The sequence below is a fragment of the Syzygium oleosum genome, unplaced genomic scaffold (genome assembly GCF_021117445.2).
Source record: "Syzygium oleosum isolate NSW1041296 unplaced genomic scaffold, Sole_v2.1 Sole_v2.24, whole genome shotgun sequence".
NCBI classification, from domain to species: Eukaryota; Viridiplantae; Streptophyta; class Magnoliopsida; order Myrtales; family Myrtaceae; genus Syzygium; species Syzygium oleosum.
Genome location: NW_026607508.1, coordinates 2,079,891 through 2,151,979, shown reverse-complemented (window position 1 = coordinate 2,151,979; position 72,089 = coordinate 2,079,891). Strand labels below are relative to the sequence as shown.

Below are 72,089 nucleotides of genomic sequence, written 5' to 3'. Positions count from 1 at the left end.
TTTAAGTATCTTGACCGAAAAATGAAATTCATTAGTTTGAGATCACATTCGATGACAATTGCTAGCTATAAATAAATATTCTGGGATCTTCAATAGAGAGGAATCCAGAAATTAGTCAAAGGCTACATCTTTACTCGATAATCATCAAAACAAGGGTATTTATACCCAAACAATATGTATAGTAAAAAAAATAGAATTAGCTATATTAATCTAACAAGAAAACCAGCCATTGAGGAAATAATGAAATAAGTAATATCCTTAAATTCTAATATTATCTCTACTTGCTTGCTTTCTGAGAGCAATACAGATTATCTGGAATTGTAACTAATCATTCAGAAACTACATGATTGCAAAAATGAGGGAAAGGGCTTAAAATAATTGAAATCGTCAACCAATAAGAATACGGGAAATTTGCAGGGCACTTTTCGTTCATCCCCACGCCGTACATTCGATAATTATTTCGAAAATACGCGTTCTTTTCAAAGTTACGGCTCTTACGTTTATTTCGTTGCTTCGTGTCCGAGGAAAAAATATGGTGTGCTTCCAATAATAAATGTTTTAGTACATAAATCAAACAGTATTAGGGCAATTAGTCTTCCACACTTTCATATATTTAGTTCGTTGAAAATGGTTAATCGATGAAAATAATATTTTCAATCAAAGAAAATACCCACGCTAAAAATTAGGAAAATAAATTCTCGGTCCTGAACAGAAATGATCATTTTCCCTAAGCATAACAAGCATCTTCCCACGAACACTCAGAAGCTTCTTCAACTTTTATCTTATGATAGGGTTTTACGTGCTTTTTAGCATATCAATAAATAAATGAAAACTAACAAATTTCCTTATGAAAGATTTCCATAGAAAGCATTTTCCTTTATCACGAAAATTACCGCGAAACAAATGCATCCTAATTTAGCTAATCAAACCAAATGTTGACCAATTCACTTTTCATCTTTGCATTATTCAAATGAGGAAAAAATTACAGAAAAAAAATTCCAATTTTCAGACTAATATATGAAAACTCGTTGGCAAGTTCGTGGCTTCTTGTACGGACATCCATTCGTATCCAATTTTTACTGGGGGTGAGTTGAATAAACTTACCCATCGAATAACAAGTTTCTAACATATACATAAATTCTTTACTAGCCACATAAAATTTGTTATATCTGATTTTGGAATTATAGAGAAATAAATATTTACTTCAATGGTTTTCTTCCGGGCAAGGGTCAAACTTTATTGTAAGAAAAGTTAATCTCAACATAGAAAATTTTTTATTGAAAGGTTGAAGATTAAATTTTCTAGTTAGAAGTTACTTATCACATAAGAGTGTACTAGCAATCAGTAGGCACGTTTCTTTCACTGAAAAAAATGCTAGGTAGATGGGAATTCGAACAAGTGAATTGAAAATGTGAAGCAAACGAACGATGCTATGCAAAAAAGAATTGGAACGTATATGTACCTAACAATTCAAATATCGTCATCATCGACATATTAGGCGCACATCGTCGAGATTGAAGGGGACTGTTGACACCTGAATTTTTTATCGACAAATCGAATATATATTTTTCGTAAAATAATAATAATAATAATAATAATAATAATAATAATAATAATAATAATAATAATAATAATAATAAAGTGAAATAAAGAACATACATAATAGATTATAAATGACCAGTACATAACAAATAAAGAAAAAGAGAAAAAGAGAGAAAATAGTATAAGAAAAAAGGCTTCAATTCGGTCAATACGAAAAGGGCCTGATCTAATCACTTGGCCTGTCAATCAGTGGCCCGTTAGTCCAGTTCATGTCAGCTTTGTTGGTTGAGCAGCCCATCGTGACCGGTAATCGCTCCTCACCAAGGTAAATAGATCGAAGATTAATTTTTCTAGTTTGGAGTTGCTTATCACCTAAAAGAAATTTAGCTACCAGTAGGCACGTGTTTTCATGTAAAAAAAGCCACGAAGATGGGAATTCAAAAAGGTGAATTGAAAACACAAAGCAAACCAACGATGCTATGCGAAAAAGAATTCAAATGTGTATGTACCTAGGTATTCAAATATCATCATCATCAACGTGTTAAGCGGATCGTTGAAATTGAAGGGGACCGTTGACGCCCGAATTTTTACTGATAAATCGAATATACATTTTTCCATGAAGAAATATTGATAATAAAAGAAAATAAAGAACATACATAATAGAAAATATGGTTACTACCGTTTTTTACTGTACATCATTGAGATTGAAGGGGACTGTTGACACCCGAATTTTTATCCACAAATCGAATATACATTTTTCCTAAATAATAATAATAAGAAGAAGAAGAATTAAGTGAAATAATGAACATGCATAATAGATTATAAATGACCAGCAAATAACAAATAAAGAAAAAGAGAAAAAGAGAGAAAAAAAAAAGGCTTCAATTCGGTCAGTACGAAAATGGCCTGATCTAATCAATTGGGCCTGGCCCAATCTACGCAGTCCACTGATCCAAATCCCATCGTCACCGGAGAGACTTGCAGGACTTCCTCTTGTTAGTTGAGCAACCCATCGTGACCGGTAATCGCTCCTCACTAAGGTAAAAGATCAATGCTCTGTTTCGGTTATTCGTCACACGGAACAGAGGCCGAGACTTTAATTGTAATTTGTGCGCAAAATAGGCTTTAATTGATTATCTGTTTTTGATTGGAGTCTTCCTTGATGATTGTTTGGTATATCTGTTGCCAATCCTTGATGTTCTCCGGGATCCGGATCATTGGACTGAAAATGCATTTCATGTGCTCGATGAAATTCCGTTCCAATCTGACCGAGACTGAATTGTGTGTTCTATTTGTTTGTTTGTGTCTATCAGATAAGTTTCGTTTAAGTGCGGTCACCCTTCATCCAGAGCAAATCTAGTAGCCGTCCGTGTTGAAGTTCATTGTTCTGAGATTCCATTTAGTTCAACAGCCGAGAATCACTTGTATGAAATCAGATTGAATCTGATATGTCCTGTCAGGGCTTGAATTGAATGGTCATTTCTGAATTAGAGCGTGTTCTGTTCATGATTTCTTGATTAATTTTTGCTGGATTGATGTTGAATTCTGAATGTAAGAGTTTATAGTGCTTTTTACCGTGAATGAATGCGACTCTGTGTTTGCATACACCTTCGATTTTGTTATTCGTTCGGTCTCTTTCTCTTTCTTGACTTCCAACTTTTATTGCTGAAAGTTGTTTGGCCAATGACTTTTAAGGAAAAATGTTTTTGGAAAGGCCTACGCCAAATTATTTTGAACAACCACAACAAAAAAACGAGAGAATGAAGAAAAAGTGAAAATTATAGCCAACATGTAACCTTTTGACAGTATTGATGCGTAATTTTATCGTTTTATTATATTTATACAATTTAAATATATCGGATCTCATTATAATTTCCTGAATTTACTAATAATTGCCCTTGTTAGGGATTTGAGCAGATTTACCCTACATGAGGGTTGCTCTATGCAGAAATGACTTATGATCGATGGCAGGATTCTAGGTTATTCTTATTTGGCTCGAATATATTAAAGAGTTTTGATTTAGTGGGCTCAAAGCAAGGCTCATTAGGAATGGTCCGGCTTCTTCTCCAACTCTTTTCGGTGTGCTTGGGATAAAATTGAAAAATATTACTCAAATCACAAAAAAAAAATTATGAAAAAAATTACATATGAATGTACATATGTCAACTTGCATGTTTTTCAAGTGTTATACTTAACAAATGCTTGTGTCGTAAGATTTAGGTTAAATGCAAAGTAAAATGTAAAAATTAATTTAGATGGACCCTGATTTTATGCATTTATGCAATTTTGTCATATCAGCAAGTGAATATAAAACAAATCGATCCATTCTCAATTACTGTGGCATCGGCGTGATTACCATACAAAGCAAAGTACTTATCTCAATGCCAAGCCAAAGTAAAGGAAAGCTAAAGGAAGGAATTTCATAAAAAAAATGATGACTCCATGCACCATATCTAATCTGTCTCACCTGTGACTTCGCTCAATAAGGGGCACAATAAAGGGCAAAAGCACAATTTCAATAATGCCAACGCTTCAATTGTTGTGTCTAAATACTCGGATAGTGCATCAATTTCCCATTCCACGTGAGGAATCGAAAAAAAGAATTTCAACATGAAGAAAGTTCAAAAATCAGGTTGGAACCAATTAGCTGCATGATAGTCCCGGCTAGTTCCATCAAAGTATGTCCCGACCTTTCCGTCGCCCATGCTGTAGCTCTTCTTCTTCTTGTGCTCTGTGAAGTAGACGTGGTTCGGCTTGATCCCAGGAACGCGAGATTCGGCGTCGAATTCCACCGAGAAGGAAGAGGAAGAGTAATCATTTACGAAGAGAGAAGCGTTCCCCAAGCTCTTGACCTCTTCCTGAGTTCCCTTCTCCAAATCCACTCTGAAAACTCGGATGCTCTTCACGGGTCCATTCCCTTCGCCCCGTATCTTCCAAGCCACCAGCAATGAGCCCGAACGCTCCATGAGATACCGGCTACCGTAAAAATTCTGCCCTAGAACTAGTCGCAATTGCATGCGACACTTTCTCTCGTTTAGAGTCATTATTCGGTTATGCACATCCAGGGCCACGAATAGCCCGTCGTAATGAATCAGTTGAAGGGCGATGGACCGAGGCAGATGCTTCGCTGGACTTATCACTGTCCATGCATCTTCTCCTGATCTGTGAAAGGCTAACTCTGGCGGTCGAAGATCCCGGTGAATAGAGATAGAGACCATGACAGTGTAGTTCCTGGACGAAGAAGGGCTAGAGGACACTGCGATCCTGTCAATCCTATGGGGAAGCAGCCTCTCCCGCAGGTCGAGTTCCACATCGAGACATGACTTGTGGCGAAGCTTCTCCAAGGCGGGGAGTTCGATGCTGATGCTCGAAAGTGGATTGAAGATATGGTTGTAATTTCATTGAACTCTATGCAAATCAAACCCTAATATTTGCACAAGACATAATTCCCAAAACCTTAGAACAAGGTGATTTTCACAACATCATCAGAGACGAGAAACATATCTTGATCCATCATGATTCCTTGTGAAGTAATCAATTGTAGATGAGAAATCTTTGAAGAAATAGGTTTCTCTCTCTTGACCCATTTTCACATTTTGATGTTCTTGATGGAAAAGAAACCGTCGTTCTTTTCTAGGGTTGAGAGAGGACCAGTTTCTAATTAGGTTTTTTATAGTCACACCATCCATCAGGGTGTACGGTAATTAGAATACACCTCTCTATTGACCAATAGAAATTTAGCACATAATAATTGTTAAACTTAAACCACATATGGGCCAGGCCATTAATCATGTGGGCCATAATAAAATCCAACATTCTCCCACTTGGCCCATGTGATATTATTCAACTTTAAGGTTTAACAATAAAACATAATGCGCAAAATATGAGCTAAATCCTTTCTCAAATTGGCCAACTCATAAATCATCATTAAGTAAGAACTTATAAGGATCATGGCGGTTGTATGTCATTAGTTCGACACAGTCCCTTCCATGTATCACAGTATCAGTCCTATACTTAACATGATCAATAATGAGAGATAACATAATAGTCCAACAATAATATTTCTTTTTAGAAACAAATCCTGTTAACATTCACATCATTCATTCATGTATATACCAACATAAGGAAACAGATAATACATAAGTGATATCGAAGTGTCAAGTACATAAAGAGCATAAATCTTTAACATAATGTCAATGATGGTTTTTCAATAATGCCCATTCTTTTGACATGTTCACTAAATGTCTTTGGTGGCAACCCTTTAGTTAACGGATCCGCAACCATAAAATTGGTGCTAATGTGCTCAACTGACACTCTTCGTTTCTGAACTTCTTCTTTAACAGCAAAGTATTTCAATTCCATATATTTAGCACCCTTCGAATACTTGTCGTTTTTAGAGAAGAAGATTGTTGCTGCATTATCACAATAAATTTCAGCGGCTTTGCAATATTATCGACAATTCCAAGTCCTGAAATAAAATTCCGCAGCCATAATCCATGAACAGTGGCCTCAAAGCATGCCACAAACTCAGCTTCCATAGTGGATGCAGCAATGATAGACTGCTTTGCACTTTTCCATGAAATTGCTTCTCCAGCTAAAAGGAACAAATATTCATACGTGGATTTTCTGGTATCCACACACCCAGCCCAGTCTGAATCTGAATAACCTATCACCTCAAGATGATCGGACCTTCTAAACGTGAGCATATGATCTTTTGTCCCTTGCAAGTATCTCAATACTTTCTTTGCAGCTTTCCAATGATCCAATCCTGGATTACTTTGATACCTGCCCAACATTCCGACAGCAAAACTGATGTCTGGCCAAGTACAAGTCTGAGCATACATCAAGCTCCCAATAATAGAAGCATAAGGAATTTGTTCCATTTGTTTGCGTTCCAATTCATTCTTTGGACATTGCATAAGGCCCAATTTATCTCCTTTCTGAATTGGAACAACACTTGCAGAGCACTTTTCCATCTTGAATCTCTCTAGAACTTTATTAATATATACTTTCTGAGACAACCCTAACAATCCTTGTGATCTATCACGGAATATTTCAATTCCAATCACATAGGGTGCCTCACCCATATCTTTCATTTCAAAGTTCTTAGAAAGGAATTTCATGGTCTCATGTAACAAACCAAGATCATTAGTAGCAAGCAAGATATCGTCAACATACAAAATTAGAAATATAAACTTGCTCCCACTGACCTTTAGATATATACACCGATCAACAGTGTTTTCCTTAAATCCAAAGGAGGTGACAGTATCATTGAACGTAAGATACCATTGTCAGGAAGCTTGTTTAAGTTCGTATATTGACTTCTTAAGTTTACACACCATGTGTTCCTTTCCTTCAACTGAAACTCCCTCTAGTTGGTCCATATAAACTTCTTCATCTAAATTCCCATTCAAAAAGGCAGTTTTCACATCCATTTGGTGTAACTCTAAGTCGTAATGAGCCACCATAGCCATAATAATTCTCAGAGAGTCCTTCTTAAACACAGGAGAGAAGGTCTCTTTATAATCAACACCATCTTTTTTAGTAAAACCTTTGGCAACCAGTCTAGCCTTGTATCTTTCAATATTGCCACTTGAGTCGCATTTGGTCTTAAAGACCCATTTACAGCCGACTCTTTTACAACCTTCAGGCAAATCAACAAGGTCCTAGACTTCATCTTGATCCATTGATTTTAACTCTTCCTTCATGGCGTCAAACCACTTAGCAGAATTAACACTTTCCATGGCTTGTGAAAACGAAACTGGATCTTCATCAATTCCTAAGTCAAATTCAGATTCATGTAAATAAACCACATAATCATTAGAAACGGCAGAACTTCTTTGCCTTTGAGACCTTCTTAATGCCACTTCATGTGGTTCATCTACTGCAGGTTCATTCATAACAACTTCATCATGGAGTGTTTGGTCATTTATTTGTTGTTATTGTATGTCGTCAAGCCGTTCGACAACTGTGGGAACAACAACTTGAGAATGAGTTATGGGTAAAGGTACTTGTACCCTAACTTCTTGAATTTCCACTTTTCGTGGTTCTACACTCCAACTAGTTTCACCATTTTCAATGAACCTAGCATTTCCAGTTTCAACAATTCTTGTACTATGGTTAGGATAGTAAAATCTATACCCTTTGGATTTTTCTGGATAACCAATGAAGAAACCACTGGTTATTCTTGAGTCCAGTTTCTTTTCATGAGGATTATAAATCCTTACTTCCGCTGGGCAACCCCAAACATGCAGGTGCCTCAAACTGGGTTTCCTTCCTGTCCACAGTTCAAAAGGAGTCTTTGGAACTGCCTTATTGGGCACCCTGTTTAATAAATACATGGCGGTTTTCAAAGCATGCATCCATAATGATAAGGGTACAGAAGAATTACTTAACATACTCCTAACCATATCCATTAATGTACGGTTACGCCTTTCTGCAACACCATTTTGTTACGGTGTTCCTGGCATAGTGTATTGAGCACAAATGCCACGCCTTTCAAGGAATTTAGCAAATGGACCAGGGCATTGTCCAGTTTCTTCATACCTTCCATAATACTCACCACCTCTATCAGATCTGACAATTTTCACCTTTCTGTCTAGCTACCTTTCAACCTCATTGATAAACACATCTAATGTGTCTACCGATTGAAATTTTTCATGCAACAGATATATATATATATATATATATATATATATATATATATATAACCATAACGTGAAAAATCATCAATAAAGGTGATAAAGTACTTTTCTCCACCAAACGATGGAACATCAAAAGGTCCACATATATCAGTGTGTATTACTTCAAGGAGCTGTGTGCTTCTTGTAGCTGCTTTCTTAATTGTGTGTTTTGTGTGCTTTCCTTTAATACAATCCACACAAATACCAAGATCAGTAAAATCCAAATCATGAAGGATTTCATTCTTTACTAATCTTTGTATTCTTTCTTTGGATATATGACCCAAACGTTTATGCCACAAGTAAGCTGAACTTTCATCCACTAAGCCATGTTTCGAACCAACATTATGATGCAGGGTCAATAGAGTCTCAGCAAACAAATTATGAAGTTTTAATTTGTAAAAACCATCACAAAGCACACTAGAACCAATAAAATGATTATGTTTAAATAAACTGAAACATCCATTTTCAAACTTAAAAGAATATCCGGCTGTATCGAGTTTCGATAATGAAACTAAATTTCGAGAAACAGAAGGAACATAAAAAGTTTGAAAAAGATCTAAATGATGTCCAGTGTCCAAAATCAAACGGTACGTTCCAATGGCTTCAACTGGAGCTTTGACTCTATTTCCCATGAAAATAAACTTTTCATTTGGACTTATGGTTTGGGTCGTAATGAATCCCTGCATTGTATTCGAAACATGAGTGGTACAACCTGAATCAATCCACCAAGTATTATAAGGAACTTCTGCCAAGTATGATTCGAAACATACAAAAGCACTAGGCTTACCTTTCTTTTCGAACCATGCCTTACGTTTCAAGCAGTCTTTTTGATAGTGTCTAGGTTTTTTGCAGAAATGACACTTATCATTCTTTTGTTCCTTCTTATGGATTTGGGCAAATGACTCATTAATCTTTAGTGGTCCTTTATTGCCCTTTCCATTCTTCCTTCCTAGTTTTCTTTTAGCTCCTGGATGACCCATGAGGTTGACAGAGTGGATTCCTTGCTTCTCAAGCCTTGCTTCCTCTTGAATGAGCATACTTTGGAGTTCAGTCACATTCCACTTATCCTTTATAGTATTATAATTTATTTGGAATGGACCATACTCAGGAGACAAGGAATTTATGATAAACTACACAAGGAAACTTTCATCCACTTTCATTCCCATGGAACTCAATCTTGCTGCTATATTTGCCATTTCAATGACATGCTCATGCATGGTATGAGAACCATCGAACTTCATGGTGGTTAATGTACCCATTAATGTCCCAGCAAATGACTTATCAGCAGAATCAGATTGAGGACGACTTTTCACTAACTTCATAAATTCCTTAGCATTGTCAGTTTTAGGAATAGTTGACTTGATGTTGTTTACTATTGTCATCCGCATGAACATTAAGCTCAGTCTGTTTGATCTTTCCCAAGCCTTATGGAAGGACCTTTCTTCAATGCTGCTAGAAGCAGTAAGAATTGCGGGCTTGTCATTCATGAGTGCTAAATCAAGATCAAGAACACCTAGGTGAAACTTGACTTGTTCACTCCATTCAGAAAAGTTAAGCCCATTGAACTTCATAATAGACGCAGCTTACGAATGAAGAGAAACAGAAACAGATGCTGCAAAATATATCGAATGCTCACATATTAATGCTTTGAGTCATAACTTAAACACATAACATTAACTGTACATCGAAGTTCTCCTTTGGGTGATACAACAATGTACAACCATAAAACATAATTGATGCTTAAATTTAAGCTAACATAATTGGTAATTATATATACTCCAATTAGACACGCTTGCTATTTTTGGATATGCTAAACATATCTAACCAAGTATACTAATTAACCACTATTATGTTCATGATTGTAAAATTAACCGATCAACCTTTGGGTGATCCTTAAATATTTTATAATCAATGAACTTCAAATTACCAATGACAAACAATACATATATAACATTCCCGGGTCATCAAAAAAAAAAAACAATACATATATAACATCATGTCATCTCATTAGCAGCATCACATAACATGGGTAATTGAATTTTATTTAATTTGACGTCTATGAGAAACTTTCTAATTCGGCCACTTTGGTGACTAACGAATTATACATAATATAGATATCAAATTAAATAATCATATCAATAATTATTTCAATTGAATGAAATACAACTAATTCTTGTGACCCGAGCATTCATGAGGGTCAAAAAGTCATATTTTATGTAGAGATTCTGCTAATCGATTGACATCAATTGAAGATTCAAGAAGCAAAATCAATAACTACTTTAGAATATCGAATCTAACAAGCTGGGGTTTGCACGCAAAGCCCGTGCCCATAAGTTGCATACACACAAGCACGCCCACGGCACACACACGCAACTGCACAAATACAGCTATCCAAACTCTGCACACGCGCACGAACAGACGCATTGCTGGGTGCATCGAAACGTGAAGATCTCTTTTTCTGTTGCTATGAACAGTTTCTGCTCATCTTGGGCTCAACTTCAGCAAGCCCATTAATGGGGCTACGAGATCCAGAAAGAGATAGTGGACAAAGATAGTTTCTTGAACATATGCACATATACGACGATCGAGGAAAACTCAGAACACACAATCGCGCGAGTCATCCAAAGCTATTGTTATGCGAAGCAAGCGAGCTAGTACGCGAGACCCGACGCAACGTGATCGACGGCAAAAAATCAAGGGCGCAAGGTGAAATCATAGATCGCAAGGGGTACAGTTTACCGTATCTATCAAAATCTCATATTTACGGCAAACATCAATAAACTTTTCTCATCAATCAAACAATCAATGGAAAATCACTAGTTCTTAAACCATGCTCTGATACCACATGTAATTTCATTGAACTCTATGCAAATCAAACCCTAATATTTGCACAAGACATAATTCCCAAAACCTTAGAACAAGGTGATTTTACAACATCATCAGAGACGAGAAACATACCTTGATCCATCATGATTCCTTGTGAAGTAATCAATTGTAGATGAGAAATCTTTGAAGAAATAGGTTTCTCTCTCTTGACCCCTTTTCACCTTTTGACATTCTTGATGGAAAAGAAACTGTCGTTCTTTTCTAGGGTTGAGAGAGGACCAGTTTCTAATTAGGTCTTTTATAGTCACACCATCCATCAAGGTGTATGGTAATTAGAATACACCTCTCTATTGACCAATGAGAATTTAGCACATAATAATTGTTAAACTTAAAACACATATGGGCCAGGCCATTAATCGCGTGGGCCATAATAAAATCCAACAATGGTAGTCACGGTCCAACTTTGACACGAGCATCCATCCTGGTGTAGACAAGGTCTGGCCTTGAGATCTTGGCACCATCTCTCGGATGATCCTCCCTCTAGAGGGACTCGAGAACTGAGGTGTTTGGTTGCGCGCATATATCATGAACCACGGGGCTTTCGACTTCGCATTGTACGTCTCTTTGGCGGTGGCGGACCACCATGAGGTGCACACCCTTCTGAAAGCTAAATAGTCTTCTATGGCGAGTTGACCAGCGACGAGTTCCAGGACGTCCTGTGGGAGTTCTTCCCAATTCGCCATCACTTCTTCGCAGATTGAATGATGAATTTGCCTGTTGTGCCACTTTCTTATGTGAAGAAAGACAATTTTTGGGGATTCAATTTTCTTTTCGGTGTAGGATTATCCCAATCTCACTACCTCTTTCGACATGTTATTTCACAAATCTTATCTCTTCTTTCTTGATTTCTTGAATGAATATTCCTCTATCGTGACTGGCAAGATACAATTTCCTCTTGGTTTGATGTTTTAAGATTTAAATCTTTCTATAGGATTCAGCAAAACTAAAAGATGAGTTTCTTTTCAAGCTTTTACTAATATAATCCGTAAAAGGATCCATACATACTATCTAATTGAGTGATAACCGCACCATAGTGCATGAAACTGTAATTTGAAGGTAAATTGACTTTTAACACTTCGAATCATAATTTCTTAAGTATTTAACACGTTTTGCATTAAAATTCGGATCTTCGTCTTGTTTGATGAGTTAAATCCTTCTTACCTTATAAAAGAGTTCGGGTTTAATTTCCTATATAGACAAAAGTTCAAATTTATTTCTTTCCTAACATATTTATTTTTCTTCCCACGTGCAAAGCGTCTACTCTTTCCCTAGGCGATATTTCACTACACAAAAGCGACAATTCGATTTAAGTAGATTTTTGTCAAAACAAGATGAAGGAAGGAAAAACAATGCATTAACAAGGAAGTAGTGACAAGCTGTTATTTGACAATAATACTTGTTGCAGCGGGTCGATAAACTTATCTGCTAGTGCCATGATCTTTCATGGGGATAATTATACTAAAAGTGCCTAAACTTTTGTCCCGTGTACAATATCATCCTTGAATTTTCTATTGGGATGCACTTGTAAGTTATGTTAAAAACATCTCACATCAGATAATTGGTGTAGTATAGAGCAGTTAATATATCATAGTTGGACTATAATTTATTGGCTTAAGCTTTTGAGCAAAAGTAGGTTCAACTGGATATGTTAACAGGCTCAGATTTAAGCTCCCTCTTGATGATCTCTTCGAGCGAAAGGTATCAGGCTTCTGCTCTGCGCCCCTAACAAATTGGTATCAGAGCGGTGTTTGGTGAATGAAGTTAGGCGTAATTTCAAGCATAATGCACGCCTGGTGGCGTGACTTCATATATGGATGCAAATAAATATAACCTGAATTAAGGGAGATCTCACACGTGACGTGGAGATTGTTAGGATGCACATGCGAGAGTTAGGTTAGAGAAATCCCACATCAGATAATTAGTGTGGAGCTCACACGTGAGGGGGAGATTGTTAGGATGCACGTGATAATTGGTGTGATGTAGAGCAGTTAATATATCATAATTGACTCATAACTTATTGGCTTAAGCTTTTGAGTGAAGATGGGTCCATGTTGGTGATCTCCCTGGGCGAGGGCTTCTACTGCACGCCCCTAACAAATATATATATAATATGTGTGTGTGGGTGCGCGCGTGTATATATAAGCAATAGACTACATATTGATGTTTTCATATGTTTGGATGAGGGCAAAACAAAATTTGAAGGGAAAAGCGATGAAGCACCTGAAATTGAAAACTACAATAAATAATCTTAAGGGATAATAATATTCAAATTACCTAAATTTTGTTGGAAGCATAAAAATTCAAATGCAAAAGTGGATTCAGATGCATATCACTCAAAAGTGTCACGCCTCGAACCCTACGACGCGCGAGCATCCCAATCGAGGTCGAATTGGTGCAATATCCCAGGACGCGTCGCCGACCCAATACCCAACATAGAGATCAAGGCACATGCGGAAGCAACATAAACACCCAAACAAATAGAACACCGTGACCAAGGATAGCACAAACAACAAACAACATTATAAATATACACTTGCATTAACAATAGGGAAACATATACAATATCCATTTAACACAAGATACATAATAAACCAAAAGCGGGTCAACGGCCACTACTGACAAAAAGGGGTAGGTGGCTCGGGCGATCAGTCTAAACACTAACCTAAGGAAGGGCTCTGATCAGAAAGTTATCGGCCCAACCTAACTAGGGTTACGGCTAAACCCTAAGGTACCCAGTCCGGGTCAGATCCCGAGGACTCGGAAGAACTGTCAGACAACTCGACCTCGGAGTCCATGGAATCCAGCTCAGACTCGGCCTCTGCCGACTCGTCCTCAGAATAGCCCTCCTCTGGCTTGCCCTCCGGCTCGGGGTCCTGCTCCATCAGTTCCGGCTCACCATCCGAATCCATAGGCTCCGTGTCAAAATCCCAGTCTACCGGCTCCTCATCCATCGGGTCTGGCTCGTCGACCTCCCAGATGACCAGTCCGTGTCCGTCGTCCGAATCCTCTCCGAATGAGGCCTTGGGGCTCGCCAGATCTCCATCGGCACACTGGGGATCTATATAACCTAGCCCGTTGAACGGGACATCAAAGGTCCTAGGAGGTCCGAAAGTCCCGGAGTAGTCCCTAAAACACCAACCTATATACTCGTGGGCCTGAAAGTGCTGCTCGCCCACATCAACCCATACGGTAGTAAAATGCCTGATATACGTATTCCCATTCCCTAGGGGTACTCGATCACCTCCCGGTCTATCCGGGACGGGATCCCAAAACGGATAGGTACGTCGGATATCCTCAAGGCCGGGGGTCTGAAAATGTGGGTTTTACCAACCGTGAGAACGAATCTCAGCGAGTAAACCCCCTAAACCTAAACTAGGCTAACATGCATCTCCTGATAGGCAAACAATCACACACATCCAGTCTACAACCGATAATCAATTGACCTAGGCCCTCGGGGCCAGATCGATCACACAAATGACCCTGCAGGTTAAGCATATAATAATCACAATAATGGCACATACGCGAACATAACAACCACGCGTACGCCATGCACATGCTCATGCCCATTAATGCCTGCATCACCCATGGTTCGCCGATACGCACATGCTTGCACACCTGCCAATGCACTCTTGCACACATATGTCATCAATATGTCCGTGCTCATGATCCGGCTCAATAATGCACACTTGCACACTGCTAATTCTCATTTATTAATCGACCCGCGTAAAACGCATCAGGTCTGACCCGCGTAAAACGCATCAGGTCTAACAATATCCAACACTTCCTGGCCTGCGTAAAACGCATTAGGCCCAGTGTCTCTAGCCCGCATAAAACGCATCAGGCGCAACACCGATCTCCATATACCGACCGAACCCGCGTAAAACGCATCACGTTGGCCGTCTTCCGGCAATCCGGGCATCGTCCCGCGTAAAACGCATCAGGACGGGTTCAATACCCCGCGTAACACGCGTCAGGGCTTTATGTGATCACACGTACACTCCAATTTTATCTGAACCCCGCGTAAAACGCATTAGGTCGATTAGTTGATCACATGCTCATGTCAGGCACGCATATTCGCACAATTCTCGTATTAGGCCAATGCTCAGCATAAGAAATGCGTGTCCATGCAAATCCGGCACTCGGGCAACAACATGATTCACAATGAGCATTAAATTCCAACATAGGCACATAATCAAATCATGCTAAGACATGCTCAAACAAATGCCACGACGTGCTCAAATAACGATTCGACATGCTTAGTTTAGTCACAACGTGCCCAATTAATATACCAGCATGCCCAATTATGTACATAAATTCAATCTTGCATGGCACATAGTCGGCACACATAATTCGCGTGATTAGAACAATATAAATTCACACTCAAGACCCGCCATACTCCTCCATTCTCGGCCACACTAGGCATACGACATGGTATCACAAAATTAACATCCAATCAAGCATAATCAGCCACCAAAAAGGACAATACAAAGCATGCTCGGGATTTCCACCATTACACCCTAAATTTACCGAACCTAGGCCAATTAATTCCACCATGGACAGCCACTTACTCGGTCATTCTAGGCCATCAATCCGCCTCCAAATCAACATTTTAATCTCCCAATTAATCGCATAATCAGCCGCTTCCAAATCAAACCACTAATTAACCCGAAAATCCCCTAATTAACCCCTAAATCAACTTAATCCTATCTAGAAATGCTTAGTGGCCTAATTAGGGTTTAGGGTAATCACTCACTAGGTTACAAGCTCCAAATGTGGGCTGATCAGAAGAGCAAACGGGCTGAGCGGTTGTCGGCCATGGTGGAACCAGCGGCGGCAAACGGCGGTGCTCGGCGGTGGCGACGGCGGGCGGCTCGGGCTGAGCTAGGGAGTGGCGAAGGGGAATGATGGTGCTGGTGGTGGCCACGGGATGAGGAGGAACAGAGGGAGAGAGAGACGGTGAGATGTGGTGCAAGGTGGGGCGTGGACGGCGGCAGCTTGAGCGGCGATTCCGGCGAGCGGCGGCGGTGGTGCTCCGGCGGGGCTGCTCACATGTGGATGGGGAGAGAATGGAGAGGGGAGTGGCCGGTGATGGTGAGGAATGAGGGGGAGAGAGGGAGAGTTGAGTGTTTAAGCAAAAATGGTGAGTGGGGTTGGTAAACTACTCCCCCCCAAAATGACCATCTTGTCCTCAATTCAAGGGCTAGGATTAGATCTAACTAAAATATCTAGGGGCAATCTAGTCCTGGGATTTTTAGCATTATTGGGGGCTGATTAGCCTATATTAATACCCAAAACTCGGAATTAGCACTTAGGGGTCCAGGGGCAAAACGGTAATTTTCTATTCCCGGGCCACATTTCCAATTTTTGACCCTACCGATCTCTAATATATTTGGCCACACTTATACGACGTTGTCGTTGCAAAATAGTCGCGTACGTCCATGAAATTCGATACCGAAACTCGGACTCAATTCCACAATCGATTTCGCTCAAATGCGATTTTAGCGTCTCTCACTAACGGGCGGCTGTTTAGGGGTTACGCGTATCGACCTAGGGTTACTCGAGTCGTGACGGTCTCGATTTCCAAGAGAACGCGAGGATTTATCGCTAGTTCCGAGGGGTTGCGATCGTTCGGAATAAGTTTGGAACCGTTCATCACGCGTACTCTCGGTCATGCGGAATCACCCGCGATCCGATCGCACGTCGTTGGCCAAACCAAATCCGTCGCTCTCCTTGGACCGGCCCACATTGGCACAAAATATTCCCTCGTGGCTTCTCGAAATCGGGCCTCGATTCACGGTCGAGTTCTTTGGTCCACGTACCGCTTTCCTAGTTAGCCATTCCCTATTGGTCAGTATCCCGAGAATGATCAGTTCCGGGCGAGACTTACTAAAACAAAATGAGAAATACATATCCATTTTATTGATCACGAAAGTGGGTCGAATTCAGGACGTTACAACTCTTCCCCCCTTACAAAAATTTCGTCCTCGAAATTTAGAATCCAAACCCGACTACTCAAATAAATGGGGGTGTTGACGTCGCATTACTTCTTCGTTTTCCCAGGTAACGCCTTCTGTCCCGTGATGTTCCCAGACAACCTTGACCATCGGAATCGTCTTATTCCTCAAAACCTGTTCCTTCCTGTCCTCAATTCGCACCGATCTCTCCACGTACGACACCTTGTCGTCCACATCTATCACTTCATGATTCAGCACGTGGGTCGGATCTGATTCGTACTTCCTTAACATTGACACGTGGAAGACGTTATGAACTTGTGACAAATTCGACGGCAAGGCGAGACGATAAGCCAACGTTCCAATCCTCTCCAAAATCTCGAATGAGCCTATATACCTTGGACTCAGCTTTCCTTTCTTGCCAAACCGAGACAGTCCTCTCATCGGTGAGATCTTAAGGAATACGTGGTCACCAACCTGAAACTCCAACGGTCTACGCTTTCGGTCCGCATAACTCTTCTGACGGCTCTGAGCTGTCCTTAGCCTTTCCCGGATAATCTTTACCGTTTCCATCGACTGCTGAACCAACTCTGGACCCGTTACACTTCTTTCTCTCACTTCATCCCAATATAATGGTGTTCTACACGCTCTGCCATAAAGTGCTTCAAACAGTGCCATCCCAATACTCTGCTGAATGCTGCTATTGTAGGCAAATTCAACCAAATGCAACTGCTCTTCCCACTTGCCCTGAAAATCTAATACACACGCTCTCAGCATATCCTCTAAAGTCTGAATAGTCCTCTCAGATTGGCCATCCGTCTACGGATGATAGGCCGTACTGAATTGTAACTTTGTTCCCATGGCCGCTTGCAGACTTTTTCAAAAATTAGCAGTAAACTGGGGATCACGGTCCGAAGTGATTGATACCGGTACTCCATGAAGACGGACTATCTGCCGCACATATAAATCTTCATACCTTTCTAGCTCAAAGTCCTTTTGCACTGCCAGGAAGTGCGCTGACTTGGTCAATCTGTCCACTATCACCCAAATAGAGTCGTGTCCCCTCTGGCTTCTTGGCAATCCTGTTACAAAATCCATCGTAATATGCTCCCATTTTCATTCTGGGATTTCCAACGGCTGCAACATTCCACCAGGTTTACAATGCCGTGTCTTCACTTGTTGGCACGTTAAACACTTGGCCACATGCTTGGCCACATCCACCTTCATTCCGTTCCACCAATAATGTTGTCGAAGGTTCTGGTGCATCTTCGTGCTGCCCGGGTGAATGCTATAATTGCTCCTATGTGTCACGCCCCGAATCCCATCGAGCTCGCGACATCCCTCTTCGGTCGAATTAGTGCGACGCCCCAAGAAATGTCGCCGACCCAAACGAACCCATCAGAGTTTAATCGCGGCGAAAACAACAAACACCCAAACAATGATTTACCGGGGGTACTAGGGAAAATAAATTGCCAAACCACCAAATCTTATACTATACCTCGAATTAAGTACAATGTCCAATTACAACATAAACTTATGCCACAACCGCCAATTTACAAACCACAAAGCAAAATATGCACATTGAGCTACTAAACTGCAAACCACCGATATCACAAAAAGATTAGTAGCCTGGATAAGCACTACACCAAAAATGGGATACTTCCAAAGTCTTCCTCAGCTCCAAACTAATCCCTACGCCCTCTAGATGGCGTCCACTCTGACTCACTCTCTTTGGAATTCTCATCCGAATCCTCATCAGGCACATGCTTATCCGACGACTCTGATTCGGCCTCAATCTCGATCAGATTATCCTACAACATCATGATCAGAGTGCATAACAACCCCAAAACGCTGCGACGGCGGCGGAGGATTCATGGCTCAGGTGGGTGCTCTGAAATGGTTTGGTTGAAACAACCATGAGACACTTCTCAATAAGTTCACAACCTAAACCTTACATAGGCTACCACGTATTCCAGACAAGTCCAGACACCGAATCAAGCAACACACAAACAATGTCCACACAATCGTACTCACCTGATTCTCAATACACGCAACTTGCACGTCAGTCCTACAATAGCACTATTCCACTCACATGCATGTTCTAATGACATTTCATGCATTTGTTCCCATTTCATCACATCTTTTCCACACTCTCGCCAGTGGCCCGCGTTACAGTACACGCCTCAGGTCCACTGCGACCAACTTATCACAACACTTCAGGGCCCGCATTACAGTACACGCCTCAAGCCATGTCTCTTGCCCGCGTTACAGTACACGCCTCAGGCTCAACACCCACCACCTACGGCACAACCCGCGTTGAAGTACACGCCTCAGGTTGGCAGTCTTCCGGTAATACCGGGCATCGTCCCGCGTTGAAGTACACGCCTCAAGACGGCACAATTCTCACGATCGCACATGCCACACCAAATTCACTCTCTTGTTCATGCACATGCTCAACAATCACTTGCCACACACAATTGGCCCATCACACGTGTGACGCCCCGACCTCGGGGTCATTAACGTGACGTCCCGTTCATTATTATCTTTACACACAAGCGGAAGCATATCTCGGGACAATCACGTTTAAAAAACAACAGCGGGATTAAGACAAGAAGCATCATGAGCAAACCTTACGTTTACAATTCATGCGAACATGTTTTAACAAGCCCTTCGGGTCATGGCAAACAACACATATTTCATAGCCGACTATAAATAGCAAATCTTGACTTGGGTTATCTTATACCCACTACGGCTTCTCGCGCTCCTCGCTTTTTCGCCTTCACCCCGGTCCCATCCGCCTGGCCATCTCACATTCCACCCGTGGCTTTATCCCGGAGCCGACCCGCCCGCACCGCCAAAGCACCGTTGAACCTACGCACGGATGAGGCACCAAGTCCGTTAGGCCCTCATTGAATCATCACAAGCATCGTGATTCGGCGATAGGAACGGTCATCTCTGACATCTATCACGGTGAACACTTCGGCTCGCTGCTCCACGGGATTGCCAACGCGGGCTAGGGGAGATGCCATCCTACGGACCTGAAAAAGGGGAAACAACGGGGGATGAGTCGGGGAGACTCAGCAAGTAAACCTACTAATATCAAGCGAGGACGAGGGGATCGCCATTAGCACAAGTCAGCCGTTACCGCACCCGCATCGATGGCAGATCAATAGCAAAGTTCATACAAGAGAACATCAAGCATGGCTATAACATGTGCACCTTGCCATCCAAGTCTCGGTTCTATCTCCAAAACAAACGTCAAACATGAAACATGATTAAATCAAGAAATGAACCAACCACAACCAACCAAATGACCGAGAAACGGTCCAAGCAAACCGTGTCACAATGTATCACAACTTCCTTTCCCGATATTAGGAAGTTTACTTACCCAACAATTAAACAAGAACTAGAGAAAACGAGGCGTGTGAAGGACACGTGAGTCTCGGCAATTCTCGGGCGATTCTTGGTGGTTCTCGGGCTTAAACACGAACACTCGGGCCTTGCATAAGGCTTCCTCACTCGATCAAATCACAAGAGAGACACGGGCTAGTCGGTGAGCTTTTTCTCTCTTTCTTTCTTTCTTTTTTCTCTTGGCCGAATGGCCTCTCTCTCTCTCTCTCCCTCACGGCTATTCTCTCTCTCTCTCCTTTTTGGCCGAATGGCCTTTCTTTCTATTTATAGAGAGACAAAACTTGGGGCCAAAGCTTGGATGAGGTCATGGCATATGTCATGTGAGGCATGAGGTCATGGCTTAGGTCATTTGGGGCATGAGGTCATTGCTTACCTCACATGGCCATTAAGGCATGCCAAACTTGCTTACCAAGCTTAGGAGTCAAGGCTTGCTCCTCAAGCTTTGACCATTTCTAGACTCTTCCAAGTCCAACTTGTTCCTCAAGTTTTTGACCAACTTGCTCCTCAATTCTTGACTCTCGAGAGTCTTCTAAGTCACAACTTGTTCTCTAGAAGACATAAATTCGAAATTCCAATATTCTCTGCCAAAACCGGACAGCTTTGCACTGTTCACAAAATCGGACTTGAAAACATAGTAAATGGACTTCAAAAATTCTCAAATTTGAATATGTCATAAACAAGGCCTTAACAAACATTTTTCATGAAGAACACAAAATATGAATCTCTCTGTAAACACCATTTTTAGTAGCTCAAAGACAGACTAAAAATAGTTCACTGGAACAGCATTTTTGTTTCTCAAAATAAGCTCTGTCCAGAATCCAAATCATCTTGGAAAATTCCCAAATTTATATACGTTATAGAAAAGGAAGTTCGCAACAACTTTCATGCAGGAAACTTTTCCAAAATCGTCCCAGAAAAGCTTTTAGAAAATAAAGACGGTGTGAACATCACCGAAATACCCATTCTGGGCAGTTTCACACGGTCCGAAAATCAGTCCATCGTACCACTCATATCAACTCCAAAGATTCTGAAATTAAAGTATGTAAAACTTCAAGATGTTTGGAACAACTTTCAAGAAGGAAGTATTCTGAAATTCGGATCACAAAAGTCTCTCCAAAAATAACAAAACAAAGGGGTACAAAGGATCCGAAACTGGGTTTTCCAAAACAAGAGTAAACAATTTAGTTCCGATTGGAAAACCACCAAACTTAAACCATAGCCAACTCCCAGGGACTAAAATTGAGGATATTACAATTTACCTGCGGCTTCCCAGGCCCAAAATCGGGATGTGACAACACGTGGCCCGTGCACGCATCAATTCTCACACAATTCATGCTCACCAAGCATTCTATATGGCCAATTTAACAATTAACTCAATCTGGCCCAAGCGTGCACCCAACAAAGCACATTTCAATCTATCAAATCACGGTTCAATAAACACACAGGGCCACTCATGGGCCCACAAACACAGCCACGTTCATAGGCATAAATTCGACATTTCCAAGCATATTAAACACCACACTCCAGCCATACTACCACACACCAAATCGACACCATTTGTCCTTAAATCGAGCCCTAAGCTCGCCAATTCCATCCCACAACGTCCGACACTCTATTCAATCTCACTCCAGCCTCGAAACATCCTCATTTCATCCTCAAATCAACTCATATAACACACATTCAAGCATAAATTCCGGTCACGAGGCAGCAACTAATCAACCTCGACACCCCCACCATTCCGCTCATAAAAATGAACATCCAAAGAATAGGGGTAAAATTGGGCAGTTTACACAGTGACCGAAATCCCATTAAAATAAATAGTAAACGAACTCCAAAAATTCTAAATTTTGGATATATCATAAAAAACATCTTGATAAACATTTCTTATGCAGAACACGAAATCCGGTTCAATCTACAACCATGCCTTTTTGTCCCTCAAAATCAGGCCAAAATCAGTTCGCTCTAACAGACCGTTTTGTCCTCAAAATACATTTCTTTCAATACCCAAATCACCTTGAAAAGCCTTGAAATTTTTATATGTCATAGAAAATAAAGTCACCAACAACTTTTGTGAAATAATTTTATTGAAAATAGCTCTGGAAAATTTTATAAAAATTCGTCAAGACAAGAAGGTCGGGATGAACAGTGTTCCGGGCAGTTTCAACACGGTCTGAAAATGGGTTTTCGTACGACCCAAATGACCTCCAAAAATTCCAAATTTAAAATATGTTATACGTCAAGATGTTGGAAGAAACTTTCATGAAGGAAACTTCCTCAAATTCGGCCCATAAAATTCTCTACAAAAATAACAAACCGGATGGGTACAGTAACCGCGAATCCGAGAATCACACCAACCTCAATGATTTAAACCCGAATTGATTTCTACCGAATTTCAACTGCCAAAACTCATTCCCAGACGTCTAATCCAACACGCAACAGCCACTAACAACCATGATCAGTCACCAACAACCACGATCAACACCCTAATCAACCCCTAAACTACCCTAAACCTTGTCTAAACGAGTTCGATAATACCCGATGTCCTAGGCAAGGGTTAGATTGCGACTTACCAGACTCTAGACTAACTCGGCTAGAGTGGAACGGGGTGGCGCGGCTCGGCGGTGGCGACGGCAAGCGGCGGTGGCGAGCGGTGGCGATCCGGTCGGTCGGTGACCGGCGTGCGGTGGCTCGGCGAGGGGAGGGGGGCTGGTTCGGTGGGTGAGGGAGAGAGAGGTGCCGTGAGATGAGAGAGAGAGGAAATGAGGAGAGAGAGAGGTCTTGGACTCAAATAATGCAATTTTGACCCAAATTGGCAATTTACCATCTTGCCCCTCTCTAATCTTTTTAATCAACAGCCGAGATTTGATCTTATCTTGGAATCAACGGCCGAGATCGAATCTTTTCCAAAAATATCCAAGGGCAATTTGGGAATTTCATAAAATTCCAAGGGCAAAATTGTCCAACCAAAAAGTTAGGGCAAAATGACCAAAATGCCCCTCCGTCTTAAAACTTGCCCTTTATAACCTTCTAAGGGTGAAATGGTCACTTTTCCATTTTCTTGCCGAAATCGAATTTTTCTGAAGGAATCGGGACAATCCAAAATTACACGTTCTAATCGCAACGTCGTCCTAACGTCCCGTTGTGACTTCCTAATTTTCCGATGTCCAATTTGGGCTCAATTAAATAATTAAATTTTATTAAACGCAACTCGAGCGTTTCTCAAACTAACGGGTGGCTTGCTGGGGAAATTCGCATATTCGACCCGTGACTGATAATAAATCGAGTCACGTGCAAGTTCGTTCGGTTCGTGACGATTTCGGTTGTCATTTAAATCGCGAGGATCAATCACTAGATCCGAGGGGTACGATCGTTTGGTATAAGTTCAGGATCGCTCGTCATTTCATTTCATGGTCTAGCGGAATCACCTGCGATCTACTACTATGACAGTGGCGAACTGACCCCTAGTTACCCTCAGATCGGCCAACAGTGGCTCCAAATATCACCTCGGCGATTTTATGGTCGAAAATCAATTCACGATCGAATTTTCTCTTCGTCGTACGAATTTAAATCCCCCATTAGCCTTTCCCTAATGGTTAGTATCCCAGGGATGATCAGTTCCGGGCGAGAACTAACTACGAGTACATTCATAAAATCCAGTATTTCATAAATCCCAAATGGACCAATTTTCAGGATGTCACACTATGAGCTTCCGATAAAATCTCTTCCTTAAGCTCCAAATCGTCGGGCACACACAAACGTCCTTGAAACTTCAGAATTCCGTCCTCGGACACTTGGAAGTCCGATTTCCTCTTAGTGCCATCCATCTCCAGAATCTTCTGAATCTCAGGGTCCGTAGACTGCAACGCCTTGATCTTGGTTTGCACCTCCGGTTCAATCCTTAATGTCGCCATCAGACTGGAGAGGTGTCCTACCTCGAACTTAAACTCTGAGTCTCGCGCTCCTTCCAATAAGATCCACTCTTTGACCATTAACTGCGCGATGCTCGATTTCTGGCTTAAGGCATCCGCTACCCGGTTGGCTTTTCCGGGATGATACAAAATGTCACAGTCATATGTCTCATATTTAGCTCCCTTTGAGAAAACAGGTACTTGAGACTCTGGTGGTCCGTGTAAATCTGGAATCTTTCTCCACATAAATAGTGCCTCCAAATCTTAAGTGCGAAAATGATTGCTGCCAGCTCCAAGTCGTGAGTCGGGTAGTTCATCTCATGAGGCCTTAACTGTCGCGATGCATAAGCAACCACCCTTCCATGTTGCATTAGCACGCATCTCAATCCTTTAAGCGAAGCATCGCTATAAGTCTCATATCCTCCCGGTCCTGAAGGGATCGTTAGCACTGGCGCAGTCGTCAATCTCTGCTTCAACTCCTGAAAACTCTCTTCGCACTTTTCCGTCCATTCAAACTTCGTCTCCTTCTTAAGCAACCTTGTCAATGGAGTGGCTATTGCTGAGAATCTTTCCACGAATCGTCTATAGTAACCTGCCAGTCCTAAGAAGCTTCGAACCTCAGTAACTGTCGTCGGTCTTGGCCAATCCATTACTGCTTCAATCTTTGCCGGATCCACGGAGATTCCTTCTCCGGAAATTATATGCCCAAGAAATGCTACTCGGTTCAGCAAAAACTCGCACTTGCTAAACTTAGCATACAGTGCATGTTCTCTTAACATTCGTAGGACCTTTTTCAAGTGTACCTCATGTTCCTCGGGACTCTTTGAATACACCAAAATATCATCTATGAAAACAATGACGAATTGATCTAAAAACTCCTTGAATACCCGATTCATTAAGTCCATGAAAGCAGCAGGGGCATTAGTTAGTCCAAACGGCATTACCGTGAATTCATAGTGCCCATACCTCGTCCTGAATGCCGTCTTTGGGATATCCTCCTTTTGGATCCTTAACTGATGATACCCTGTCCTTAGGTCAATCTTAGAAAATACCGAGGCTCCTTGTAACTGATCGAACAGGTCGTCAATCCTTGGGAGGGGATACTTATTCTTGATTGTCACCTGATTCAGCTGGCGGTAATCGATACATAGCCTCAACGACCCATCCTTCTTCCTTACGAACAAGACTGGCGCTCCCCATGGAGACGCACTCGGTCGGATAAAACCATTGTCCAGCAGTTCCTGCATCTGAACCTTTAATTCTTTCAACTCTGACAATGACATCCTATAAGGCGGTTTCGAGATTGGCTCAGTCCCAGGGACGAACTCGATAATAAATTCCACTTCTCTTTCTGGTGGCAATCCCGGCAATTCCTGGGGAAAGACATCGGGAAAGTTGCACACCACTGCTATATCCTCTAGCTGCACTTCTCCTGCCGTCGAATCAACCACACTTGCTAGGTAACCTTGACATCCCTCATCCAACAACTTGGTTGCTTCTACTGAAGAAACCCAAGGGATCGAGGTTCTTCCTCGACTCCCTACAAACTCAAATCTAGGGTGTCCGGCCGGACTAAACCGAATCACCCTGCTACTGCAATCCATCACAGCATTCTGATTGACTAACCAATCCATGCCCACAATCACATCAAAATCATATATTGTCAAAACAGCCAAATCTATCTTGCTTTCTACGCCACCAATTACTATCTCACAGTCCGGGTACCCTAACGATATGCATATCTTATCCATTAATGGCGTAGTCACACATAACTGCACTTCTAACAAAACAGATTTTAATCCAGCCAATTCAACAAACCGAGCAGACACAAATGAGTGTGACGCCCCCGGATCAAACAAAGCATACGCGACATGATTGCACAGAGAAACTATACTTGTGACCACGCCTGGCGCATTCTCAACTTCCCTTCGCGCCATGGCGTATACGCGTCTTTGTGCCGACGGCCTGTTCAAATTAGCCGGCGGGGGATTCCTAGCCTGATTTCCAACCCGGGGCTATTGTGGTTGCATCGGTGGACCTGTTGGGCGTTGCTGGGAGCAATTCCTTATCTGGTGGTCCATACTTCCGCACTTAAAACACGCTCCAAACCGATTCTGCTGGTGGTGTGGTTTCCCGATATTCTTTCTGACCGGAGGGACAAATCGCCTATTTCCCGCCATCGGTTTCTTCCCGAAACGGCGGTTGTCCCTAGTCGGGGCGAACTGCGATCCAGAAGCGGCTGCCCTGTCCACCTGATCCCGCTCAATAGCCTGTGCCCGCTCGTACATCTCCCCATAGTCCTTAATGTTGAGCGATATCATCTGACTCTTAAGGTCCGGCTTTAGTCCATCTCGGAATCTCCGGACCTTATCCTGAGGGTCCTCAACCATCCTAGGCGCGAACTTCGACAGCCTCGCAAATTCCGCCTCGTATTGGCCCACGGTTATCGATCCTTGGCGGAGCCTCATGAACTCCGCTAACTTCCGCTCTCTGGCGCTCTCGGAGAAATACTTCCCGTAAAAATTCTCAGTAAATAAGGCCCAAGTCTGGGCGGTACCCTCGGAAATACTCTACCCTTGGTGGCCTTCCACCAGTCGTTGGCATTATCCCGCAGCTGATATACCGCCAAAGTCACCCTTTCAACTTCGGTGCACCCCAGAACTTCGAACGCCTTCTCTAATTCTTCGACCCAATGCGGCGCGGCCTCGGGTCACCTTTTCCGTCGAACATCGGTAGTTTTAACTTCAAGAACTGTTTGACCAACTTAGACATCGGCCTAATCATATTTGCCGGTCCCGGAGCTGGATTCCCATGATCCCCCTGATTACCGTTATTTCTGTTATTCCCATTGCCCCATTGGCAACAGCAACAGCGGCCTCAGCAGCAGCGGCCTCAGCAGCAGCGGCAACAGTGGCATCTCTCTCCTGGGTCTGCCTACCCATCAGTATTCCCACTTCCTTGAGTACCCTCAAAATCCCATCTAGCCTTGGATCCTCTGCAACCCTCACTTGTGGGTCTACGCGACCTTGATCATGACCTCGACCTCGACCTCTACCACGACCTCGACCTCTACCTCTTCCTTGGCTACTCATCTTCACAACTCGCACGCTCACCTACCTGCTATAATCCCACTCAGGAATTAGAGACTTAGGCCAAACTACACCAGTCTAAAGTCCTAGGCACAGAATCATAACAACAATCACACAGTAGGCGATCAAACACAAGCAGCACAAGTTTTCAGCCAAAGCGACAAGTGTTCTTACCTCGGGTCCTGCCGCACCGGCACCTTACGGGTGATTCACAACAATCACTCAATCAATCAAGAAACCAAGCAGTCCGGAGGTACACGTAGCACACAAGTCTCCCTATTGGCTACCCAAGGTCATCGCTCCTTATCACTCCAGACTTCGACCGAATTGGACCGAGCTGTCATTGCTCTGATACCAAATCAACGGGGTATGTCACGCCCCGAACCCTACGACGCGCGAGCATCCCAACCGAGGTCGAATTGGTGCGACGTCCCAGGACGCGTCGCCGACCCAATACCCAACATAGAGATCAAGGCACATGCGGAAGCAACATAAACACCTGAACAAATAGAACACCGTGATCAAGGATAACACAAACAACAAACAACATTATAAATATACACTTGCATTAACAACAGGGAAACATATACAATATCCATTTAACACAAGATACATAATAAACCAAAAGTGGGTCAACGGCCACTACTTATAAAAAGGGGTAGGTGGCCCGGGCGGTCAGTCTAAACACTAACCTAAGGAAGGGCTCCGATCAGAAAGGTATTGGCCCAACCTAACTAGGGTTACGGCTAAACCCTAAGGTACCCAGTCCGGGTCAGATCCCGAGGACTCGGAAGAACTGTCAGACAACTCGACCTCGAAGTCCATGGAATCCAACTCGAACTCGGCCTCTGCCGACTCGTCCTCAGAATCGCCCTCCTCTGGCTCGCCCTCCGGCTCGGGGTCTTGCTCCATCGGTTCCGGATCACCATCCGAATCCATAGGCTCCGGGTCAGAATCCAAGTCTACCGGCTCCTCATCCATCGGGTCTGGCTCGTCGACCTCCCAGATGACCGATCTGTGTCCGTCATCCGAATCCTCTCCGAATGAGGCCTCGGGGCTCGCCAGATCTCCATCGACACACTGAGGATCTATATCACCTAGCCCGTTGAACGGGACATCAAAGGTCCTAAGAGGTCCGAAAGTCCCGGAGTAGTCCCTAAAACACCAACCTATATACTCGTGGGCCTGAAAGTGCTGCTCGCCCACATCAACCCATACGGTAGTAAAATGCCTGATATATGTATTTCCGTTTCCTACGGGGTACTCGATCACCTCCCGGTCTATCCGGGACGGGATCCCAAAACGGATAAGTACGTCAGACATCCTCAGGGCCGGGGGTATGAAAATGTGGGTTTTAATAACCGTGAGAACGAATCTCAGCGAGTAAACCCCCTAAACCTAAACTAGGCTAACATGCACCTCCTGACAGGCAAACAATCACACACATCTAGTCTACAACCGATAATCAATTGACCTAGGCCCTCGGGCCCAAATCAATCACACAAATGACCTTGCAGGTTAGGCATATAATAATCACAATAATGGCACATACGCGAACATACCAGCCACACGTACGCCATGCACATGCTCATGCCCATTAATGCCTGCATCACACATGGCTCACCGATACGCACATGCTTGCACACCTGCCAATGCACTCTTGCACACATATGTCATCAATATGTCCGTGCTCATGATCCGGCTCAATAAGGCACACTTGCACACTGCCAATTCTCATTTATTAATCGACTCGCGTAAAACGCATCAGGTCTGACCCGCATAAAACGCATTAGGTCTAACAATATCCAACACTTCTTGGCCCGCGTAAAACGCATCAGGCCCAGTGTCTCTAGCCCGCGTAAAACGCATCAGGCGCAACACTGATCTCTATATACGGACCGAACCCACGTAAAACGCATCAGGTTGGCCGTCTTCCAGCAGTCCGGGAATCGTCCTGCGTAAAACGCATCACGATGGGTTCAATACTCCGCGTAACACGCATCAGGGCTTTATGTGATCACACGTACACACACCAATTTTATCTGAACCCCATGTAAAACGCATCAGATTGATTAGGTGATCACATGTTCATGTCAGGCACGCATACTCGCACAATTCTCGTATCAGGCCAATGCTCAGCATACGAAATGCTTGTCCATGCAAATCCGGCACTCGAGCAACAACATGATTCATAATGAGCATTAAATTCCAACATAGGCACATAATCAAATCATGCCAAGACATGCTCAAACAAATGCCACGACGTGCTCAAATATCGATTCGACATGCTTAGTTTAGTCACAACGTGCCCAATTAATATACTCGCATACCCAATTATGCACTTCAATTCAATCTTGCATGGCACATAGTTGGCACACATAATTCACGTGATTAGAACAATATAAATTCGCACACTCGAGGCCCGCCATACTCCTCCATTCTCTCCCACACTAGGCATACGACATGGCATCACAAAATTAACATCCAATCAAGCATAATCAGCCACCAAAAAGGACAATACAAAGCATGCTCGGGATTTCCACCATTACACCCTAAATTTACCGAACCTAGGCCAATTAATTTCACCATGGACAGCCACTTACTCGGTCATTCTAGGCCATCAATCCGCCTCCAAATCATCATTTTAATCTCCCAATTAATCACATAATCAGCCGCTTCCAAATCAAACCACTAATTAACCTAAAAATCCCCTAATTAACCCCTAAATCAACTTAATCCTATCTAGAAATGCTTAGTGGCCTAATTAGGGTCTAGGGTAATCACTCACTAGGTTACAAGCTCTAAATGTGGGCTGATCATAAGAGCAAACGGGCTGAGCGGTCGTCGGCCACGGTGGAACCAACGGCGGCTCTTACGGCGGTGCTCGGCGGCGGCGACGGCGGGCGGCTCAGGCTGAGCTAGGGGATGGCGAAGGGGAATGATGGTGCTGGTGGTGGCCACGGGATGAGGAGGAAGAGAGGGAGAGAGAGACGGTGAGATGTGGTGCAAGGCGGGGCGTGGACGGCGGCGGCTTGAGCGGCGATTCCTGCGAGCGGCGGCGGCGGCGGTGCTTCGGCGGGGCTACTCACGTGTGGATGGGGAGAGAATGGAGAGGGGAGTGGCCGGTGATGGTGAGGAATGAGGGGGAGAGAGGGAGAGTTGAGTGTTTAAGCAAAAATGGTGAGTGGGGTTGGTAAACTACTCCCCCCAAAATGACCATCTTGTCCTCAATTCAAGGGCTAGGATTAGATCTAACTAAAATATCTAGGGGCAATCTAGTTCTAGGATTTTCAGCATTATTGGGGGTTGATTAGTCTATATTAATCCCCAAAATTCGGAATTAGCACTTAGGGGTCCAGGGGCAAAACGGCAATTTTCCATTCCCGGGCCAAATTTTCATTTTTCGACCCTACCAATCTCTAATATATTTGGCCATACTTATACGACGTTGTTCTTGCAAAATAGTCGCGTACGTCCATGAAATTCGACACCGAAGCTCAGACTCAATTCCACGATCGATTTCGTTCAAATGCGATTTTAGCGTCTCTCACTAATGGGCGGCTGTTTAGGGGTTACGTGTGTCGACCTAGGGTTACTCGAGTCGTGACGGTCTCGATTTCCAAGAGAACGCGAGGATTTATCGCTAGTTCCGAGGGGTCGCGATCGTTCGGAATAAGTTCGGGACCGTTCGTCACGCGTACTCTCGGTCGTGCGGAATCACCCGCGATCCGATCGCACGTCGTTGGCCAAACCAAATCGGTCGCTCTCCTTGGACCGGCCCACATTGGCACCAAATATTCCCTCGTCGCTTATCGAAATCGGGCCTCGATTCACGGTCGAGTTCTTGGGTCCACGTACCGCTTTCCTAGTTAGCCATTCCCTATTGATCAGTATCTCGAGAATGATCAGTTCTGGGCGAGACTTACTAAAACGAAATGAGAAATACATATCCATTTTATTGATCACGAAAGTGGGTCGAATTCAGGACGTTGCAAAAGTGGATTCAGATGCATATCACTCAAAAGTGTATTTGACTTTTTTTTCCTATTTAGAGTTACTGAATTAAGGAAAGTAGGGATCTTTGTACTTCTCCCTTCAGTATAAAGCCCAAAACCAGAAATTGGGGCGAGGAGGATTATAATTCCCTTGAAAATCTTCCGCACGAATAGATTGCCTTTGGTCTGATTCTGCAAATATTTCAAATACGAATAATCTTGATTGTCAATAAAGAAAATTCAACAATAACTTCAACACCAAACCTTCATGAAAAAAAATTCCCATAGAGAACTTATGCTTACACTGAAAATAAAATTGAATCATACAAAATATAGATATGTCAGCTGTTGCATGTTTGTAATGTTTCAAATGTTTCAAATTTTAAAAGAAAAAAAGTCAAATACACGTGTTGCAAGATTTGAAATAAATAAAATGTGAAAAATAAAAGCTAATTTAGTTGGACTCTATGTTTGTGGACGTATGCAATTTTTTATCATATCATAAAAATCGGATCGATCCATTCTCAATCATTGTGACACTAGTGTAAGTACCATATAAAGCGAAGTTTTTTTTTTTTTTCCAATGCCAGGCGAAAGTAAAGGAAAGCTAAAGAAAAGAAACTTTAGTATATTGATGACTACATGCACATATCTATAAAATGCTAATAACATACAAAATAAAGAAAAAAATCAAAATAGGAATGATGAATTAGTAGATGAAAAAATTACCTGATTGATTCGAATCTCATAAATGAAAATGTGCGAGGACCTAAAACGTTACAAGATCAATCGTAGCATTGCTTGAGTCTATGCTAAAGTTAGAAAAAATTCAATCGAATCTATACAATTTTACTTAATATTGCTCCAACATTTGGTTCATTGAGAAGATTCACATGACCACGAGACAATTGACACAACGTCATTTCATAGGATAAGAAGTCAAATTATAGTTAAGTATTTTTCTGGAAACAAATTAACAATAACTACAAGTAACAATTGAAAACCTCCAATTCTCCTCAATTACAAATCAAATTTTGACAATAGCTACGGTGACCCATGTAATCCCAATTTCCATGTGCGTGAAAATCATTGAAATTCTCTCAAGCACCAACGCGGTTCAGTGATTAGGGGTTGTTTTCTTCTACAAGAAAGTTCGGATGCATTAACTTAGCAAGCTACTATCAATTTTATATAACGCTAGAGTTCAAACTGAAAATAAAAATTTGAAAAACCTACATCGTGTTAAGTAAAATTAGTATTAAAAAAAATTCTAAAAGTTTAAACTAAAATGCATTGGATCTAATTATTCAGGGAAAAGTGCCAAAAAAGTCATAAACCTTTTGCATTAGTGCCAATTTAGTCCGAAACCTTTTTTTGGTACCAATTCAGTCCTAAACCTTTTGCATTAGTGCCAATTTAATCTTAAACCTTTTTTTGGTGCCAATTCAGTCCTAAACCTTTTGCATTTGTGCCAATTCAGTCCTAAACCTTTTGCATTGGTGCCAATTCAGTCCTAAACCTTTTCCATTTGTGTCAATTCAGTCCTTCCAGCTAATTTAGCTCGAAAAATTCCTACATGAATACCCAGTCAGCGCCGGCCATCCAACGTGGTCGGACTGGCTTTGACGTGGACGTCGGGAAATAAAACGACATCGTTTTGTTTTAGTTTTTTTTTAAAAAAAAATACTAGAAACTTTTGATTAAGAACGGCCTTCAACGTCGACCTTCAACGCGACCTTCAACACGAATCAGAGGAACCCTAACTCTTGCGACCTTCAACGCGACCTTCAACGTCGTCAAAAACGTCTCTTGGCAAATTCCCAAAATTTATGTTTTTCCTTTCCCCAAATCAGGTGACCTTCAACGCAATTTGACCCAGGAAAACCCTAACTCTTATCTGCCCAAATCGATTCGATCTCAACTCGAATCAAAGGATTTTGCGCAAGCCAAGCTGTTCTTTCATCAAATCAAGTCTCCTATTTAGCTCGACGCCTTTGTCTGTCCCAACCCTACAATTTGCCCCTCGAAATTGCGAAGACCCAATTGACCCATAATCCAGTCGCGACCTGGTTGGACCTTGAGAGTCCGCACGGAACATGACAAAGTGTGTGGTCCCGATTTGTTTGTGTTGTTGGCACTCAGCAGACATAAAGGTATGTTTTCGTGGTCCCGAACCATCAAATTTTTATGTTTTCATTGTCTTCATGTGAGCATGGCAGAATTTGAAAGCAGAAAAAACAGAACAATGATAAAGATTGGCTCTCGGTTTTAGTCATGGAAAAAGACATACACTGATTCTTGAACTTATTTCCTTCGGAACTTATTTCCTTCGTAAAAAACTTATTTCCTTAAGAAACATAAATTCTGATTTCACTTAGACATTTTATCAAATAAGTGGCATGCAATTTGATTAATGAACTTCTACTCACATATAATGCAAAGTATAGCATCCAGTCTTCTCAGGGTTTCTGTTATCTTAATTGGGATGAAGTGCCTATTGCTAAACATTAGTTTGGAGCTACTGCACTTTTACCCATATAACTTACCTAAAAAGCTCTCTTCGTTCACATTTTTCTTTTCTGCTTTTAGATTAGATGGCCACACACAACACAGAATACATCTTTTTTGTTTCCCTGATATGGGACGGCGGTAGATTAACATAATGTCTATGGTGGAAGACGAGAGCATCTTGTCCTTTTGCGACATGATATTGTTGATTCTGGCAACTGACAAAAGCTAAAAGGAGTTGGTTTTTTATGTTCACTATAACATCAATGCACATTTGAAACATTGATAAGCTTTAACCAAAGACGAATTTCACATGAGCCTCAACCACGTTTCTTAGACTCGATTAGCCAAATTAGATTAAGGATACTCATACTTGGTAGATGCAGTATTTGACCACGAACACCGATTGAACTGAGAACTTAAATTTCTAAGATGTAGTCACATTGCTCTGTTTGGCTCTTCTTCATAGCCAAAAAGCCATGAAGTAACCTATTATATGGTCGCTCCATTATGTGTTTGCATATGCTTATAATATATGTTGTCTTTTGTGTAGGGTCAAGAAGAGCAAGAAGTCTGCATTGGTTTGCCTTTATCACGGTGGAAAATTTGTTCATCGCCCAATGCTTGAATACATTGGGGGAAAGATGGATTTAGTACACGTTAATAACGATTCGAAGAGCTATGAGAGGTTCATCACAGACATTGAAAAAGGTGTAAATGGTAAATTCGAAAAAACCTTATTTTAAGTTTCTTGGGAAACCTCTAGAAGATGGGTTGAGATATATATGGAATGATAGTACTTTTGTCGATCTAGTTTTCTATCATTTGCAGCATGGATTGGTTGAGGTATATGGAGAATCTTTTGACAATATGGTAGGTGAGGCTGCTGGTCAGGGTGAAGGCAATGGTGAGAGTGCTGGTGAGGGTGTTTGTCAGGGTGAGTGCATTGGTGAGGGTGTTGGTTTAGGCAATGAGCAATTTGTTCAGCATGAGAGTGGTTTAGATTATGATTACTTAGTAGATGAGGGTGATTATGCTGACTGAGAGTGATGAATTTATGGTCGACGTCGATTAAGAAAACGAAGACACGGATTTAGTCAATGCACAATTCTTGACTGATGATGATGATGAGAGGGATAATGAGGACCTTGTAGAGGGAAGGAAGAAACTTGAGAAATTCCACAGAAGGGCTACAAAGGATGGGATTATAGGGGAACCAGTTGCGGATTTTATATCATCCCAACAATCTATAGGAGGCTCATCTAATCCCCAAGGATCTGACATGGTCATCGCCGAAGCTGGTTACCAAACTGATTACTATGAAACAGATGGAGATGATAGCTTGGGATCTGATGTGGGGCCAGAAGATGATGAAGTTACAAGAAGGAAAAGTAGGTATCCAAGATACGATTCTGATTCTATAGTGCCTATGTTTACTACGTCTATGATGTTTGAGGATGGTAGGCAATTCAAAGATGCTGTCATAAAGTATTCAATGGTTGACGTAGAGAGATAAAATTTATCAAGAATGAAAAGAAATTTGTTAGAGTAAAGTGTGCTCATGAAAATTGTCCTTGGAAGATTTCTGCATCTTTTGATGTTAGAACTGGATCATCCCACGTGAAGACCTACCATGAAGAATATATTTGTAACGTTAGCTTCAACAATAAAAGGGTCACAAGTTCTTAGATGGCGGAGCACTATCATAGTATAATTAGAGCAGTGCCAACTACAAAAACCATTGCTTTCAAGGATCTTATCAAGGAATAATTGAGCTTAAATGTAAGTATAGATCAGTGTAAGAAAGCGAAGCTGCGTGCCTTTAAAGTTTTGATGGGAAACTATAAGAAAGAATATTCAAAGTTATGGGATTACGCAGAGGAGCTCAGGGTTTCAAATCCTGGGAGTACTGTGACATTGAAGGTTGAAAAGCCTGACATGCATTCGATGGTATTATTTGACAGAATGTATATCTGTTTTGTTGCATGTAAGAAAGGCTTTCTAGATGGATGTAGGAAAGTTGTGGGGTTAGATTGTTGTTTTTTAAAGGGAATTTGTAAAGGGCAGATATTGTGTGCCGTTGGAAGGGATGCAAACGACTAGATGTTCCCAATTGCATGGGCAGTTGTGAGAGTTGAGAGTGGAGACACATGGACTTGGTTTTTGACAAGTTTGATGCATGACCTCAACATAATAGACACGTACGGATGAGGCTGGGTTATAATTAGTGACAAGCAAAAGGTAAGTTCCTTATTTCCTTTTTTTTAGTGTTATGCCTTTTAAATGATCACACCAAAATTATGTTGTTTACATTGAAATAATCTTATGTAGGGCCTTCTACAAGCCGTGGCTCACTTGTTGCCTGCAGCTAAGCATATAATGTGTGCCAGACACATCTATGCTAATTGGGGCCACAAGTATAAGGGGATACAAATGCAAAGATTATTTTGGCAGTATGCTAAGAGTAGTACCATGGTGGAGTATGACGAACACACTCAAGCATTGAAGAAAATCAGTCCTGCCGCATATCATGACTTGGTTCAAACAGAACGAAAGCACTGGAGCAGGACTTTCTTCAATACTGAGGTTAAATGTGACATAGTTGACAACAACTTATGTGAGGCATTCAACGGAAGAATCATAGAAGCCAGGTGTAAGTCTATTTATAGTATGTTGGAGGAGATGAGGATAATGATAATGACAAGAATGCATACACAAAGGGATGCATGTGCTCGATGGAGAAGGGATTGTGGTCCAAGAATCATAAAAAAGTTGGAAGAAAATAGACTTGGTGCGATTTACTGCTATGTGTTATGAAATGGTGATGCTAGATACGAGGTGATGGATAAGGGTGTTAAGTACGTCGTTGATGTGTAAAAGAAAGACTGTACTTGCAGGAGGTGGCAACTTACTGGCATCCCTTGTCTCCATGCCATTTCAGCTATAAATTATAGGCAACATGATCCATATGATTATGTGGATGAGTGTTACAAGAAAGCAAAGTTCTTAGCTACATATTAGAATATGATGATGCCAGTTCGAGGAGAGAAATTTTGAAAAAAATTTACAATGAGGCACCCGAACCACTTCCAGTCAAGGTGAAGCTTGGTAGGCGCAGACATAAAAGAAGAAGGGAGGAAGTTGAGGTCGCGCGTGGTATTAGGATGTCGAGGAGAGGAATGAAGATGACCTGTCGAAATTGCTCAAAGACGGGGCACAACATTTTGACATGTCCAACTAAGAAGGATAGCACTACGGCATCACAAACACCATTGTCCGGGCAAAAACTTTTGGTAAGTACTTTCATATCTATTGTGTCATGCTTGCTTCATGAATAATACTTTAAATAAATATTACTCTTTCCAGGTTAAGTGACGTATTGGCGAAGGTGCAAGTGGAAGTGTTGGTGGAACACCAATTGCTACTGCTGCTCCTGGGACAGCAATATCTCATGGGCATGTAAGTAATATTTTTGTTAGCACTTTCGTTTTATTTAGCAAAATTCCGTTGACTAATGAAACAAATAATGTTAGATTAAGAGTACAAGTGCCACACAGGGAAAAAGACAGCGTTTCTATACAAGCACAGGTTGAATCAACATCACAAGCAGCTACAACTGAAGTTCCATTTAAAGCAGACCCATCAAGAAAGAAGGAAAAAAAGAGAGGAAGTAACTCCAATTTACAAGAAGTGATAGGATTAAGAAGTACTGTTGTGGCTATTTTTTTGTTTGTCAATAATGTGCTGGTTCATTGAAGTAGTGTCATGGTTGTTTTTTGTTCGTCGATGATGTATAGTACATTGATTGACTCCTTGTCTAAGTGTTGTGCGGTCTTCACTGCTTGACCTTTGTGGTGTGTGAAAAGCTACTGGGAACTGAAATTCTCAGTTTACTTGGGCTATGGAATTTCTAAAAGGCAATTTCCTTTGCAAAAGAATTCTGAAGTTGGCTTAAAATGGTGCCATTTACTGCATTTGGAAGGAAAGAAACTCTGTTTTGCACGCTGATCCCATTAATGAAGTTGATCAAATAGCTGCTTATATTAAGAAGATGAGGTTAAGCTCATCTATTGTTGGTAAGGATTTATATGCGAATTGGAGAATTTGGTTTAGGCAGGAGGACTAATTGTTGTTGGAATAAGTGAAGTTTGCTGCTTCTGCTAGACTAATTGTAACAATATGAATTTTCGATCCTTTTTCCCGGGATTTAGGAAATGAATTTGACCAATGCGCTATAGTGAGATCTCACCCGGGAACCGCGCATTCTCGGGATGCTAATCTTAGGGGTAGGGCTATTACGGGATTGAGTTCGCACGACCAAAGAACTCGATCTGGGTTCGATCTTCGACTATATGGATTGACGAGGGAATGTTTTGAGCCAACCGAGACCGGTCTATTTGATTGATCGTGTCCGAAGGGCACTAGTGACAAACCCTCGCAATTATATGACGATCGAGGTCGCCTTGGTTCGAGCAAACTTAAACGTGATTTGACTTAGTGTCGGTCACGGGCCGAGAGCGCGTAATCCTAATGAGCCACCCGTTAGCAAGAGATAAGCTAAAGTCGCGATTGGTCAATTTTAGTCATTTCTTGGAATTCGGGCCCGGGAATCGAGAATTTTGAAAGTGACAATTTTGAGCGGCCAATGACGTTTTCGGCTTGGCCAACCTTGGGGCCACCCATTTCTGCAAAAAAATAGATTTCGGTCCGGGGCCGGAAAAATTACGGTTTTGCCCCTGTGGACACCGATGTTGGATTTTGAGGTCGTTTGAGGTTATTTTTCGAGGCCAAGGTCATTTTAGGGTGGCCACGCATATTTGGAGTGGTTACGGTCAAAAATTAGAATTTCGACAAAAATTGGAAAAATAATATTATTTTATTCCCAGGACTTTGCAGTCGATTTTCGAGGGCTTAAGAATCTAATTTCGCGATTCCGACGCCATATTATGTTGGCCACACACATTTGGAGTTGGTACGGTCGAAAAATGGAATTTCGACCCGGGACCGAAAAATTACGATTTTGCCCCTAGGCCTATTTTTGGGTATTCCGAATTTTGGGGATTTTGGAAATTGAATTTGGAGATTAATTGTGGATGAATATCAGCCCCAAAATATTGGACCAAAACGCCCTTAGATATTTTGGTTTGGAGCAATGTGGACCAAGTATTAGAGGGGCAAAATTGGAATTAAGGGAAAAGTTGGTCAAAGTTATTATTGCCCTTTCTCTCTCTCCTCCCATTCTCTCTCCCCCATTTTTCATTCCAGCCGGCAGCCCCCTTCCTCCCACGCCAACACTTCTTCTTCTTCTTCTTCTTCTTCTTCATTTTCTTTTTTTTCATTTGGCCATGAGAAGTCAAGCTAAGCCGGAGCGCCGCCGCTCGCCGTTGCCGCCGCCGTGTGCCGCCGTGACCGCCGGCCAGCCGTTCCACCTTCCCGCTCTAGCCGAGTTAGTCTAGAGTCCGGTAAGTCGCTCCCTAAACCTCGCCTAGGACGTCGGGTATTTTTCGGACTCGTTTGGGTGCGGTTTGGGGTGATTAGAGGTTGATTAAGGTGTTGATCATGGTTATTGGTGGTTAATCATGGCTATTGGTGGCTGAGTATGACTGTTAGTGGTTGTTGCGGGTTGGATTAGACGTCGGGAAATGAGTTTTGGCGGTTGGAATTCGGTAGAAATCGGTTCGGGCTTGAATCCGTGAGGTTCGGGGTGAATCGCGGATTCGCGGTTACTGTACCCGCTCGGTTTGCTATTTTCGTAGAAAATTTTTTGGGCCGAATTTGAGGAAGTTTTCTTCATGAAAGTTTCTCCCAACATCTTGAAGTATAACATATATTAATTTGGGAATTTTTGGAAATCATTTGATGCCATTCGGAAGTCCATCTTTGGACCGAAATAAAACTGCCCGATTTACTGTTCACCCGACCTTCGGGTCTGTTCGAATTTTTATAAATTTTTCCAGGCCTATTTTCAAAACACTTCCTTCACAAAACCTGTTGGGGACATTTGTGGCTATAACATATAAAAATTTCAAATCTTTTCAAGGTGATTTGGGTGTTGAAATAAATGTATTTTGAGGACAAAATAGTCTGTTAGAGCGAACTGATTTTGGTCTGATTTTGAGGGACAAAAAGGAATGGTTGTAAATTGAACCGGATTTCGTGTTCTTCATAATAAATGTTTATCGGGATGTGTTTTACGACATATCTAAAATTTAGAATTTTTGGAGTTCGTTTACTATTTATTTTGATGGGATTCCGGTCACTGTTTAGGGTTCGGTTTAGGGGATTTTGTGACTGTTTTAGGGGCTGTTTGGGGCTGAATTGAGAGACTGGTTATTTAGTGGTTGTGGACTGATTTGGCGACGAAAATTTGAGGTATAGAAAGCTTGGGTAGGACCGTGATGTTGTGACTGGATTGGGGTTGAATTGTGCAATCGATCAGTGGGAATTATGCTATGAATTGAATTGTGTACGTGGTTGTGTGATTTGTGATCGTGGGCTGATTTGGATTATGCTTGGGCTGAATGTGGATTGGTGATATGCAGTGTGTGCTTGGCCGTGAGATGTGGTGGTGTGATAGTGCATTCGCGTATTGTATTCGCGTGCCAAGAATGTGTGATTGGGTGGCGTGTTCGTGTGACGAGAATGTGAAATTGTGAAATGTGTGTGAGGTGTGCGTGTTTGGCAGTGTGTAGGTGTGGCCGTGTGACAAATGTGGTTTGAGTGGAACGAAGGTACTGGAATGTAGGATTGGTTTGAAAAGTGAGACCCTGAGGCGTGTACGTTTACGCGGGGTGAGGTCCGTCCTGAGGCGTGTACGTTTACGCGGGACGATGCCGTCCCTGACGAGGTGACGATGCCCGGCCCGACGGGGTGACGATGCCTGACGTGGTCAGAAGACCGTTGGCCTGATGCGTTTTACGCGGGCGCGGTAGAAGGAAAGTGTGTGTAGGATTCCGTCCTGAGGCGTGTTCGTTTACGCGGGACGATGCCGTCCTTGACGAGGTGACGATGCCCGGCCCGACGGGGTGTCGATGCCTGACGAGGTCAGAAGACCGTTGGCCTGATGCGTTTTACGCGGGCGCAGTAGTGGTGGAAATGTTGAGAATGAGCGGGAATTGGCTTGAGGTGCGAGGTTTGAGAAAGTGACGCGTGGTGTGAGTTGGTGTGCGAGTGTGTTTGTATCGCGTAATGCAGTGCGCGATTATGGGGTAAAATCTGCTAGGCATGATATGGGACGTGCCCAAGTAGGTTTTGCTTTATAATCGAGGCACGCGCGCGGCTATGATGTACTGCTGTGGTATGATTGGCGTGTGTATTGATATGTGGAAAGTGTGTGATGGCATGTGTGCAAGAATTGTATGTTGGGATTGTGGGCTAACGGGCATGGTGCGTATGCAGAGAGTCCAGGTATGTGTGAATGTTTGATTGCTGGTTGTGTGGTTGTTTGGTTGCGCGTTTGGATGTGTCTGGAATTACGTGATAGCCTAGGTGGGGCTTAGGTTGTGACTTATTGAGATGTGATCTCATGGTTGTTTCAACCAAACCATTTCAGAGCCCCCGCCTGAATGTCGAGATTGAGGTCGACTCGGAGTCGTCGGGTGAGCAGACAGCTGCGGAGGATTCAGGTGGTGATGCCGAGGACAGTGAGTCAGAGTGGACGCCTTCGAGAGGGCGTAGGGGATAGTTCTGGGAGGAGGATGCGCCCCATTTTTGGATAGTGCTGACCTAGAGAGCTGATCCTGATATTTTGGTGGTTTGGAGTTTATAGTTCGGTGTGCTTATAAATTATTTTGTGGTTTGTATTGGCGGATGATGTAAATATTTGGAAGTGTAATATATGCTTGGTGGTTTGATGATTTGTTCCTTCCTGGTGTTCTCCAATTTTAATGTCCGGGATTTTTGATTGCTTCCGCCGCGAGTTAACTCTGATGGATCGTTGGGTCGGCGACGTTATTCCTGGGACGTCGCACTCTGTTCGACCGGAGGTGGGATGTCGCGGGCTCGACGGGGGTTCGGGGCGTGACACTAATTATGTGGTTCCTACTGCAACTTTTTTCTTTATTATTTGGTGTGAGTGACATAGGTTGGTGAGCTTTTGGCCAGGAAGATATAACCAAAATGCCTCAAAGTGGGTTTCATTTGGTGGCAACAATAAGTGGAAACAAGCTGTTTTCTAATCATTTAAGGGACTCCCTCAAAAAGAATACGAGGAAAAGAAGCAATTTGTGGCTGATGAAATCATAAGAAGATTAGAGAAGAAGCTATTTCCAGGACTCAAATCTTCCATTGCCTTTATGGAGGTTTGGGCGATATTCATGTTTTTATTTACTGTCATTCGGAAAATTCATTTCTTTACGTCCTCATTTGGATGATAGTCATCACAAAGATGCAGAAAATATGTCAGAAATATATAAATATGGCATAAATTATAAGACCTCCCGTGCCATCATTGGGTATTCTGGCATGTGATTGCAGTAAATAAGACAGATAGATTGTCTTAGGCTGACACAGAATGCTTGTTACAGGTTTGATAAGATATTCTCCTTAAACAAGTAGTCATTGTGAAAGTGGCAGAGCATTTCATACATTAAACAGATCCTCTTACCAAAGTCAATGGTATGACTCCTATTTGATCTCCTTTAAAATACCGTTGCCAGCATACCCTCAAGACTCTGCTTGCTTTAGTAGCATGTCAGTAAGTTGTTGCCCATTTACATGATCACTTCAGTCTGTACCATAATAGTACGGCGGAGTTCTGTAGGAGAGAGTGGACTAAAATCTTGGAATCATTATAGTCAAACTTACATTAGTTATTGCAAAAGGCTAAGAAACTGATGGCAATGAGAGCATTTTGGGTTTATTAGGAAAAGAGGGAACAGCAAATGTGCAACTTTTGTTGTATTTTCTAAATGATTCAGCTGACCGCATTTGTCTATCCTAGAGAGAGCTAAAGCCTGATCATGTCAAGGAGATGATGTGGAAAAATGGAAGTAAAAAAGATGGGTTACAGAGACAAAAGAAACATTCATGTAAATATTGTGTCCTGTCTCTTGAGAGCTTTCTCTCTAAAATCCAGGTGGGGACACCCAAAACGCACCGGAGATACTTGGCACGTGATGAAGGAACTTATGGACCAATGCCACGTTACGTTCCTAAAGGCTTGTTGGGAATGCCTTTTAATGCAACAGTAAGTACTTGTTGTCAGCCTTCGCTGAACCTCAAAATTTAGTATTCCCAGTTATTAAGAATCACGAAATTGCTAATCATTAAGCAAATTTTCAGGGCATAGATAGCCTTGACTGTGTGGGAGACAACTGCTTTCCAGGACAAAGTGTCATTGCAGTAGCCTTTTCTAGCGTGATTGGCGCTCATCGAGTAGCTGCTGATATTGGTAAGCTGGAATGAGATTATGGAAGATAAGTTTATTCATCTATAAAAGAATGTTATAAACGTCTGTAGACCTGGAGAATCTTGTGCCTATCTATACGCAGCATTATTGGTGTGATTTCTTACTACAGATTTTCTGAATTTCCTGAGCCCATTTATGTTGTGTTTAGCTTGAGTTTCGAGATTGAGTTGTTTTACAATGTCGGTTCTTCAGCATAACCTCTCTCTCTCTCTCTCTCTCTCTCTCTCTCTCTCTCTCTCTCTCTCTCTCTCTCTCTCTCTCTCTCTCTCTCTCTCTCTCTCTCTCTCTCCAGGGCTTGAGAAGAAGTCACCCATATTGGATAATTCCCTGCTTGGTGTACTTGGTTGGTTGTGTTCGTTAGCCTGAGATCATACTGAGGAATTCATCATCAAAAGACCAATCGGATGAGAATTTTTTTTTCTATCAAAATTTGCCGCAGAGAGTGTACGTAATGAAGCCCCGTGGTCTTTGCAACATCTTCGTGCATCGGCAGAATTCAGAAATAGATGAACTAGATCTGCTATTGTGAAAAGTGTTGTCTTACTCCACTGATTAAGATTATTTTTTTATAATCTACTGATTATAAGCATCCACAAGTGTAGATGCTGAAACATCTTCTCTATGAATTATGAGCGGAAGAGCTAAATAGCATCTTGTGTAGATGCTGAAACGTCTTCTCTATGTAATCAACAAGTGTAACATCATATTACATCGCCATTTCATTGCCTTCTATCTCTCTTAATCTCCACTCTGTTCAGGGGTAGCTGCATTTCAAAATACAACTTCTGCGCTGAAGGAATTTGAATGCAGCAGATGGTGTCTAAAGATCATTTACCGTCTTCATGATGACGGTGTCGGTGATAAAGTAAAGGGACTACAACTGACCTTTGAGCTCTAGGTTCAGGAACTTATATAAAGTTGCCATTCCAAGTAATGTTTTGCATATTTGATGGATCCAAAGTCAAGTTCTCCTTTTAATACCTGCTCAAATATCCTTTGCTTTGTTTCTGAACAAGAAGGCAACACATAATTTCAAAGTCTCTGTTTTAAGGGTCTACATATGCAGATTGTTTGAGGGAACAAAGTAGAAAGCATTGAAAGATAAATAAGAGATGCACACCATCCCAAAAGGGGGGGGACGCCACTTAGTAATGTATAGATGATCACCCCCGCACTCTAAATAGTCTTAACACATTTTCATGGTTTGGAGCAATACAGCAAAAAAGTTACCTATCACAAAGGGAAAAAATGCACAATTTGACTAACTTGATCTGCCGCTCTACCAACACACTGCACATGCTACTCAGTCTTCACATCATGACGGTTCATGTTTTAACACCATTTGCAATGGCCCACACTTGAAACATAAAGATCAATTCAGAATGCTTTAACACCATTTGCAATGACCCCACTTGAAACATAAAGGCCAAGTCATAATGTTCTAACACCATTTGCAATGACCCCACAACCTGAGTGGACGTGCATGTTCAAACATACATGTACAAAACATGTCGATGAATACAAAATGTTCAAAATAACTTATGCTATGGCAAACTCATCACGTCCTTTACTTTCAAATTTTCACATAACATGCGAGCTAACATTACTATACACAGCGACAACACAACCGAAATTGTCTTCCATTTGAAATTTTCTTTCTTCAGCTTTGCCGCATCTTTTTCCACTCGTCTTAGTTGTGCCTTGAGAGCTTTGATTTCAGTGTCTGATTTCAGTGTCCATTGAACTGCCATCATCCTTGTCATGGGTTGACACCAGTTCTTCTTCGACATTGCTCTAGTGAAAATTTTTGGACACACTCCTTGCTGATCGATTGATTTCCGCATCAACCCAAATGAAAAAATCACAACTTTCCCCTCTGTTGTTCGGGTTGTATCTTGGGCAGCCGTGATATCTTCTTCCCCAATTGTCCTTTGTCCTAGCTGTTCGTAGAGGAGATTTCAGGCCACAATGACAAAATACATACATATTGTTGTCAATTGGAGGGACCGACGTCACCGATTGTGACGAATTTGATGATCTCTTCATGAATTCACTGATCTCCTCTTGCAATGACACCTTAATGTCAGTTATAGGACACTTCCAATAGTCACACAAGCATGAGTAGAAACTATAGCCAAATTTTATTGATAGAGAAACTAGTGAATCACATAACCTACAATGGTTTGCAAAAAATTAAAGACATGGAGGAAAGATTATTAGCCTTTTTAAAAGCCGAAATAACCCACAATGTGACTGGACTTCCATCACTCGACAGTGGAGAGGATCTATAATTTTGCCTACACGGAATGCTAATTAGACCTTTTAACATTGTTCTCCTCAAGAAACTCGATCACAATTTTTCGAATTATTATCCAGTATGATGTTCTCACATTTCATCACATATACCCAAGAAAATATTCTTCATGTTCTGCTTTTTCTGATGCTTGCAATGCATGACAGAGATCTCAATAGGTCATTAGCTGAAAAGGAATGCACACAAAAGTGACACAAGTAATACAGTCCAACCAACAAAGATGCAATATCAAGAGAGCTAAAGGAAAATAGAAGAGGCTGGCAATTTAGACTGAACCTGCACAACAGCTTTCTCTCCATCGAAGGTTAATGGCCACCTAAACTATCGTTGAATGGTGTGAACAAGCATTGTCAACCATTTCGAATGAAAAGACAACTTTTTCTTGATTTATCAACAATTCAACTGACAGAAACAGCTATAGAAGTGTTCAAAATCGGCAAACATAGCTGCAGAACCTGAAATTTTGAGGTTCTTGTAAATACTTGTTCCGTTCGTGAAAGAAAAAACAATTCATTGCATGACATCAATCATGTTGATTATCAACAACAGCTGGCTAATAGAATTCAAATCATCTTATGAACTTTACCTCAGAACGTCGGGTGATTTTTCAATGAATGTAGGAGAAGGTGTCAGTCGAGCGACAGGCGATCGTCAAGTGACCGTCGGCTTGAGCAAAATCCTTCGATTCAAGTTGAGATCGAATTGATTTGGGCAGATAGGAGTTAGGGTTCTTCTTCCTGGGTTAGATCACGTTGAAGGTTGCTTGATTTGGGGAAAGGAAGAACGCAAGAGGCTTTTTTGACGACGCCATTCTTAATCGAAGGTTTCTGGTTTTTTTTTTTTTAAACTGAAACAAAACGACGCCATTTTATTTCCCGGCGTCCACATCAGCGCCGGTCCGGCCACGTAGGACGGCCGGCGCTGACTGGGTATCCACGTAGGAATTTTCTGAGCAAAATTAACTAGAAGGACTGAATTGACATAAATGTAAAAGGTTTAGGACTGAATTGACATCAAAAAAAGGTTTAGGATTAAATTGGCACCAATGCAAAAGGTTTAAGACTAAATTGGCACAAATGAAAAAGGTTTAGGACTTTTTTGGCACTTTTCCCTAATTATTCATCAGTTAAGCTTCTTTCAACACAAACTCCATCCGCCAGTACTAGATTAGAAGAAAAAAATTAAGCATTGTATGTTTAAATTATACATTGATAGATACGAACTAAAATTCGACACCAACACCTCTTACTTTTTTGCAATCAAGAGACAGCGACGAATAAACCCTTTTCCACCCTTAAATGTGTTAATTAAGTACAAAATCCTAAAATAATTGGAATTTTATACTCGATATTCATTTTCCTATTTTTTTCAGTTGTTAAATTTTTTTCTTAATTTCGGAGCAAAATCCATCAATATTTCTTTTTGACAAGAGAACAATATCCACTATTTTAAAAGTTGAAGTTGAATCCTTTATAAATTACTTAATGTTTGAATACTATTCACTTAAATAACTAAATAGAAGGAAACTGTTCAAATTTGGAAACCATCAAAGACGATTATATCTGTGTAGTGAAAATTGAGTATATTTAGTCATGTAGAGTCCGATGCATAAAATTATATTTCCTTTTTTGGGGAGATTTGGAAAGATAAAAGAATTTTCAGATTAAGTATGGCAGAGAACTCTGAACTTCCGGTACGAAACAACGAGCCTGATCCAAATAACCTAAGGAAGCAATCTCAACAATTAGAGAGATCACACAAAAGTCCTTGCTTCACCGAATAAAGAAAAAGAGAAACCGTAGAATCCATTCTTGAGCCATGGCAGGTACCTTGACATGGACTGCAGACCGAAAAGATTATGAGGATTACATGAGTCTCTTACCCGATTGCCTCATCCATCACATCTTCTCCTCTTTGCCCACGAGGGACGCCGTCAAAACTTGTGTTTTGTCGAAAAGGTGGCAATCTGTTTGGACCAATATCTCGGATCTCAGGTTCTCCGTCTCTTCTTACGATGATACGTTTGTGGACAGGGTTTTGACGCTATATGTGGGGCGTAAGGTGAAAATATTCCATCTTGACATAAAGCAGGACTACTACCACCCTATCGTTGACTCATGGGTTCACTTTGCGATTGATCATCAAGTGGAAGACCTTCTTCTCAACTTGAATATTTCGTGGTGGAATTTTTGGCGGAAGGATTGCAAATTGTCTCCATTGCTTACTAATTGCTCTAAGTTGACTAAGCTATGTTTGAGAGGCTGTCGTTTCTCATCTAGTGATAGTATTAGTTGGAGTTCGCTTAAGTCCTTGTCCATTCAAAACGTGAGTGATGATGTGCTTCGGAAGATTTTGATGGGCGAACGCTTGAATTTGATAGATTGCAGGAGCGTAAAAGGAATTCAATCGAGAAGTTTGAGAGAGTTGGTGATTGATGGTGGTTGGGTGCAGTACACTTTGGAGATTTCGACTCCTTGTTTGCTGTCATTGCGTGTGAGTAGTGCTTATTTTTGGAAGTCAATAAGAATTATCGAAGCACCATCCTTAGTTGAAGCCGAATTAAATTTCGACGGCGGAGACAAATCAGATTGTCACCTGCTAAAAGAATTGCTTTGCAAGCTGCAAAATGCTACTCGAATTCTTTTTGGTGCTTGGTGCGTTCGGGTGAGCATATCATCTTGCTTCCTAGTGGACATTTTCTTTTCCAAGTAGTTTTTAACTTAGGATAGTGGACGTTATTCTGCAAAGATCCCGGATATTTAGGGTTACACCGATGGATATTCTATGACACAAGAAGTATTGGTTTGTGATGTACTTTAGAGAAGTTTAATCTATATGCTATCATTCCAATTGTACTTTTCTAATGTAACAAATACAAGCATGTGACCCTCCGCAAATATTTTTTTGGTACTGACTTTAGCTTTTGATGTGGTTAGATTATGTCGCCTTTGAAGGTAGAAGATGTGCAGGATTGGCTGCCGAATTGCAAGTCTCTGACGCTACATGTGCCCATTCGGGATTTCAGCTTTCCTGCTATAGCAAATATGCTAGCAACTACACCAAATTTGGAGAAGCTTGTCATAAAATTTGAGCTATCTGAGTGGGACACTTCCTGGGTATATAAACTCTAATTCACATGTTTAGATATTTCAAAGGATTAACCGGAATGTACCATCCGAAGGTTCTCCTGTCCCTTGTCTTTTTTAGTCCATTAATTAGTGAAACTAGTATAATCCCCTGGAAGTTTCATGACCGTCACTGCCTATGATTCAAATGCTCCCTCTATAGTGCTCCGGAAGTTTCACGACAGTCTCATGGATTCTTGTTTTTCTTTGTTTGTTTTTCTTTTGTGAAGGCCACTGTGATAGTGACAGTGGAAAGATTGCACTTGCACTGTTGAACTCGAGTGCCTAAATTCTCGGTATCTCTTGTTATGATCTCCTCTAATCTGATTACTGTTTGACAAGGGATGATTATTCTTACGGGTAATTAAAACACTAAATTGTGGTTTAGTTGGAACGTTCACTTTGTCTTTAATCCGTGTGCGGTATAATTCTCACTTGGACTCCCGCAATGTTGATCACAAGAGCTATTGGAATTGAAAGAAGAAGTTCAAGCGTTCCTCTTGCCATCTCAAGAATGTTGAGATTTTTGGATTTTATGCTTGTTTAAGATTCAAATATGACGAAGTGTTCATGCTGGTAAAGTTTCTACTTGGACATGCATCTGTGCTGGAAATTACGGTCATCACTAAGAATCATAAATCACCTGAAGATCTTGAGGTAGTTGACTCACACAAATTGCTTGAAATGGCCCGACGACTTCAAAGTTATCACAGAGCTTCTCAGCATGCTGCGGTTACACTCAATTATTTGGAAGAAGGGCTCGGAGAACGGCATAATAGAGGAGATAGAGTAACGACAAAATGTTTGTGTGTCGGCCATAAGAATGTCGGATTGGAATAGGAACACAGTAAGCCACAATATCAACTAGCTTGATCTGTTGCCGGTAATGTCTTGTGTATGATTTTCAGTGTTTGAAAGCAAGTTCTAGGATTGTATTTTGTTTCAAAATTGTTTTAATAAAATATCGATCTGTTTACGGACCTTTTTCTCGAAGAAGTGATTTGCCATCTTGTTTACTTATTGAGAGCATATCTTTACATGTAAACATCCTGGGGGATTTAATTAATGTTTTTATTTTTATCTTTGACATCATAAAAATTAGGAGAAAAGCATGGAGAGTAGCACATCAAAATTATAGCACATGGATCAGATTAGTTATGGGAAATCTACGTCTACTGAAAAGCAAATACAAAAGATGAGAGTGCTTGAAACATTATAAAGCTCGCCGAAATCTTATAAAATTCAATGATTGGGTATGCTATGCTTTTAAGCTTCAGTACTACGTATATATTTTGGCTTAAAGAACATTGATTTTCATAGGTTGAAGAGAGATCGACGTCGCAAGCTTTTGGGATGGTTCAGTAAAAGGAGTACATTGCTCATTCTATTATCTTCCTTCTTCAAGAAGGCTAATAAAGAAAGTTAACCGCAAATGATGATATCGGCAATTGTTGGATGAGATGTATCGGATCTAAGTATTGATAGACGTGACTTGCAATTGAAATTGTTGTGATGATATCCACTACTGGTGCAATCGATGATGTGGTATATATACGCCTGTATTTATAATTGACCATAGTGGTGCTGACGTCATGCTTGATGTTATATTCAATCAAGTGATTAACCATTTTATTGGATGAGATGTATGGGATCAAGAATGACATTGCACATAGTATAACGACCCAGTCCGACGAAGGTGGGAGTGGTCACCAACGGTAGAGAACTCAAACAAGGAGCAGCTCATGGCAGTCTTCAAGGATGGTGAAGTGGGCATAAATGAACTGAATTGCACACCGAACAAGGGAGAGCATGCCTGGGATATATATTTGAAAACTAGAATAAACTTATGGAGATATCTTTTAACGTAACAATAATGCTTAACTTGGAACTCCAAAGTTAAGCACCGTCAGGTGCGAGCACTATCAAGATGAGTAATCTCTTGGAAAAGTGCCATCTTGTATGCCAAAGGACAAATTCATGAGGCTTGGCATGAGATGGGGCAAAGTAGACAATACCTCAAGTGAGTTAATCCAATATGTCACAATCTGGTATTAGAGCGGGACCCCTCCAATAGATGTGTGGTTCGAGGTCGAACCATGCGAAATCTGGTGAGTCTGTAACAACCGGGTCCGGCGAGGGCGGAGAGTGGCTGTCGGGTCTAGAGAGTTTAGATAAGGAGCAGCTCCTAATAGGTTTCTTAGATAGCGAATTAGGCAAAATAAACCAAATTACACATTGAACAGGAGGAGAACGTGCCTAGGATATATGTATGTGTGTGTAAACTTGTTTTGACCTCTTGATGTAACGGCGATGCTCAGCTTTAGAACTTTAAAGTTAAACGTGTTCATATAGGAGTACTACCAGAATGAGTGACTTATTGGGAAAGTGTCATCCTGTACGCCAAAGGACAAAACCATGAGACTTGGTAAAGGACAAACCAAAGCGGACAATACCTCAAGTGAGTCACCCATGATGTCACACATAGAGCCAAAATTTAGGGGACTATTAATGTCATTTTCCCCATTACAAATAATGTTTTGTTTTTGTAGTCTTTACTATCTTTACCATTCAAGAAGCTATTTCCTGTATGGATGGAAATTTCTTCCGGTAAAAATATGTCATATCCCACAACAGAAATTCTCAAATTACTCTGAATATCATTAGATATTCAAAAGCCAACAAGTACTCACTATAAAAGGGAATCTTTGTTTTCCCACCATGACCAAATTTTCCTTTTTTGAGTTGAGTTCCTATGATAAATCGGATTTGTAGTTTATCCATTTTATGTGAGTTTTCAAATTTATATTTGTTTGTTTATTTCTGCTTTTCTTAGTAGGTCATTTTTGTTACGGAGAAAATCATGAAACACGTGGATAATATTCCTTTTGCCTACATATTTCATCAAATTAGCTAGATTTGTGTAGTTTATTTCTTCTTCTATTATTTATTCTTTTAAAACTATGTTGGTGCTGTTGAAGTCGACTCATCGAGCATAAAAAATCACAAAGCAACACAAGGGATTCGATTTTCCACTTCCCCTACGTCTGGTCATCTGGAATAATAGCTACCTGTGCATGCATTATGAAATTATTTTTTGTTATCTTGACAAGTAGTTGCTCATTATCTTAATGGCCAAGTGTAACATCCTGAATTTCGACCTATTTCCGGAATCAATGAAATAGATGTTATTTCTCATTTCATTTTAGTAAGTCTCGCCCGGAACTGATCATTCTCGGGATACTAACCTTTAGGGAATGGCTACCTAGGGAAATGTACGTGGACCTAAGAACTCGATCATGAGTCGACCTTCGGTGACGATCGAGGTCGCCATGACTCGAATAACCCTAGGTCGATACGCGTAATCCCTAAACAGCCGCCCGTTAGTGAGAGACCCTAAAATTGAAATTGGGCGATTTTGATCGTGAAATTGGATCCGGACTTGGATGTCGATTTTCAGGGTCGTGCGCGACTATTTTTACGAGGGTGATGTCATTTTAGTGTGGCCAATGATATTTGGGGTTGGTATGGTCGAAAAATGGAAATTCGGCCCGGGACTGAAAAATTACAATTTTGCCCCTGTGGGCGCCGGTGTTGGATTTTGAGGCCGTTTGAGGTTATTTTTCGAGGTCGACGCCATTTTTGGGTGGCCACGCATACTAGGAGTCGTTTTGGACAAAAATTGGAATTTCGACAAAAATTGGAAAAATAATATTATTTTATTCCCGGAACTTCGCAATCGATTTTCGAGGACTTAGAAAGTGAATTTCGCGATTATGACGCCATATTATGTTGGCCACGCACATACGGAACACGTATGTGCGAAAATTGGAATTTCGCCCCGGGATCGGAAAATTACGATTTTGCCCCTAGGCCTATTTTTGGGTATTCCGAATTTTGGGGATTTTGGAAATTGAATTTGGGGATTAAGTGTGGATAAATATCAGCCCCAAAATATTGGACAAAAACGCCCTTAGATATTTTGGTTTGGAAGAATGTGGACCAAGTGTTTTAGGGGCAAAATTGGAATTAAGAAAAAAATTGGTCAAACCTTGGACCAAATATTTAATTGTTTCTCTCCTCTCTCTCTCTCCTCATTCCCTCACTTCTCACGGCAAACCCCCCCCCCCCCCAACAGAGAACTCTCTCCCTCTCTCCCTCACAAAAAATCCTCTCATCTCTCTCTCGGCCTTGGACCGCCGATCATCGCCGGAGCATCGCCGGAGCAAGCTGCCACCGCCGATCGCCGCCGGCCAGCCGTTCCCCCTTGCCGCTCTAGCCGAGTTAGTCTAGAGTTCGGGTAAGTCAAGATCTAATCCCTATTTAGGACGTCGGGTATTTTCGGACTCGTTCGGGTATGGTTTAGAGGATTTAGAGGGTGATTAAGGTATTGATCATGATTATTGGTGGTTAATCATGGCTATTGGTGGCTGAGTATGACTGTTAGTGGTTGTTGCGGGTTGGATTAGACGTCGGAAAATGAGTTTTGGCTGTTGGAATTCGGTAGAAATCGGTTCGGGTTTGAATCCGTGAGGTTCGGGGTGAATCGCGGATTCGCGGTTACTGTACCCACCCGGTTTGCTATTTTTGTAGAAAATTTTGAGGGTCGAATTTGAGGAAGTTTTCTTCATGAAAGTTGTTTCCAACATTTTGAAGTATAACATATATTAATTTGGGAATTTTTGGAAATCATTTGATGCCATTCGGAAGTCCATTTTTGGACCGAAATAAAACTGCCCGATTTACTGTTCACCCGACCTTCGGGTCTGTTCGAATTTTTATAAATTTTTTTCCAGGCCTATTCTCGAAACACTTCCTTCACAAAACCTGTTGGGGACATTTGTGGCTATAACATATAACAATTTCAAAGCTTTTCAAGGTGATTTGGGTGTTGAAATAAATGTATTTTGAGGACAAAATAGTCTGTTAGAGCGAACTGATTTTGGTCTGATTTTGAGGGATAAAAAGGCATGGTTGTAGATTGAACCGAATTTTGTGTTCTTCATAAGAAATGTTGATCAAGATGTTTTTTATGACATATCCAAAATTTAGAATTTTTGGAGTTCTTTTACTATTTATTTTATTGGGATTTCGGTCACTGTGTAAACTGCCCAGTTTTGACCCGATTTTACATATTCTCGGTTTTTCTCTCTCTCGAGAATTATTCAGTGTTATCGTGACATTTTGATGGGTAGTTTGATGCTTGAATGAGCTCGTATGTGTGATTGTGTGGCTGTGAGGTGTGGTGGCATGATTGCGCATTGAGTTCGCGTGCTAAGCTTGGGTGTTTGTGTGGTGTTCGCGTGATGAGGATGGGTAATTGTGAAAAATGTGTGCCAGATGTGAATTTGTGTGTGACCGTGTGTATGTGCATGCTCGTGTGGTGTATTCGTATGACGAGAACGTGTGTTTGTGAAGTGTACATGAGATGTGAATTGGTGCGTGGCTATGAATGCGTGTGAGGTGTGTATGTTTGGTCGTGCGACTGTTGACCATGTGTAAGTGCGGTTTGAGTGGAACGAGGATACGGAAATGTGGACTTGGTTGGAAAGGATCCGTCCTGAGGCGTGTACGTTTACGCGGGACGATGCCGTCCCTGACGAGGTGACGATGCCCGGCCCGACGGGGTGACGATGCCTGACGTGGTCAGAAGACCGTTGGCCTGATGCGTTTTACGCGGGCGCGGTAGAAGGAAAGTGTGTGTAGGATTCCGTCCTGAGGCGTGTTCGTTTACGCGGGACGATGCCGTCCCTGACGAGGTGACGATGCCCGGCCCGACGGGGTGTCGATGCCTGACGAGGTCAGAAGACCGTTGGCCTGATGCGTTTTACGCGGGCGCGGTAGTGGTGGAAAGGTTGAGAACGAGCGGGATTTAGCTTGACATGTGAGGATTGTGAAAGTGATGCATGGTGTGAGTTTGTGTGCGAGTGTGTTTGTATCGCGTGATGCAGTGCGCGATTATGGGGTAAAATCTGCTAGGCATGGTATGGGACGTGCCCAAGTAGGTTTTGCTTTATAATCGAGGCACGCGCGCGGCTGTGATGTATTGATGTGGTATGATTGGCGCGTGTATTGATATGTGGAAAGTGTGTGATGGCATGTGTGCAAGAATTGTATGTTGGGATTGTGGGCTAACGTGCATGGTGTGTATGCAGAGAGTCCAGGTATGTGTGAATGTTTGATTGCTGGTTGTGTGGTTGTTTGGTTGCGCGTTTGGATGTGTCTGGAATTACATGATAGCCTAGGTGGGGCTTAGGTTGTGACTTATTGAGATGTGATCTCATGGTTGTTTCAACCAAACCATTTCAGAGCCCCTGCCTGAATGTCGAGATTGAGGTCGACTCGGAGTCGTCAGTTGAGTAGACAGCTGCGGAGGATTCAAGTGGTGATACCGAGGACAGTGAGTCAGAGTGGACGCCTTCGAGAGGGCGTAGGGGATAGTTCTGGGAGGAGGATGCGCCCCATTTTTGGATAGTGCTGACCTAGAGAGCTGATCTTGATATTTTGGTGGTTTGGAGTTTATAGTTCGGTGTGCTTATAAATTATTTTGTGGTTTGTATTGGCGGATGATGTAAATATTTGGAAGTGTAATATATGCTTGGTGGTTTGACAATTTGTTCCTTCCTGGTGTTCTCCAATTTTAATGTCCGGGATTTTTTATTGCTTCCGCCGCGAGTTAACTCTGATGGATCGTTGGGTCGGCGACGTTATTCCTGGGACGTCGCACTCTGTTCGACCGGAGGTGGGATGTCGCGGGCTCGACGGGGGTTCGGGGCGTGACATCCCAGTTTGAATTGGTATCAGAGCAAGGACAGCTCGATTTAAGTCGATCGAAGCTTGGAGTGATAAGGAGTGGAGACCCAGGATAGCTGTAGTTAGTTAGGGAGACCTTAGTGAACCATAGTGTGTCTAGGGCTACATGTATTTCCGGACTCTTGTTGTAATTGTTGAGTGAATTGGGTGTTTTATTGGAATGCAGGTGCGTCTGGACCTGAGGTAAGTGCACGAACCCTTTTGATGTGGTTTGGTGCTGTGTGATTGATTGCCTGCTAAGTGGATTACTGTGTCAACTCACTGCCTAGGACTAGACTGGGTTAGTTGGCCTAAGTCTTTAATTTCTGGATGGAATTATAGCAGATAGGAGAGTGATAGAAAGCTGGGATGATGAGCAGCCAGGGAAGAGGTGCAGGAAGAGGTACAAGAAGGGATGCAGGAAGAGGAGTACGAGGTCGAGGTGGTGCTTGAGTCAGAGCAATAGAGGATCTTGGAATTGATGCTAGGTCTGCAGAGAACCCCGGAGTTGAGGCTAGACCTTGTCCAAGTAGGAATATTATATGTTATAATTGTGGCACGTTATGGCTTCCTTCATTGACGAGATTTTAGTTTCGTTGGGGTACCCGGATTGCAAGATTGTAACTGGTAATGGGAAGGAAAGAACTGATTAGCGGTTCTCGAGATGTAGGATTTGGATGTAATAGTGGGTATGGACTGGCTAGTTATACAGAGGGCAGTAATGGGTAAGTATCCCTTGCCGAGGATCGGAAAGACGAGTTTTGAGGAGCAAGACGATCCCGATGTTTAAGATTGTATGGGAATATCACGGGACAAAAAGTGCGACCTAGGAAAGTGAAGAGGCCATGCGACGTCAATACCCCCATTTATTTGAGGAATTGGTTGAGTTGTAAATTTCGAGGACGAAATTTTTATAAGGGGGGAAGAGTTGTAACATCCTGAATTTCGACCTATTTCCGGAATCAATGAAATAGATGTTATTTCTCATTTCATTTTAGTAAGTCTCGCCCGGAATTGATTATTCTCGGGATACTAACCTTTAGGGAATGGCTACCTAGGGAAATGTACGTGGACCTAAGAACTCGATCATGAGTCGACCTTCGGTGACGACCGAGGTCGCCATGACTCGAATAACCCTAGGTCGATACGCGTAATCCCTAAACAGCCGCCCGTTAGTGAGAGACCCTAAAATTGAAATTGGGCGATTTTGATCGTGAAATTGGATCCGGACTTGGATGTCGATTTTCAGGGTCGTGCGCGACTATTTTTACGAGGGTGACGTCATTTTAGTGTGGCCAATGATATTTGGGGTTGGTATGGTCGAAAAATGGAAATTCGGCCCGGGACTGAAAAATTACGATTTTGCCCCTGTGGGCGCCGGTGTTGGATTTTGAGGCCGTTTGAGGTTATTTTTCGAGGCCGACGCCATTTTTGGGTGGCCACGCATACTAGGAGTCGTTTTGGACAAAAATTGGAATTTCGACAAAAATTGGAAAAATAATATTATTTTATTCCCGGAACTTCGCAATCGATTTTCGAGGACTTAGAAAGTGAATTTCGCGATTATGACGCCATATTATGTTGGCCACGCACATATGGAACACGTATGTGCGAAAATTGGAATTTCACCCCGGGATCGGAAAATTACGATTTTGCCCCTAGGCCTATTTTTGGGTATTCCGAATTTTGGGGATTTTGGAAATTGAATTTGGGGATTAAGTGTGGATAAATATCAGCCCCAAAATATTGGACAAAAACGCCCTTAGATATTTTGGTTTGGAAGAATGTGGACCAAGTGTTTTAGGGGCAAAATTGGAATTAAGAAAAAAATTGGTCAAACCTTGGACCAAATATTTAATTGTTTCTCTCCTCTCTCTCTCTCCTCATTCCCTCACTTCTCACGGCAAACCCCCCCCCCCAACAGAGAACTCTCTCCCTCTCTCCCTCACAAAAAATCCTCTCATCTCTCTCTCGGCCTTGGACCGCCGATCATCGCCGGAGCATCGCCGGAGCAAGCTGCCACCGCCGATCGCCGCCGGCCAGCCGTTCCCCCCTTGCCGCTCTAGCCGAGTTAGTCTAGAGTTCGGGTAAGTCGCGATCTAATCCCTATTTAGGACGTCGGGTATTTTCGGACTCGTTCGGGTATGGTTTAGAGGATTTAGAGGGTGATTAAGGTATTGATCATGATTATTGGTGGTTAATCATGGCTATTGGTGGCTGAGTATGACTGTTAGTGGTTGTTGCGGGTTGGATTAGACGTCGGGAAATGAGTTTTGGCTGTTGGAATTCGGTAGAAATCGGTTCGGGTTTGAATCCGTGAGGTTCGGGGTGAATCGCGGATTCGCGGTTACTGTACCCACCCGGTTTACTATTTTTGTAGAAAATTTTGAGGGTCGAATTTGAGGAAGTTTTCTTCATGAAAGTTGTTTCCAACATTTTGAAGTATAACATATATTAATTTGGGAATTTTTGGAAATCATTTGATGCCATTCGGAAGTCCATCTTTGGACCGAAATAAAACTGCCCGATTTACTGTTCACCCGACCTTCGGGTCTGTTCGAATTTTTATAAATTTTTTTCCAGGCCTATTCTCGAAACACTTCCTTCACAAAACCTGTTGGGGACATTTGTGGCTATAACATATAACAATTTCAAAGCTTTTCAAGGTGATTTGGGTGTTGAAATAAATGTATTTTGAGGACAAAATAGTCTGTTAGAGCGAACTGATTTTGGTCTGATTTTGAGGGATAAAAAGGCATGGTTGTAGATTGAACCGGATTTTGTGTTCTTCATAAGAAATGTTGATCAAGATGTTTTTTATGACATATCCAAAATTTAGAATTTTTGGAGTTCTTTTACTATTTATTTTATTGGGATTTCGGTCACTGTGTAAACTGCCCAGTTTTGACCCGATTTTACATATTCTCGGTTTTTCTCTCTCTCGAGAATTATTCAGTGTTATCGTGACATTTTGATGGGTAGTTTGATGCTTGAATGAGCTCGTATGTGTGATTGTGTGGCTGTGAGGTGTGGTGGCATGATTGCGCATTGAGTTCGCGTGCTAAGCTTGGGTGTTTGTGTGGTGTTCGCGTGATGAGGATGGGTAATTGTGAAAAATGTGTGCCAGATGTGAATTTGTGTGTGACCGTGTGTATGTGCATGGTCGTGTGGTGTATTCGTATAACGAGAACGTGTGTTTGTGAAGTGTACATGAGATGTGAATTGGTGCGTGGCTATGAATGCGTGTGAGGTGTGTATGTTTGGTCGTGCGACTGTTGACCATGTGTAAGTGCGGTTTGAGTGGAACGAGGATACGGAAATGTGGACTTGGTTGGAAAGGATCCGTCATGAGGCGTGTACGTTTACGCGGGACGATGCCGTCCCTGACGAGGTGACGATGCCCGGCCCGACGGGGTGACGATGCCTGACGTGGTCAGAAGACCGTTGGCCTGATGCGTTTTACGCGGGCGCGGTAGAAGGAAAGTGTGTGTAGGATTCCGTCCTGAGGCGTGTTCGTTTACGCGGGACGATGCCGTCCCTGACGAGGTGACGATGCCCGGCCCGACGGGGTGTCGATGCCTGACGAGGTCAGAAGACCGTTGGCCTGATGCGTTTTACGCGGGCGCGGTAGTGGTGGAAAAGGTTGAGAACGAGCGGGATTTGGCTTGACATGTGAGGATTGTGAAAGTGATGCATGGTGTGAGTTAGTGTGCGAGTGTGTTTGTATCGCGTGATGCAGTGCGCGATTATGGGGTAAAATCTGCTAGGCATGGTATGGGACGTGGCCAAGTAGGTTTTGCTTTATAATCGAGGCACGCGCGCGGCTGTGATGTATTGCTGTGGTATGATTGGCGCGTGTATTGATATGTGGAAAGTGTTTGATGGCATATGTGCAAGAATTGTATGTTGGGATTGTGGGCTAACGTGCATGGTGTGTATGCAGAGAGTCCAGGTATGTGTGAATGTTTGATTGCTGGTTGTGTGGTTGTTTGGTTGCGCGTTTGGATGTGCCTGGAATTACGTGATAGCCTAGGTGGGGCTTAGGTTGTGACTTATTGAGATGTGATCTCATGGTTGTTTCAACCAAACCATTTCAGAGCCCCCGCCTGAATGTCGAGATTGAGGTCGACTCGGAGTCGTCGGGTGAGTAGACAGCTGCGGAGGATTCAGGTGGTGATGCCGAGGACAGTGAGTCAGAGTGGACGCCTTCGAGAGGGCGTAGGGGATAGTTCTGGGAGGAGGATGCGCCCCATTTTTGGATAGTGCTGACCTAGAGAGCTGATCTTGATATTTTGGTGGTTTGGAGTTTATAGTTCGGTGTGCTTATAAATTATTTTGTGGTTTGTATTGGCGGATGATGTAAATATTTGGAAGTGTAATATATGCTTGGTGGTTTGACAATTTGTTCCTTCCTGGTGTTCTCCAATTTTAATGTCCGGGATTTTTTATTGCTTCCGCCGCGAGTTAACTCTGATGGATCGTTGGGTCGGCGACGTTATTCCTGGGACGTCGCACTCTGTTCGACCGGAGGTGGGATGTCGCGGGCTCGACGGGGGTTCGGGGCGTGACACCAAGTCCCCCCAAAAAAAAAACTCATTTCTTGTAAATTTCATTAATCAAATTCAGTCTCCCATTTTACATAAACTTGATGGCCTTTTATGGAAAAACAAAAGAAGAGCAAAAGACTAAAGTCAAATCTAGAAACTAAAAGTTATTTAAGTACATAGAAACTAGAAACACTTAGAAACTAGCAGCTATTAAAATCAAAAAAATATTTACAACCTTACCAAAAAAAAATCAAAACAATATTTACAATGTTTCTGCTTATCCCAAAGTGCCTTGATGCAAATTTCGATGCATGGGAAATAAGCGAGTCTTTATAATAAAGTCAAAAATGAGACTTTTCACTTATCGATGAGGTTCTTCGCTTGTCGACGAGGCTCATCGATATTAGGTTTATTGAGGAGAGTGTCGTCGAGCATGAATGAGTACTGATCTTTTTGGTTGAATGAGTTGGTCTTGAATATGGGCTGGATCAGATGGAGGTACAAGTCAAGATAGAAAGCCATGAATGGAGAAGAGGCCCAAGTGAAATGCCATGCCCTGGACAAGACGCTGGCTTGGACGTCGTCTCTGAAGGGCAAAAAGGAAAAGATGTGATGGATTATGGGATCGGGCAAGGTGCTGAGCAGACCTTTGCCTTGTTCCGTGCGGAGAAACATGGATTGTTTCCTAGGGTTTGGAACTTAGAAGGGTTTTAAAGCGTGCACAGATTTCAAAGGGAATTATTACAGTTCGACCTCTCGGATTTCTCGTAATTTGGCACTATATACTATGATTTATATGTCTCCTTGAACTTTTGAGGAATAAGTCAAAAAATATATAGTTCGTAGTTGAGTCCTCCAACTTCTTTGGGTGCAAATCAAGAATATATCTTTTTCATTGAATAAACTAATTCCTTGAATTGTATAAGTTCTGTTTTCACTTTTTTTCATAAATAGTAAAAATAGACTGATCGAACAACTACGTTAACCTAGTCAAGAGTGATAATTGAAAAATAAAAGACTTAGATTGGAAAAATCAAGTAAGTTAAATGAATTGATTGAACAAAAAAAGAGGTTTTGACGACCCAATTAAATGACTTTACGTAAATCTCTTTATTTTACATAAAGTTAAATAGAATTAAGAGAATATTCGCTCTTTTGCTCAATATGTGACAAGATACGTGACATAATTTGCTCCAATTCACCTTTGTAATTATCAAATGGCAAGACACACGACATAGTTTTACTCTGTGGTACACCTTGGACCACTAAACATTTTATTGATGTGTCATCCCAAAATTCTATTTCTTATTAAGTTTAAGATTCTATTTGTTTTGTAGAAAATGAATGAACTGAAAAATATTTTCCAAAAAATAATCGCTTATATCGCTTTAAAAAACTAGTCAATGAAAAATATTTTCATAATTGATAACAATATAAGTCTAAACATTTTTTTCAACAATTTTTCATATACTCATTTTTGTAATGATATAAGCGATTTTTTTTAGAAAAATATTTTCCAAATCATTCATTTTCTGGGAAACAAACGGAGCCTAAATTTAACAAAATTGATAAAGAGAAACTATTTTCAAATTCATTCCTATTTAGTTTAGACTAGTGTTGAGTGCACGTTACAAGTGTGTACAAGATTGAAAAAATATATAATAAATAAATAAAAACTATTAGGATTTGTGACATTCCGGATTTTGGCCCATTTTTGGGATTTATAAAACGTGTAATTCGTCAGTGCGCTTATAATAAAATCTCGCCCGGAACTGATCACTCCTGGGTTATTGTTTTTAAAATTAGAGATTTCGCTAGAATCGCACTTGATTGAATTTGGCCGTTATTTAGACCCCAAACTTGGCAGTCGATTTTCGGGAGTTTCGGGAAGAATTTAATTGGATAGTGTCGATATTATTGTGGCCAACCTCGAGATTGCCAGGAATAGTGGAAAAGTGAAATTTTGGACCGGGTGCGAATTTGGACTGGTAGACCTCCCTCGTAGTGTGTTTCGAGTTATTTTATTTTGGCCCGTTGTCTTATATTATTGTTTGGGATTTTTCGGGGACAGTTAGATCTTTTTCCGGGTTTGAATCGCGACAGTTAGAATAATATTTAGTTTGAACCGTGTCCGTTGGTTCGCGCTCGAGGATAAATATTAGCTTTTTCTTTCTCTCTCCTTTCTCCTATGCGCCGCGCCACCCACCCCCGTGCAACGTCCCCTCCTGCGCACGTCTCTCTCTCTCTCTCTCTCTCTCCTCTGTGCCGCGTCTGCCCCCCCCTGCGTGCACGTCCCCTCCCCCATTAAGCCATGCAGACCCATCCCTTCTCTCCTTTCTCTCTCCTCCTTTTCCTTTTCTTTTCTTTCTTTTCTTCTTCTTCTTCGTCGTTCTCTCCTTGATCGACTGGTTCTGCTCCGCCTCTGCCTTCTGCAACTCGACGACTGGACTGCCTCGCCGCGCGCTGCCGCTGCTTGTCGGGCCGCCGCGTCGCCGTCCGGGCCGTCGAGCACCGCCCGACCGCCGGCTCACCGTCCGCTCCTACCACCCCGACCGACCGTCTCTCCTTCTCCCCCGCACCCAGCTTGCCGCTCGAGACCGCCGTCCCGTGTCGCTCGCCGTTGCCGTCGCGCTCGGCGTTGTCCAACAGCCTTGGCCGCCGTCGCTGCCGCTGCCGTCGCCCGGGCCGCCATGCCGCCGTCGCCCGGGCGAGTTCGTTGCCGTCGCCTCCCTCGCCCCAGCTTCTCTCTCCTTCACCCTCACCGCCCTACCGACCTTCATCCCCCTTTTAGCTCACCGCCACCGCTCGCCGTCGCGATGGCAATTGGCCCGGCCGGTTGGCACGGTACGGCTCGCCTTGCTCCGGAAGCTCGCCCACCTCACACCGACCAGCTGCTGCCCGCCGTCGTAGCTCGCCTCCGTCGCTGTCCGACCGTTGTTCCGGCTACCTAGCTTGCCGGCCAGCCCACTCCGGCCAGCCAGCCCGCCGGCCGAGCGTGCCCGCCCGTGCTCGAGCTCGCCGGCCGAGCGTCCCCCGGTCGTGGCCGAGCCGTTCCCACGCGCACCAGCCCGCGCGCCCGCTCGCCCAATCGTGGCCTATCGCCCGGCGCCGTGCACAATGTCCGACCAGGCGCGCGTCGCCCGGCCGTGGCCCGGCGCTCTTGCCCGTTCAGGCCCGTGCACCTCGCCCGTTCGGCCTTGTCGTGCGCCCGGCACGCCGTGCTCGGCAACCCGCCCCGCGCGCGTGCGCGCCGTCCGGCCATTGTGCCGCGTTGGCCGGCCACCGCGCCCGTTGGCTCCGTGCCCGCGCCTAGTTCGGCACTCGTTCACCCGGGCCATTTTAGGCCCGAGCCGATTTTCTCCGGGCCAAAACCAAGTAAGTGACTTCCTAAACCTTACCTAGTACTTTGGGTATTTTTAGACTTGTTTAGGGTGAAATTTAGTACCGGCTTAGGAATTTAATTAGGTGTGGGCTAATTAGACTGATTGTGCTTAATTGGTGAATTATTGTAGCGATAATTGTGCGGCTGATTTAGTGATTGACTGAGATAAATATGCCTGACTGAATTGTCGTGGCGCTTGTGGGTGAATTGGATTAGTTGAATGTGCCGACATGAATGTCGGGTCGGTGGACCGATGTGGGGAGTGTGAATTAAATTGGTTGTTAGAGTGTGTCAGATTGACATTGGTGTGAGCTTGGTAATTTGATTGTGAAATGTACGACGTGTTAGATGACAGATTGTGTGGTGGTGCATGTGCATGAGAGAAATGTCCTGAGGCGTGGTTACGCGGGACTGAGCCCGGCTTGATCTGAGGGCTGCCAACCTGAGGCGTGGTTACGCGGGTGTGGCTAGAAAGGCAAGTAATGACCTGAGGCGTGGTTACGCGGGTCGAGAGAAATGTCCTGAGGCGTGGTTACGCGGGACTGAGCCCGGCTTGATTCGGGGGCCGCCAACCCGAGGCGTGGTTACGCGGGTGTGGCTAGAAAGGCAAGTAATGACCTCGAGGCGTGGTTACGCGGGTCGAGAGAAATGTCCTGAGGCGTGGTTACGCGGACCGAGCCCGGCTTGATCTCGAGGGCCGGCTCGAGGCGTGTTGACGCGGCCGTGTGAAAGGACCCGGGAGGTCGTGAGAAAGTTGCTCGGCCACGCATGCGAATTGAGTGTGATTGAATTGACTGGTTGAATTAGTTGGAGTGATTGAGTGAAAGCGTGGTTGGTGTTTGAGCGATTTGTGATGCGTTATTTAATTACTATTATTGCCTTATTACGTGACGACTAACGTGTAGAGTTGGCATGGACTTGATGGCGAGGTAAGTACAATGATGCGAATTTTATATGTTATGGGGTAGATTGCATGTCTGACTTGTCTGGGTACGCATTGGCCTACGTGGGGTTTAGGGGGTTGCTTATTGAGACTCGTTCTCACGGTTATTATATAACCATTTCAGATCCGCGACCGTAATCGATTCGGAGACGCCGCCAGAGCACCACAGGGATTGAAGAATAGATCATTTACCCTGTCTTTTGAGTACCTTTTGTAGAGGAGATAAGTTTGTCAACCACCGCCCCCTTTTGAAAACTGTGGTTCTAAATTGGTAGCCCGAGTTATCGTTTTGTATAGTGACTACTTTATGATGGTATGCAATTATTGTTTCGTACTATCCCTTTGTCATTGTTTATTGTCTGGGTTAATTAGTTTCGCTTCCGCTTGCTTTTATTGTTGGGTGTTCCGTTTGGGTCGGCGACGCGTCCTGGGACGTCGCGTTCAATGATCGACCATCGAGGGATGACCGCGCGATCGTAGGGTGCGGGGCGTGACATCCCCGTTGATTTGGTATCAGAGCAAGGTCAGCTCGATCCAAGTGGTCGAAACCTGGAGTGATAAGGAGCGATGACTTTGGGGTAGTCAGTTAGGGAGTCTTGTGTGTCATGCGTATCCCAGACTGTATGATTGTGATTGCTGAGTGGTTTTTTTTTTTATGCAATATTATGTGAGGTGCAGGTGCGTCAGGACTTGAGGTAAGTGCATGAACTCTGTTGGTTGTGATTGGGTGTTGTTGTGGTTGGCTGCCTGCTTGATGAATTGTGTTTTGATGCACTGCCTAGGGCTTAGACTGGTGTAGTTGGCCTAGGTTTCTAATTCCTGCGTGGAATTTAGTAGGTGAGCCTTGTGAGGACCGGTAAGATGAGAGGTCGAGGTCGAGGTAGAGGTCGAGGTCGAGGTCGAGGTCGAGGTCGTATAGCCCCGCAAGCTGGAGTTGTGGGGGATCCCAGATTGGATGAAGTGTGGAGGGTACTTGAGGAAGCAGGATTATTATCGGGTAGACAGACGGGAGAAAGGAGCGCGACTGTCGCTGCTGCAGCTGCCAGTGAGATCATAGGGAATAATGGAAATCAGGGTATAGTGTGAGTGAATGCGAACAGGCCGATGTCCAAGCTAGTTGAGCAATTTCTGAGGTTGAAACCCCCGAAGTTTGATGAGAGAGGCGACCCCGAGGCTGCACCAAGATGGGTAGAAGAGCTAGAGAAAGCTTTTGAGGTGCTGGGGTGTACTGAGGAAGAGAAAGTGACGCTAGCAGTCTATCAGCTTCAGAATAATGCAAGTGATTGGTGGAGGGCCACCAGGGGTCAAGTGTTCCCCGCTGGTACTGCCCCAAATTGGATTGTTTTTACCGAGACCTTCAACGGCAAGTATTTCTCGGAAAGTGCCCGAGAACAGAAATTGGCTGAATTTATGGGGCTCCGCCAAGGTCAGAGATCGGTAGATCAGTATGAGGCCGAGTTCGCAAGACTGTCCAAATTTGCCCCCAGGATGGTGGAGGACCCGATGGACAAAGCTAGGAGGTTCCGGGATGGGCTGAAGCCGGACCTTCGCAGTCAGATGATCTCGTTGAACTTGAGAGGCTACAATGAGATATACGAAAGGGCTCAGGCAATTGAGCGAGATCAGATGGATCGAGCTGCCGCTTCTGGATCGCGGTATGCCCCGGCTAGGGACAACCGTCAACTGGGGAAATGACCCATGACGGGAAATAGTCGCTTCGTTCCGCCCGCTCGGAGGAATATCGGGAAGCCAAACCGTTACCAGAACGCCCCGTGTAGGTTGTGTGGTGGAAAACACGGGAATGGATCTTGCCCAAATAGGGGCGGAGCATGTTTTACATGTGGTGGAAGGGGCCACCAGATGAGAGAATGTCCAAACAACAAGCAGGCCGGGTCACCTGCACTTCTGCCGCCGCCGCCGCCCCGGAATGGAAATCAAATTAGAGCTATCCAGCCGGCCACTCAGAATCGGCCGCCGGCCCAAGGACGGGTATATGCAATGGCAAGGAGGGAGGCTCAGGACGCGCCTGGCGTGGTCACAGGTACGGTCTCTCTCTGTGATCATGCTGCTTATGTCTTGTTTGATCCGGGGGCGTCGCATTCATTTATATCTGAGCAGTTCGTTGAATTATCTGGGATTGAGCCAAAATTGCTTGATGTTATGCTGTGTGTGACTACTCCGCTGAATGATAAAGTGCTGATTACGTTTGGGTGTCCCGATTGTAAAATAGTGATTGGTGATAGAGAATGAAGGATAGATTTGGCGGTATTATGTATGCATGACTTCGATGTGATTATTGGTATGGACTGGCTAGTCAAGCAAAGAGCTGTTATGGACTGTAGTAGCAGGATGATCCAGTTTAATCCGGCTGGACATCCTAGATTTGAGTTTGTGGGAAACCGAGGAGGAACCTCGATCCCCTGGATTTCATCGCTCGAGGTAACAAAGCTGTTGGATGAAGGGTGCCAAGGATTTCTGGCAAATGTAATTGATTCGACGACTGCAGAGCCGAGACTAGAAGACATAGCCGTGGTGTGCAACTTTCCCGATGTCTTTCCTCAGGAATTGCCGGGACTGCCACCTGATCGAGAAGTGGAGTTCGCGATTGAGTTAGCCCCAGGGACGGAACCGATCTTGAAAGCACCCTATAGGATGTCACTGTCGGAATTGAAGGAATTAAAAGTCCAAATGCAAGAGTTGTTGGACAAAGGCTTCATTCGCCCTAGTGCGTCTCCATGGGGAGCGCCAGTGTTATTCGTGAGGAAAAAGGATGGATCCTTGAGGTTGTGCATTGACTACAGACAATTGAACCAGGTGACCATTAAGAATAAGTATCCGTTGCCAAGGATTGATGACCTATTTGATCAGTTGCAAGGGGCGTCGGTGTTTTCAAAAATCGATCCTGAGGACTGGCTATCACCAATTGAGGATCAAGAAGGAGGACGTGCCGAAGTCGGCATTTAGGACGAGGTATGGACACTATGAGTTTACGGTAATGCCGTTTGGACTGACGAACGCCCCTGCAGCCTTTATGGATTTAATGAATCGGGTATTCAAGGAATTTTTAGATCAGTTCGTGATCGTGTTCATAGATGATATTCTGGTGTATTCAAAGAGTTCCGCCGAGCACGAGGTACATTTGGAAGAGGTTCTACGGACCTTAAGAGAACACGCACTCTACGCTAAGTTCAGTAAGTACGAATTCTGGCTTCACCAAGTGGCGTTCTTAGGACATGTGATATCCGGGGAAGGAATTGCGGTGGACCCGACAAAGATTGAAGCCGTCACGAATTGGCCGAGACCGACAACAGTAACCGAGGTTCGGAGCTTCCTCGGACTAGCAGGTTATTATAGACGCTTCGTGGAGAAGTTTTCGGCATTAGCGACGCCGTTGACGCGGTTACTAAAGAAGGAGATGAGGTTTGAATGGACGGATAAGTGCGAAAGGAGCTTCCAAGAATTAAAACAGAGATTGACGACCGCGCCAGTGTTAACGATCCCGTCAGGCCCGGGGAGGATATGAGATTTACAGTGACGCGTCGTTAAGAGGATTGGGATGCGTGCTAATGCAACACGGGAAAGTAGTGGCATACGCATCGCGACAGTTGAGGCCACACGAGCAGAACTATCCGACGCATGACTTGGAATTGGCCGCGATTATTTTCGCTCTTAAGATTTGGAGACACTACCTGTGTGGGGAGAAATTTCAGATTTATACGGACCATCAAAGTTTAAGGTACTTGTTCTCCCAAAAGGAATTAAATATGAGACAGCGCCGTTAGATGGAACTCCTTAAGGATTACGACTGCGAGATTATGTATCACTCTGGAAAAGCTAATAAGGTAGCGGATGCACTGAGTCGGAAATCGAGCATCGCGCATATGATGGTCAAGGAGTGGACTCTGTTGGAGGGAGTTCGGGATTCAGAATTTAAGTTTGAAGTGAGTCATGTCTCGAGTCTACTTGCAGCGCTGAGGATTGAACCAGAAATACAGACTAAGATTAAGGCTTTACAATCGACGGACCCGGAGACTCAGAAGATTTTGAGTATGGATGCCACAAAAAGGAAATCAGATTTTCAGGTATCCGAGGATGGAATTCTAAAGTTCCGTGGACGGTTATGTGTACCCAGTGATACAGAACTGAAGGAAGAGATTTTGTCTGAAGCACACCGTAGCAATTACAGTATTCACCCGGGTAGTACGAAAATGTATCAGAACTTGCGACAGCATTATTGGTGGAATGGCATGAAAGTGGACGTAGCCAAGCACGTGGCCAAGTGTTTAACATGTCAGCAAGTGAAGGCACAACATTGTAAGCCGGGTGGTATGTTGCAGCCATTGGAAATTCCCGAGTGGAAATGGGAACACATCACGATGGACTTTGTAATGGGATTACCGAGAAGTCAAAGGGGTCATGATTCGATTTGGGTGGTAGTCGACCGATTGACAAAGTCAACGCATTTTCTACCTGTACGAAAGGACTTCGCCTTGGAAAGGTATGCCGAGATTTACGTGCGACAAATAGTCCGTCTGCACGGAGTGCCAGTGACAATCACTTCAGACCGGGATCCTAAATTTACTGCCGCCTTTTGGAAAAGTCTTCATATGGCATTAGGAACGAAGTTACAGTTTAGCACGGCCTATCATCCCCAGACGGATGGCCAGTCTGAAAGGACGATTTAGACCTTGTAAGACATGCTGCGAGCATGTGTTTTGGATTTTAAGGGTGGTTGGGAGGAACAGCTACATTTGGTGGAATTCGCCTACAACAATAGCTACCAGCAAAGTATCAGAATGGCACCATTCGAGGCACTTTATAGCAGGGCTTGCAGAACACCGGTTTGTTGGGATGAAGTTGGTGAGAGGAGCATCACAGGTCCCGAGTTGGTTCAGCAATCAGTCGAAACAGTCAAGGTAATTTGGGATAGGCTTAAGACCGCTCAGAGCCGCCAAAAGAATTATGCGGACCGGAGACGTAGGCCTTTGGAATTTCAAGTGGGGGACCACGTTTTCCTCAAGGTATCGCCTATGAGAGGATTATCTCGGTTTGGTAAGAAAGGGAAGTTGAGCCCGAGGTACGTGGGCCCATTCGAGGTCTTAGAGAGAATTGGTACCCTGGCCTACCGTCTCGCGCTACCACCAAATTTGTCTCAAGTGCACAACGTATTCCACGTGTCAATGTTAAGAAAGTATGAACTGGACCCGACCCACGTGCTGAACTACGAAGAGATAGACATGGAAGAGCTAGTGTCGTATGTGGAAAAGCCAGTTCGGATCGAGGACGAAATAGAAAGAGTGCTTGCGGAACAAGAAAATTCCGATGGTCAAGGTGATTTGGGAGCACCATGGGGAACCGAAGGTGCGACGTGGGAAAGTGAAGAGTTGATGCGACACCAATACCCCCACTTGTTTGTATAGTTGAGTTGGATTGTAAATTTCGAGGACGAAATTTTTGTAAGGGGGGAAGAGTTGTGACATTCCGAATTTTGGCCCATTTTTGGGATTTATAAAACGTGTAATTCGTCAGTGCGCTTATAATAAAATCTCGCCCGGAACTGATCACTCCTGGGTTATTGTTTTTAAAATTAGAGATTTCGCTAGAATCGTACTTGATCGAATTTGGCCGTTATTTAGACCCCAAACTTGGCAGTCGATTTTCGGGAGTTTCGGGAAGAATTTAATTGGATAGTGTCGATATTATTGTGGCCAACCTCGAGATTGCCAGGAATAGTGGAAAAGTGAAATTTTGGACCGGGTGCGAATTTGGACTGGTAGACCTCCCTCGTAGTGTGTTTCGAGTTATTTTATTTTGGCCCGTTGTCTTATATTATTGTTTGGGATTTTTCGGGGACAGTTAGATCTTTTTCCGGGTTTGAATCGCGACAGTTAGAATAATATTTAGTTTGAACCGTGTCCGTTGGTTCGCGCTCGAGGATAAATATTAGCTTTTTCTTTCTCTCTCCTTTCTCCTATGCGCCGCGCCACCCACCCCCATGCAACGTCCCCTCCTGCGCACGTCTCTCTCTCTCTCTCTCTCTCTCTCTCTCTCTCTCTCTCTCCTCTGTGCCGCGTCTGCCCCCCCTTGCGTGCACGTCCCCTCCCCCATTAAGCCATGCAGACCCATCCCTTCTCTCCTTTCTCTCTCCTCCTTTTTCCTTTTCTTTTCTTTCTTTTCTTCTTCTTCTTCGTTGTTCTCTCCTTGACCGACTGGTTCTGCTCCGCCTCTGCCTTCTGCAACTCGCCGACTGGACTGCCTCGCCGCGCGCTGCCGCTGCTTGTCGGGCCGCCGCGTCGCCGTCCGGCCGTCAGGCACCGCCCGACCGCCGCTCACCGTCCGCCAGCCACCACCCCGACCGACTGGTCTCTCCTTCTCCTCCGCACCCGGCTTGCCGCTCGAGACCGCCGTCCCGTGTCGCTCGCCGTTGGGTGCCGTCGCGCTCGGCGTTGTCCGGCCCGCGCTGCCGCCGTCAGCCAGCCGTCGTCCCGGCCGCCGCCGTGCCGCCGTCGCCCGGCGAGTTCAAGCGCCGTCGCCTCCCTCAGCCCCGGGCTCTCTCTCCTTCACCCTCACCGCCCGGCCGACCTTCATCCCCCTTTTAGCTCACCGCCGCCGCTCGCCGTCGCCGGACAGTCAGCCAGCCGGCCGGTCAGCTCGCCGGCCAGCTAGCCAGCTCGCCGGTCAGCTTGCCCGAGCTCGCCCAGCCCGCCAACCAGCTGCTGCCCGCCGCCGTAGCTCGCCTCCGTCGCCGTCCGACCGTCGTTCCGGCCAGCCCAGCTTGCCGGCCAACCACCCGGCCAGCCAGCTCGCCGGCCGAGCGTGCCCAGCCGTGCTCGAGCTCGCCGGTCGAGCGTCCCCGTCGTGGCCGAGCCGTTGCCCACGCGCATCGCCCGCGCGCCCGCTCGCCCAATCGTGGCCTATCGCCCTGGCGCCGTGCCCGTCCGACCAGCGCGGCCGCTCGCCGGCCGTGGCCGGCGCCTTGCCTGTTCAAACCCGAGCACCTCGGCCGTTCGGCTTGCCGTGCGCCCGGGCACGCCGTTCGGGGCAACCCGCCCGCGCGCCAGGCGCGCCGTCCGGCCATTGTGCCCGTGTTGGCCGGCCACCGCGCCCGTTGGCCCGTGCCCGCGCCTAGTTCGGCACTGTTCACCCGGGCCATTTTAGGCCCGAGCCGATTTTCTCCGGGCCAAAACCAAGTAAGTGACTTCCTAAACCTTACCTAGTACTTTGGGTATTTTTAGACTTGTTTAGGGTGAAATTTAGTACCGGCTTAGGAATTTAATTAGGTGTGGGCTAATTAGACTGATTGTGCTTAATTGGTGAATTATTGTAGCGATAATTGTGCGGCTGATTTAGTGATTGATCGAGATAAATATGCCCGACGAATTGTCGTGGCGCTTGTGGGTGAATTGGATTAGTTGAATGTGCCGACATGAATGTCGGGTCGGTGGACCGATGTGGGGAGTGTGAATTAAATTGGTTGTTAGAGTGTGTCAGATTGACATTGGTGTGAGCTTGGTAATTTGATTGTGAAATGTACGACGTGCTAGATGACAGATTGTGTGGTGGTGCATGTGCATGAGAGAAATGTCCTGAGGCGTGGTTACGCGGGA

At 43.4% G+C, this 72,089-nt stretch overlaps 2 protein-coding genes and 2 long non-coding RNA genes across 4 annotated transcripts; all 4 read left to right on the top strand.

Moving 5' to 3' along the window:
• Positions 1-39,281: 39,281 nt before the first annotated feature.
• LOC130134867 (uncharacterized) lies at positions 39,282-41,836 on the top strand. Its single transcript, XR_008814383.1, has 2 exons — positions 39,282-39,435; positions 41,526-41,836. It is a non-coding gene; the product is annotated as an uncharacterized LOC130134867 (long non-coding RNA).
• A 327-nt stretch (positions 41,837-42,163) lies between these two features.
• Positions 42,164-43,476, top strand: LOC115668335 (prolycopene isomerase 1, chloroplastic-like). Its single transcript, XM_056302642.1, has 3 exons — positions 42,164-42,273; positions 43,050-43,160; positions 43,256-43,476. Exons 1-3 carry the CDS (start codon positions 42,268-42,270, stop codon positions 43,376-43,378), a joined length of 240 nt encoding a protein of 79 aa, XP_056158617.1. The 5' UTR covers positions 42,164-42,267; the 3' UTR covers positions 43,379-43,476.
• A 4,038-nt stretch (positions 43,477-47,514) lies between these two features.
• On the top strand, positions 47,515-49,096 carry LOC130134813 (F-box protein At5g03100-like). The gene is made up of 3 exons (XM_056302520.1): positions 47,515-48,360; positions 48,633-48,812; positions 49,052-49,096. Exons 1-3 carry the CDS (start codon positions 47,515-47,517, stop codon positions 49,094-49,096), a joined length of 1,071 nt encoding a protein of 356 aa, XP_056158495.1.
• Positions 49,097-57,540: 8,444 nt separating this feature from the next.
• Positions 57,541-60,004, top strand: LOC130134862 (uncharacterized). The gene is made up of 2 exons (XR_008814376.1): positions 57,541-57,697; positions 59,708-60,004. It is a non-coding gene; the product is annotated as an uncharacterized LOC130134862 (long non-coding RNA).
• Positions 60,005-72,089: the final 12,085 nt, after the last annotated feature.

Bases quoted from the DNA above. Each gene is read 5' to 3' on its own strand.
- LOC130134813 (XM_056302520.1), top strand. From the start codon at position 47,515: ATGGCAGGTACCTTGACATGGACTGCAGACCGAAAAGATTATGAGGAT. The intron at 48,361-48,632 runs GTGAGCATATCA...TGATGTGGTTAG, and splicing joins TTGGTGCTTGGTGCGTTCGG to ATTATGTCGCCTTTGAAGGT. The intron at 48,813-49,051 runs GTATATAAACTC...TCTTTTGTGAAG, and splicing joins CTGAGTGGGACACTTCCTGG to GCCACTGTGATAGTGACAGT.
- LOC115668335 (XM_056302642.1), top strand. The intron at 43,161-43,255 runs GTAAGTACTTGT...GCAAATTTTCAG, and splicing joins GAATGCCTTTTAATGCAACA to GGCATAGATAGCCTTGACTG.